The sequence below is a fragment of the Ovis aries genome, chromosome 5 (genome assembly GCF_016772045.2).
Source record: "Ovis aries strain OAR_USU_Benz2616 breed Rambouillet chromosome 5, ARS-UI_Ramb_v3.0, whole genome shotgun sequence".
NCBI lineage: Eukaryota > Metazoa > Chordata > Mammalia > Artiodactyla > Bovidae > Ovis > Ovis aries.
The window spans coordinates 9658826-9727695 of NC_056058.1; the positions used below are offsets into that span (position 1 = coordinate 9658826).

A 68870-nucleotide genomic window follows, 5' to 3' on the forward strand; every position below is an offset into this window, starting at 1 on the left:
ATCTGGGTCCAAATTCTGGCACCACTGCACAGGGACGGTGAGACCCTGGGCAAGTTTCTTTTTTTTTTTTATTATTATTATTTTTATTTATTGAATGAATTTATTTGGCTGTACCAGGTCTTAGTTGTGGCATATGGAACCTTAGTTCCCTGACCAGATCGAGCCCAAAAACTCTGCATTGGGAGCATGGAGTCCTAGCCACTCAGACACCAGGGAAGTCCGTGGGAAAGTTTCTTCACTGCTCTGAGCCTCAGTGTCTTCATCTGCAAAAAGGGATGACCATAGTGCCATCTCCTTCATAGGGTTGCTGGGAAGCTTAAATGAATTAATTCTCATAAAGCTTAGAATGCGTGAGCATGCTCAGCTGCTCAGTCGTGTCCAACTCTTGGCATCTTCCTGGGCTGTAGTCCACCAGGCTTCTCTGTTCATGCGGTTTTTCAGGCAAGAATACTGGAGTGGGTTGCCGTTTCCAACTCCAAAAGCAGGGAATAGGGCTGCAGTGATTGTTCAGTTATTTTTACTGAGGCTATTTCTGTAGTGGGGGAGGGGAATGGAGTCGGGGATGTGAATAGAAGTGACTTCCACTTTAACAATAATGTTATGTTTTTTACTTTAAATTATTGATTATTTTGATTGAGGTGCAACTTACATATGGTAAAATACACAGATCTTTTGGCATGCAGCAACATGAATTTATATATACGCACCTACTCCTGTGGCCTCCACTCCCCTGTTGCATAAATTTTACCTGTGCCCTTTCCCTGGCAAGCTCCTTGTGTAGATTGTATGTAAATTAACTTTACATAGAAGTTCTTGAGCTTCATACTTCATGGAATCATTTTATGATTTTTAAAAATGGCTGGACTCCTTTTCTCTCTCTCTTTTTGAATATGGACTAAAGTCTTTATTGAATTTGTTACAATATTATTTCTGTTTTATGTTTTGGCTTTTTGGCCATAGCATGTGGGATCTTAGCTCCCAAAGCAGAGGTTGAACCCACACTCCCTTCATTGGGAGGTGAAGTCTTAACCATTGGACCACCAGGGAAGTCCCCAAATGTCTGGATTCTTTCCCCTAATATTGATTTTGTTTTCTGTTAATGTAAAATTCACCCTTTTAAAGTGTACAATCCAACGTACACTGGATTATACAGTGTACCGTGTGTTTGTAAAGAACGTGATGTTTTTAATATTTATCCATCGTGTTGTGGATATCAATCATTCACTCCTTTTGATTTCTAGTGGTATTCCACGGTGTGAATGGACCACAGTTTCTTTCTTCATTCATTTGTTGATGGACATTTGGGTTGTTTCCAGTCTGGATCTGTTATGTATAAAGATAACTTTTTGACCACACCGTGCAGCGTGTGGGAACTTAGTTCCTGGACCAGGGATCAAGCCCACAACCCCTGCCTTGGAATCATGGAGTCTTACCCACTGAACCACTAGGGAAAGTGAAAAAGGAAAAGTGAAGTTGCTCAGTCATGTCTGACTCTTTGCAACCCCATGGACTGTAGCCTACCAGGCTCCTTGGTCCATGGGATTTTCCAGGCCAGAATATTGGAGTGGGTTGCCATTTCCTTCTCCAGGGGATCTTCCTGACTCAGGGATCAAACCCGGGTCTCTGGCATTGTAGGCAGACGCTTTACCATCTGAGCTACCGGGGATTGCGCTGAACCACCAGGGAAGTCCCGTTCATATCTTTTTGTGGACAAAAAAAAATGTTTCCCTGGATTTCTCTGGTGGTGCAATGGATAAGAATTCACTTGCCAATGCAGGGGACACGGGTTCAACCTCTGGTCTGGGAAGATTCCACATGCCAAGCAGCAACTGCGCCTGTGCGCCTTAACTACTGAGCCCATGCTCTAGAGCCTGTGAGCCACAGTTACCGAAACCTGCACGCTCTGAGACCCGCAAGACACAACTAATGATCTACTCATCAGTAGCTCCTGTCCTGCAGCTCCTGAAGCCTGAACACCTAGAGCCTGTGCTCAGAAGCAAGAGAAACCATCGCAACGAGAAGCCTGCACACAGCAACTAGAGAGTAGACCCCACTTTGCGCAACTAGAGAAAGTCTGCGTGCAGCAGTGAAGATCCAGTGCAGCCAAAAATTGAAAAAAATAATAACAGTGTGTATATGTAAAAAAAAATTTTTTTTTAATGTTTCATTGTTATGAGGACTGCTTAGTCATGACATAGGTGCCTGTTCAACGCAATGGGTCTGATTGGAGATTATTTTTTCTGTCTTCGGGGGGTGGGGGTGGACATTAGCAATGTCTGTAGGCATTTTTGGTTTGGCGACATTGAGGCACGGGTGTTACTGGCATCGAGAGGCCAAGAATGCTCCTAAACATCCTACAAGGCATGGATGGCTCCCACTGCAAAGAAGGATCCGGCTCAGATGTCAAGAGTGTTGGGCTCGAGGTTCCCTAGATAACCTTATTACAAACTGCCAAATCATTTTCTGAAGCGGTCCTCTCATTTCTGGTTCCTCCACAGTCTCTCCTCCAACCTCGGCACTGTAAGTCTTTTCCTTTCCTGAGTCTTTCCTTAGCCATATGGGTGGGTGTTTAAAAATCTTTCCTATCTTAAAATAATTCTGAAATGAATCAGGCCAATATGACAAACGTGAACATTTTTTCATCTTGGGTGGTGGATATACTTTAGCTGCCTCTAATCTTTTCTGGATTTAAAGTTTGTAGGATTTTTGTTTGTTTGTTTCTTGCGGCTTTCTTGTTGCTTGTTTTGAATAGTAGAAGCTCCCCCTGGCTGCATAGATGGTGAATGCCCTGTTTTTTCTTTTTTTCCCCCTTGTTTTCCAAGACTTCTTTACTGGACTCAACTGGCTCCAGTCTCCTCCTTCTCCGGCATCATCTCAGATAATCTAATTCCTCCAAGGTCACCTTTCACCTGCTTTCCTGGAGCTCCTCTTCTTTCCCCAGGAACTGGTTTTCTCCAGGTTTCCAACTTACCTGGCTTTGGCCTCTATCTCCACCTATAGGCATTCTGTTGTTCCATCGCTAAGTTGTGCCCAACTCTTTGTGAGATAGAGGTTTTGGCTAAGTCTAATAAAGAGAGCTGGCTTTGGCTTGAATTCCTGCCAGCAGTGTGACTTTGGGACCGAGACTAACTCTCTCTGGAGCTCAAGTCAACCACCTGACAATAGATACGAACAATGGATGTGCTAATACACACAGCTCATCTGTTCCAGGTGAGGGTTAATCTGTTAATATATTTAGATTTCTCAGAACAAGGCTGAGCACCAGGACAGACACTGGGCTGAAAAGTAGGGGAGTCACTTGCCTCCAACACAGCATTTAAGGGGGTGCCCCCAATTAAATATAATATGTGTTTTTTTAATGTGCAATTTAAAAAAAATCAAAAGTAATGGGGAAAAAATCCAAATAAAGACAGGATCAGGGCTTCCCTGCTGGCTCAGTGGTAAAGTATCCACCTTTCATTGCAGGAGACACAGGTTCAATCCCTAATCTGCGAAGATCCCACATACCTCAGAGCAACTAAGCCTGAGTGCCGTGACTACTGAGCCTGTGCTCTGGAGCCCCAGAGCCACAACTACTGAGCCCACATGCTGCAACTACTGAAGCCCGCAAGCCCTAGAGACTGTGCTCCGCAGCAAGAGGAGCCAATGAAACGAGAAGCCCTCTCATCGCTACCAGAGAGCAGTCCCTGCTTGCCACAACTACGTTGCCCAGACAGCAACGTAGACCCTGCACAGTCAATAATAAATAAATCAATAAAATTGTAATTATTATTATTTTTTAAAGACAGGATCAGTAGTTCTGAACGTTTCCTTTTGCCTCAGGTGCCAATATGGCTTGACGTAGCACTGTTACTGGCCCCGTCTTTACTTAAAATTTTGATATTTTGCTCATCAGATATTTTAGAGAGATTTTAAGCATTAATTTCAATTTTAAAATACTGCATTCAAATATTATTTATCTTGATGACTCAGTTTTTTAAGATTAAAAAAATTATTTTTTTATTTTTGGCTCTGCTGGGTCTTTGTTGCTATGAGTGGGCTCTCTCTAGTTGCGGAGAGCAGGGGCTACTCTCCGCTGTGCGTGTTTCTCGTTGCAGTGGCTTCTCTTGTTGTGGAGCACGGGCTCCAGGTGCACGGGGTTCAGTAGTTGCAGCACTCAGCCTCGGTAGTTGTGGCTCTCAGGCTTAGTTGCTGCACTGCATGTGGGATCTTCTCGGACCAGGGATGGAACCCACGTCCCCTACATTGCAAGGCAGATTCTTAACTACTGAACTACCAGAGAAGTCTCATGAGTTTTTTGCTTTGGTGTTTGGTACCCCCCTTTAGGTTTGCATGCCTCACCCTCATTCTGGCCCCACTTCCCCACTTCCGGATATAGAGGAAGTGCTCTATAAGTGTTCTGATGTAATTATTACATACAATATCTACCTTATGTCATGTAAAGCCTCCCTCTGGATTGACTGGTTTCTCTTCATTGGGCTTTTTGACTGAAGTTATACCTGTGATGACTTTAGCTCTGAATTTGTCTCAGACACGGACCCTGCGATAGCTTTATACTAAATGAAAACAGAAATGCCTGAACCTCTTTGGAAAACTGTGGACAAAGATTTAATTGTGTCAAGGGTTTAGGGAGACTGGAAAGCTGGAGCAGGCTTATGGAGTTTGCCCTACTTACTTTCCTTCCTCCTTCCCACCCCCCAAATCTCCTATAGCTGAGAAAAGACTGACACTACCAGGTATGGCAAGAATTAAGAATCACTGGAACTTTCACAGGGTGCTAGTGAGAATGTAAAGTGGAAAAACCACTTAGAAAACTGTCAGGATCTACTAAAGCTAAACACTCACATGACCTTCCACTCACCATTTCACTCCCAGCTATTTGCCCTAGAGAGGTAAATTCGTTTTCACAAAAATGTTTGTATATGATTTATTAGTAACGGCCAAACACTGGAGAAAAAATGTCTATAAGTGAATGGAGAAACTACATTGGCTATATTGTGGAATAGCCACACAGTGGAATACCGCTGGTGCTGCTAAGTCGCTTCAGTCCTGTCCTACTCTGTGCGACCCCATAGACGGCAGCCTACCAGGCTCCTCCGTCCATGGGATTTTCCAGGCAACAGTACTGGAGTGGGGTGGCATCGCCTTCTCCGAGTGGAATACTACTCAGGAGTAAAAAAGAAGGAATATTGCTATGTATAGCAATGTGGAAAATCTCCAAACATTTTGTTGAGCAGAAGCCAGACACAAAAGACAATCTTCTGCATGATTCTGTTTGTATGAAATTCAAGAACAGACAAGATTATAGTGATAGAAATAAACATAGTGGTTGCCTGGTTGGGGCAGGAGGGAGGAAAGGGGTGTGGCTGACTTGAGAGGAACACAACAGAACTTTCTGTGGTGACGGAAATGTTCTATAACTGCACTGGGCAATTGTCACTCGGGTATCAATCATCAGAACTCATGGGAACGCTCAACTCAGGGCAGGATAAAAAGGCTGGTATCATTCCAAGCTCCCTAGCCTTCTCAGAACCCTTTCAGAACCTCTACACTGCAGGACCACTTCAAAAATTTCTTTCCTCAGCGTAGAGACCATATTTCCTAAGGGCGAGACACTCACCCTGGGCTCACATCACGGCTTCGGTTGCCCGTACTAAATATGGTGGCACACGAGCCGGTTACAACCTCGACCACGTGACGGTACGCTCGCAGACGCCCGCTTCGGTCAGCCCACTCCGGCGCCTACTTTTTGATTGACCAATGAATCGGAGGTATGAGGCACGCCCTTTTCCCCCCTCGACCAATAGCCTCCAGACGCCTTCCGCAGAATCCAATCATCGCTTCCGCCTCTCTTGAATGAAAAGCGAGCGGTCCAGTGAGCTGAGCCGCAGTCGGACCCAGGAGGCAGGAAGCGCAACAGCGCGTGTCGGGGCGCGAGAACGGTAACCGGAGCCGGGTGCTCTCTTCGCAGCACGGGGAAGCGAACGAGGAATCAGGTGAGCGGCTGGCCCAGGCGCGGGGCCGCGGTGCGGAGACGTCGGATCGGCGGGCGAGCGGGAGATAGGAGACGCCAGGAGTTGAGGGAAGGAGACCGGGCGCGAGACAAGGGGAGGCGGGGCGGTTGGGGTGGCCGGAGCGCGCGTTGGCGGCCGTTGGGCGTTAGGGCGCATGCGCGAGGGGCAGACCGGCCGTTGGCGCGCGGGTACGGGTCCGCTTCCGGGAGGGGCTGTCATGGCCGCCTGCAGGCTAAACCCCACCTTGGGGCAGAGTCTGCCTGTTCTTGGAAGCCCGAGACGGTTTGGGGAGGGGTCAGGAGGCGACGCGGGGGTCTGGGGCCGCGGAGCGCGAAGCCGGAGCTGGTAGACGTGGCGATCTTCAAGATCGAAAGACTCTTCCTCCGTTCTTGCTTTGTGTTTCGGGGGAGTGGATTCGTGGTTCCAGAGATGTAGGGCAAAAAGTGATGTTCCAGTAAGGAACAAAGTCTTAAATGAAAATTCTCTTGGGGGGCACTTCAGGGTGACAAGGGTACGCGAAAGGCTCTGAGTTGTTACTTAGTCGTCTGTCAGCTTTCAAGTTGATCAGCTCTTGGGGCCTCTGCCACCTTTTCTGGGTGGAGCAAACAGCGCCAAATCCTGTCCTGATCTAATTTGTTTTGATTTTTAGGTTCTGTCTAGCCAGTCCCTAGAAATTTTTGTGTGTCAAGCTTAGTCTGTCATTAAATTTGTCTCCCCATTAAAACAAAAAGAGTTTCTTCGAACTCTTCTCTTATTTTTTGGAATGCTCATCTCTTTCCGGATTTTAAGCCCAGAGTAGACGACGCTGCGTCTTTAATGTCGAAGGCTCCCCCAGGGTTTGGTCTTTCCCTGTAGGGTGATCCAACCTCTTTTCCCTCTCTAACAATGCTCCCACCGTGGTTAACCCTCTTTGATTTGGTGTCTGGTTTTCCCTGCTGCTGGTCCCTTAACTTATTCCATCTTCTCTGGAGTAACTTGGTCTTGAGCAAATCCTGATTGAGTCACAACTGAAAACCTAATCAGCGATTTCTTATTGTTCAGCGAATTAAGTATGAATGCTCTGGGCCTAACCAGCTTGGTTTTCTGCCTCTTGCTTCAAGCAGCCAGTTCTTTCCAACCCCTGAAAGGGTTTAGACTAGTGGTTTCTGGACCGCCGTTTGCTGGTGCCTTTTCTTCTCTTTGATGCTTGAAGTGAGCGTTCCTGTTTTCACCAGTAGGAATCCTCAGTACTTGTATCGGATTGCCTCTTTCAAGAATCCCATAAGGATACTTGCTTAGCCCCTAAACTCTGCCTTGAGGCCCCGATTCTGATTCCATTCATTCAGCCATTTGCTCTTGAGTGCTTGCTTGTTATGTACTAGGTGCTGTTCTGGGTGCTGGGCTGGCGTGACTGGAGGGGGTGTTTTTTAAGTTGGACCCAACTTTGGAATATGCCATTTTGGAACAACAGAACAGCTTCCCTGATGTTCAGTGGGTAAAGAATCTGCCTGCATTGCAGGAGACATAGAGATGGGGGCTTGATCCATGGGTCAGGAACATCCCCTGGAGGAGAAAATGGCAACCCACTCCAGTATTTTTGCCTGAAAAATCCTAAGAACAGAGGAGCCTGGTGGGCCACAGTCCATGGTGTCAATAAGAGTTGGAGACGACAGAGTGACTAAACACAATGGAAAACGCCTTTTTGAAACAACAGAGGTCTGAAAAAAGTGGGAAAAGCAAGTTGAAAGGTGCTGAGGCATGTTTGAGGCTCAGAAGCAAGGCCTGTGTGTAAGGGTGACGGGGGTGACAAACTGAGTATAGAGGGGGTCAGGTTGTGCTGGGCTTGATAGGCTGTGGTGAAGACTCTGTTGTACTCTGAACACAGTGGGATCCTGTGGAGGGCGTTGAGCAGAGGAGCGGCTTTCTCTGACTTAGCTTTTTTAGGCTCCCTCCAGCAGCTGAGGGGCATTGAGGGGGGAGTGGGAGATGGAAAGCAAGGAGCCCAACAAGGTGGCTTTTGGCATAATCCAGGCAAGAGGTGACAGTGCCTAAGTGGCTATCAGCTGACAATGGCTAAAACGAACTGAAGTATTCCAGTAAAAAGGAATATTCATCAGCCACAAAAAGGAATGGTGTACTGATACATGGCCACACTGTAGAGGAACCTTGAAAAATTATGTGAGTAACAGAAGTCAGACTGTCACATGTTGTATGATTCCATTATATGAAATGTTCCAGGTAGGCAGATTCACAAAAAAGATTAGTGGTTGCCAAAGTAAGTTGGGGGGGCACAGGATGGTAGCCTAAGGATTCAGTCTTACTGACATGAGGAAATGTATGCTAAAGATGACTGTGCAGCAGTTGAAAGTATTTACGACTGCACAAGAAACCAATAAAATGTGCCTTTTCAACAGTGCCTTGTATGGCATGTGAATGTCTCCATAAAGCTGCTCTATAAAAAGAAAGGTGATGGTGGCCTGAGAGCCAGTGACGTAGCAGGGGTGAGAAGTGGCCTGATTGACCTGCTTGGCTTTATTGGCTGTGGGACAGGAAAAGAGAAAAGAGAACAGTTCAGAGAACGGAGTTGCCTTTTCTCAGATGCGGGTTGAGGGGAGAGGTTGTCCATAGAAAGGCCGCAAGGAGGTAGTTAAGGCCCTGGGGCTGCATACTCACAGAGGATGAGTGGCAAAAGGGCCACAAATTGGGCCTGGGACCATCAAGATCCATCTCAGGAAGAGGGACTCTTTTTAGCACTTCCACCCCTTCACTGGGCTTCCCTGAGGGCTGAATGGTAAAGAACCCACCTCCCAATGCGGGAGATGTGGGTTCAGTCCCCGGGTCGGGAAGATCCCCTGGAGGAGGGCATGGCAACCCACTCTAGTATTCTTGCCTGGAAAATCCCATGGACAGAGAAACCTGGCCAGCTAGAGTTCATGTGGTTACAAAGAGAAACGACTTAGCAACTAAATGACAGCAACAACCACCCCCTTGACTGGAGGCTGGGGTGCAACAGGGAGGACAAAAGTATCCTCATGTTTGGGACCCTTGTAGCCTGCACCCACTAGGTGCTCTGTGTGTCTGAATTAAATGAAGCCAGGAAGTGATCGCACTTTGTATTAATTCTTTTTACCATCTTGGCTGTATTCTTACTGGCTCCAGGCCCAATGGGAGGTCTTTTCATGAGAGCACTTAATTATTCCCTTGTGCAAACCACAAATAGCAGGAGCAGCTGGGGCTGGGTAGACACTGGCGAGCTCACAAGCTCCCATCTCTCCAGCATCCTGGCAGTTGCATCTCCAGGCTCAGGGTGGGGTCCTTGGGGAGTGAAGGGGGAGGGGAGTCCTTGAGACTAGGTGGTCTGAGGCTATTCAGTAGAGCTGAGACCTTGAAGCTGAGAAGGAGGCATTTATTTGTTCAGAGACCAGAAGTAATGCAGCAGAGTCATGCCTGTGGGGCTGGGTGACCTGAGTGGGGGTTAGAGGCTCAGTGAGTATCAGCAGCCAAATGAGGCTGGGGTGGCATGGAATGGGGTGGGCAGGGGCCAGTGAGGGAGGTTGCAAGTGGAAAGGAATTGGGGTTTCACTTGATACACCTGTGGTTGTGTCCTGAAGGGTCCCAGGGAGAGGTGAGGCAGCTCAGTGGAGGGTGGTGGAGAGGTGGGCACAACAGTTGGAAGCTGGGAAGTGCCACATAGCTGGAGTAGTGGGACCTGCTGTTGGAGTCAGTGGCGGAGGTGAGTTAGAGAGAGATGGGAGAATGAGGTCCAGTCTTGGCTTCAGTGGCCAGGCGGCCAGACCTGACCCCAGGACCTCACCCGCCTCAGACTTGTGTCAGCAGCTCGCAGCTTCTGTGCAGCCGGCTCCCTCTTCCCCCTCACTCTGGGAATTTTCCTGCCTGCGTCAGTCACCGTTGTTGCTTCTCTGAGCCCTGTTCCCCCTCTTCTGTTCTCAGTAGCATGGCGGAACAGGATGTGGAAAACGAGCTTCTGGATTATGAGGAAGATGAAGAGCCCCAGGCACCTCCAGAGAGCGCTCCACCTCCCCCCAAGAAAGACGTTAAGGGTTCCTATGTTTCCATCCACAGCTCTGGCTTCCGGGACTTTCTGTTGAAGCCAGAGCTCCTGAGGGCCATAGTGGACTGTGGCTTTGAGCATCCATCAGAGGGTACGCATCCCTGGGTCCTCCCTTCCTCGGCTCTCCTCTCACTACTTCGGCGTGGTCCCCTCAGGTGAGGGGCCTGCACGGAGGGAGTGTCCGTCTGGTTTCTGATAGCTCATGTGCTCTCTTCCCTCAGTCCAGCACGAGTGTATTCCGCAAGCCATCCTGGGCATGGACATCTTGTGCCAGGCCAAATCAGGGATGGGCAAGACAGCGGTTTTTGTGTTGGCCACTCTGCAGCAGATTGAGCCCGTCAACGGACAGGTGGGTGGACACCCTCCCTGCTAGGCCCCAGCTTCCTGATGCAGCAGGAATCATGGGTCCTCTTGTTAAAAATCCTTGTTCCTACCTCCTCTTTGTGGACTTTTAAAATTAAGTACGGTACTTAGTTCTACTGGAATAGGAGATGGCAACCCACTCTAGTATTCTTGCTTGGAAAATCTCATGAACAGAGGAACCTCATAGGCTACAGTCCATGGCGTCGCAAAGAGTCAGATGCAAGTGAGCAACTTAGCACACACACACTTAGTTGTTAACCAGTATCACCCCAAAAATGACAAGCCAAGAGGGAAAACTGAGACATGCCCGGTCTGACCACCCGGCAAGATGGCTGTTGCTTCCACATGCGCTTTTCTGGATCGTGCACATACAGGAAGGTGTTCTTACACTGAACACGGTTTTGTTACTGCTTTTATTGCCGACAGGACACAGTTGTCTTCTCATGCTTGAATGTTGTAGTTCACTATTTTGAGGGGGTAATTGAGGTGCGTGCAGGTGTTCTGTTCCTGACATGCTGGGGCACACCTCCCTGGGTGGTATGGGTGCCTGCACCCTTGTTACTGACCTTAGGGTAGGTGGTCTCGGAGGGCAGGGTTTCATGGGACGCTGTGGTGTGGTCTCAGTCCTTGGCAGTGTGGGCCAGGAAGGTGTGGTAGCCTCCCCCTGGTGGCCATAGGCCAGCCACAGGGCAGGCTCGGGAAGCTGTTAGCATGAGCTGTTAGCTAGGTGTCTCCCTGACCTAGGGGGACACATCTGAGTAGCTATAAGGAGATGTAGGGAGGGCTTTCCTGGTGGCTCCAGTGCAGGAGATGGAGGTTCAGTCCCTGGGTTAGGAAGATCCCTTAGAGGAGGAAATGGCAACCATGGACAGAGGAGCCTGATGGGCTACAGTCCATTGGGTCGAAGAGTCAGATGTGACTGAGGGAGTAAACAAAAACAACAAACAGTAAGTCTTATCACCTGCTAGGGAAAAAAATATGATACAGGGAGTGAGCAGCAGCTGATAGACTGGGAGAAGATGGGGCCATGTGGACTGGACCTTCCAGTGGCCCAAAGGGGTGGGGGCTGCCAGGGGACCAGCACCAGGGTGGGCTCTGGCCAGGGGAGGACTTCGGACATTGCCTTGAGGGTCTCTGCCCCACAGGTGACGGTCCTGGTGATGTGCCACACTCGAGAGCTGGCCTTCCAGATCAGCAAGGAGTATGAGCGCTTCTCCAAATACATGCCCAGCGTCAAGGTGAGTCCCCAGGCCGAGTGAGGCATCACGTGGCCCTCTGTAGCCTTGCTGGCCACGGTGCTGGCCCAGCCAGCATTAACCAGGCTTGGCTGCAGCGGCTGTCTTTGAGGTCTGTGGTGGTTTACGCTCCTTAAAAGCCTGATGAATTATGAATGGCCCCCAGAGGCCTGTGCCAGTCTCAGTCCTGGGGCTGCTTTTCAGTGGAGCTGGGGCCAGGCTCAGGCCTCTCCTGTACCCAGGCACCAGGTCTGGGGTGTCGGTGGGGGCTTCTCAGGGTTGTGAACTGAGTGGCCGCAGTCACAAGAGTTGGGTGTGAGCTTTCGGCCACTAGATGGTTGACAGCAGCTTTCCGCCCGCATAGGTGTCTGTGTTCTTTGGGGGCCTGTCCATCAAGAAGGATGAGGAGGTGTTGAAGAGGAACTGTCCCCACGTAGTGGTGGGGACGCCGGGCCGGATCCTGGCACTTGTGCGCAATAGGAGCCTCAACCTGAAGAATGTGAAGCACTTCGTGTTGGATGAGTGCGACAAGATGCTGGAGCAGCTGGGTGAGTGTCTGCGCTGGGGCTGCGGGCTGTGGAGGCCCCTTGCAGCATCCCCGACTTCAGAGCCAGGCCCTGAGAGGGCAGGCCAGAGGTTTCCCCAGAGTGGGGTCGTGTGGGTGGCCGGCAGTCAGGTCTCCTGGAAACAGATTTGCGGGCAAATCCTGGCATTTGGCAGAGTGAACTGCGGCTTCTGAGCTAGATCTTGGAGTGGGACCACATGGCTCAAGATAAGCCGTGTCTGGGCACATGTCCATGTTAGCCAAGGACCGTGGCCTTGCCGCCTGCACTCAGGGAGCCCTGACAGGGCTGGTGGGAACTGGGGCTTGTGCCTGGGAGGCGGCTGCAGCTCTCACTCCAGCGGCTGTCTCTGCCTCAGGCTCCCCACCCTGAAGCGTGGCTGGAGGCGCGCTGGCACGGCTGCTCCGCTCTGGCAGCGTGTAAGTGGATTGCCGCTCCTCCCGCGCCTGTGCTTATTACCCTAAGTCCAGACCCTCAGGCACCTGGGGTTCCCTCCTCCGGCCAGTCTGCGCTCACACCACCCTTGTCATGGGGCCAGCGGCTCCCTGGCACAGGTTGGGAGGGACTGGATCCGGTCTTGGGTGGGGGTCATGGTCTGGCAGGCGCTCACGCCCCATTTCTTGCCAGATATGCGGCGGGACGTGCAGGAAATCTTCCGCCTGACCCCCCACGAGAAGCAGTGCATGATGTTCAGCGCCACCTTGAGCAAGGAGATCCGACCTGTGTGCAGGAAGTTCATGCAAGATGTGAGTAATGGCGGAGAGCTCAGTGCGGTAGCTTCGGCCTCCGAGGGTGCAGGCTCTCGCCGCTCCCCAACATCCACGCTTCCCTCATGGCACAAGCATGCTGGAAGGCCGGCGGAGCCTCTTCCTCTCTTGTCAAACTGGGAGCTGAGAGCTTGGTCTACACCTGAACCAGGCCGAACCTTAGATCCAGCTATTGGGAGACAAGTATTGGGGGTACAGAGGCCTCTTGGAAGTATTGCAGCCACGGAGTCGCTTTTGGAAGGTTCTGGGCAGGCAGAAGGCCCAGAAGTAAGCCCCGCCTGGCTCTTCCTGCTCTCCTCCCTGCACAGCCCATGGAGGTGTTTGTGGACGACGAGACCAAGCTCACGCTGCACGGGCTACAGCAGTACTACGTGAAACTCAAGGACAGTGAGAAGAACCGCAAGCTCTTCGACCTCCTGGATGTGTTGGAGTTTAACCAGGTGATGCTTCTGCACGCCCGTGGCCTGTGCTGGGGTTCTCGGCCTGGGGGAGGGATTCTGGCCCTGACCCAGGTCTGCCCCTCCCTCCCTCGCAGGTTGTGATCTTTGTGAAGTCAGTGCAGCGCTGCATGGCCTTGGCCCAGCTCCTGGTGGAACAGAACTTCCCAGCTATTGCCATCCACAGGGGCATGGCTCAGGAGGAGCGGTGAGTGCGGGCCGCGCTCAGCCCCTGGCAGGCCCCGTGGAGGGGATGCTGCCCAGGGTCCCCGTATCTGATGGCCACCCCTTGTTCCTCTCGCACCTAGCCTGTCGCGCTATCAGCAGTTCAAGGACTTCCAGCGGCGGATCCTGGTGGCCACCAATCTGTTCGGCCGAGGGATGGACATTGAGCGCGTCAACATCGTCTTCAATTATGACATGCCTGAGGACTCAGACACCTACCTCCACCGTGTGAGTGGCCCCCGGGGTTGTCCCTTCCCTCCTGCCCCTTTCTCAGGGTTGGTGTTGGATGGGGACCTCTGTCTATTCTCAGCCTGACCCTTGCTCCTGTCTCCCTGCAGGTGGCCCGTGCGGGTCGCTTCGGTACCAAAGGCCTGGCCGTTACTTTCGTGTCTGACGAGAACGATGCCAAAATCCTCAATGATGTCCAGGACCGGTTTGAAGTGAACGTGGCAGAGCTTCCAGAAGAAATTGACATCTCCACATACAGTGAGTGGCTCAGACAGGGCTGGGGTGCCGGGGTGGGGGGACAGTGGTGGGGCCTGTCCTCACCACCCCCTCCTCACTGGCTTCCCCCGTCCCCCGTGTGTGTCTCACAGTTGAGCAGAGCCGGTAGCCACATGCCCTGACGACCAGAGCCACTCAACTTCCCACGTGCTGCTGCTTCAAGTGCTCTTTCTAGGCAACACTGGGCCTTTCATTTTACTGTTTAAAAGCTGTAGATTTGTGCAAAAATACATTTTTATTATGGAAGTCTGGCTCCCACAGTGTGTGTTTTTGTCAGCTCACTGCATTTCATGGACACCAGGGGCCCATGGCCTGGTCAGTGAGCCTCTGGCCAGCAAGACATGCCCCCTTCTGTGTCAACATGAGATTTAATTCTTGAAGTGTCAACACTGAACGGTTTATACAGATTAAAAAAAAAAAACAATGTCCACAGCCTTCACATCAGTTTGAACCCTCTGCCCTGGGGCAGATGGGCCTTAGTACCATGAGCCTTGTTCGGCAAGGGGCTGAGAAGGGCTCTGCCCCTCTCCCACCCAGCCTCAGTCTTAGCTTACCCTAGAAGCAAAGTCCCAGCACCTTGGCCTCTTCTTCTGTAGCAAAGACAGATGACAGGAAAGGGCCGGGCTGGGCACGAGTCCTCATTCTTTCCGGGCCTGGTGTACTTGAGGGGGCTGCCCCTACCCTGGGTGCTGACCGGGGCGGAGCTGAGAGGCAGCAGAAGTAGGTCCGACCCGCCACCCTTGCTGGGTGTTCAGGGGTTCGGTACCAGACGGTGGCTGTCACCCTCCTCTCCGTGGTGCGTGCGGGGCCCGAGGCAGGAGGGAGCAGAGCAGAGAGGGAGGAGAGGAGGTCATCTGTGTGTGCAAAAGCTGCTGAGGCCACAGGAGCTGCTGGTTTGGCCAGAACTGCGTCTTCACATGCCAGACTCTGAGGGCCTGAGGGCCTGGAGAGAAAGGAGCGCCCTGTCAGAACGGAGCCCAGAGACCCGGGGGCCTTCGGTCCTGCACCCCCTACCGCAGGCTCAGCCCTTACCTGAGTCTGATTGTGGCTAGAGCCAGACGCAGAGGTGGTTGTGGCGAACTCGGAGTACCTGTTCCCAGCAACCATGCAGGCCCACTTGCGGTACTCCTCTCTCACCTGTGGGGCACACGGGCCAGGTCAGGGGGGGGTGGGCCCCAGGACAGGAGGAGGGCCCGGCACCGCCCTCAGCCTGGCCTGCCCACCTTTTTGTTGAGGAGGCAGTACAGCACGAAGAGGAAGAAGCCCTGCAGGCAGTTGAGGATGCTGAAGATGTAGGACAGCACCCAGCTCTCTGGGTCGAAGAGGAGCAGGCCGAAGACCCAGGTGCAGCCCAACACGAAGAGCTGGGCGATGGCGGTGATGGTCAGCACCCTGCGGGGAGGCGGCCGGTTGCAGCTGGGGGCCCCTCCTCACACACCCACCTCTTCTGTCGGCCCCCCTCCCTGCCTGTCTTCTCACCTGACTTTCTTTAATTTCTTTATGTCAGGGTTGATTTCAGAAAACTTCTGAGTGAGTTTCCAGACAGTAATCACAAAGATGATAGCATTGCCCTGGGCAGGAAGCAAAGAATTCAGATTAGGGGGTATCTTTGGAACTCGCAGGGAGAAAGCTGGTAGAGGGGCTCAGTGTGGAGCTGAGTGCTTCAGATTTTCAGGGGTGTGGGATGGGGCGAGGTGAGACAGTTACCAAAACGATGAAGGTCACAGGTCCCACAAAGCTCCAGAGGAAGCCACCCTCGAAATTCAACCAGCAGCTGGGCAAGAAGGGAGGGTCTGGTCAGCACCCAGTAAGTCCAGAGGGGAGCAACGGCTCCGTGCAACCCCCAAGCCCTGGCCTTCCCACCACCTCCGCTCACAATTTCTCGCGGCCATAGCCCTTGCTGTAGGCGCCTGCCGAGATGCCCACGATGATCAAGGGCACGCCGTAACCGATCAGGCAGAGCCAGAGCTTTCTCAGGCCTTGGCCCTGGAACACGCGCACCACGAGGAAGTAGAGCTCCACGCCCTCGAGGCTCATCCAGCAGAAGGCGGCCAGGAAGCAGTAGTGCAGCAGCACGGCCACCAGGCGGCAGCGCGTCCCCACCTGCGGGGCGAGGGCGGAGGGGCGGGGCGGTGACGTCAGCGGTGGGCGGGTCCGGGACTGGACGCAGAAGCAGGGAATGCGCAGGACCATATGCTTCCGCTGAGGGGAGGCCGACCGCCCCACCCAGCTGGAGTAGGCGGAGCTATCCCACTCCCGGCCCTCGCAGGTCTAGCGCCCAGGTGCGAGTGGGGCGCTCCACGGGGCGGGGCCTCACCTCGCCGCCTTCGTTCTCGATGCCCGCCAGGAAGATGGCGGAGCCCACGAAGAGGCAGATGCAGAGGTGCAGGTGCACCGTGGTGCGCGAGCCCTGGATGGGCCGCACCAGCAGGAAGGTGAGGATGCACAGCAGCAGGCAGGCCAGCGACAGCGCCAGTCCCACCTTGGTGATCAAGGCCAGCTTCGGGTCCTAGATGCAGGACGGGCGGGCGGGACTCCATCAGCACCCTGAGGCCTTCCTGCCCTCCTTGTGGGCCTCACCACCCATCCACACCCACCTGGGACCTGGCCTGCAGGACTCTGATCAGGTGGCTCATCTCCCTCCACCTCCACTACCATCAACATCTGAATAAACCTACCATATCTCTCACCCTATATACCACCACCCCCGCACCCATGTGTGCAGCAGGCATCCCCAGTTCCTCTGGATGAGTGCCCCACTACACACCCAGACCTTAGACGATCCCCCGTGTATCCTCAATGGCTGCAACCTTCTTTCTCTACACTGATGAGCCCACCTCTCTGACCCTCATCTCCATCTCATCTCTTGCCCCTCCAACACCTCGCTGCAACTATGAGCTCATCAAAACCCACATTTGTGTCCTTCCTGGGCCTTGGGCCTGGACCACCAGCCTCCCCTACTCTGCCTGACCCATTCCAGGTATTCACATGGCCCAGTGTATCTATGGATCCCTCAGGAGCTTTTAGCAATATTTAACAACTTGATGGAGGTTCCCCAGTGGCTCAGTGGTAAAGAATCCACCTGCCAATCCACTAGGAGATGCTGATTTGATCTCTGGGTCAGGAACATCCCCCGGAAGAGGAAAAGGCAACCCACTCTAGTATTCTTGCCAGGAGAATCTCATGGAGAGAGGAGCCTGGCGGTCTACAGTCTGTGGGGTCATGAAAGAATTGGACACGACTTAATGACTAAACAACAACTTGCTGGGGGTGGGCCATCAGAGGGGCACTGGCTGAAGTAAGGCCCGTGGTGCCAGGCCACTCTCTCTAGTTGCTGAGTCATGTGGAGGTCTAGGGGTCCCAAGCAAGGGGCTGCATCTGGTCTGTGCAACCACGCGGAACCTTTTGGACCATTCCACTGAAACCAGCTGCCTGTCCCGCCTGAGCCAGCCGTGCCACAGTGGGTTTCTGAGGATGGCCCCGTCTGCTCACCTCCACGTCATAGTGGGCCATGAGGATGGCAAAGCTGCTTAGGTGGCTGCACTGGCAGGTGACGCTTCCGTTGCCGCTGCCCATCCTCCAGCAGCCCGAGGTGGCCCAGGACCCGTTCCCGTTGCCGTCATTCTTCCAGAAGGCACAGATCAGCTCCTGCCGTGGCTTGAGCTCAGGCTGTTCCTAGGGAGAGGTGGTCATAGAAGTTAGCCTGGAACCCTCTCGTGGGTACTGGGCTTGGGTGGACCCCAAAGAGGACTGTGTGTGCCAGGCCAGGGGACCTGGGAGTGAACTGGGGAGACAGAAATCCCTGTCCTTCTGGGCTGACATTCTAGTGGGGGAGACAGACAGAAAATAATACACCTAATAAATAAGTAAACTAGATAGTGTGTTAGCAGGTGCTGAATGCGAAAGAAAAGAGCAAAGGGGAAAGGTGGGGTGTGATTACAGATTGTAATTTAAACAAGCAGGTCCAGGAAGGCCTAGAAGAGTAGGGGACATGTGAACGAGTTGACAGGTTAAGGACTGAATCGTGGCGGAAAGGTGTCCCAGGCAGAGGGCACGTGTCAAGGCCCTGAGGCACGTGTAAGGAAGCAGCACAGTGCATGGGGGTGGGGGAACGGAAGCTGCTGAGAGACCACAGGGACCTTGGCTATGGGGTGAGCAGTGTGGCTGATTGCCCTCCCCACCCCAGGACTCACATGGAGGGTGAAGGCAAAGGAGACATTGGAGTCGAGTTTCTCAGTGTTGGGGTTGCTCAGAAAGACAGAGCTGACCGCTGAGAGAAGCGTGACCTTGGCACCTCGGACAGGACTCTCGTAGGTCTCTTTCAGCTTCTCCAAGTCCAGTTTCAAAGAGGCATTGGCCAGCAGTTTTTTCATGTTCAGACTGGAGAGGATGCCCACCACGGAGGGGCCTAGGGGACAGACATGCTGGCTCCCTTCTGCTCTGCTTGCTTCTGTGCCCCATCCTTCCTCTGAAGATGTCTAATTCAAGCTCGCCCGTCTGCCATGATGCCCAGAGTCCCGCCCCAAGGCTCAGCTTCCTGTGGCTGCATATTCTGAAGCTGTGTTGTTCAGTCCCTCAGGCATGTCCGACTCTTTGCGACCCCATGGACTGCAGCACGCCAGGCTTCCCCGTCCTTCACCATCTTCTGGAGCTTGCTCAAACTCACACCCATTGAGTCAGTGATGCCATCCAACCATCTCATCCTCTGTCGCCCCCTTTCCTCTTTCCCTCAATCTTTCCTGTATCCTAGCCATATCCTAGCTTCTCCCTCCCTTTCCCTGGAGTGCCCGCTCTGGGTGCCTGCCATTACCTGACTCCCCGGCTGCAGCTGCCACAGCCCAGTCCAGCAGTATCCGTGCATGGCTCTGGCCCACGGTGACGTTTCCTTTCCCCTGCTCCTGGACCACCAGGGACAGCTCTGAGAAGAGAGGGTACAGTGATCGGGGGCCCTGGGTGTGGGAGGGGGTCCTGGGGGGCTGGGGTGGAGCAGGACGTGGTCTCACCTGTGTCATCATCCGAACGGTAGGTGAAGGAGCCTTTAGGTATGGCTCTGGCCAGGGTCCTCAGGATCTCTTCGAGGCCTGAGAGCAGGTGAGTGGCTGTGACGTGCTTGGAAGACTGACCCAGTGACTCCAGGTCTCCTGAGTTTTTCAACAGGTCATCCACTGACCCGATGAGGTCCTGAGGGTGACGAGTGACAGCTCCTGGGTTACTGTACCACAAGGGCTGCCTGACGGACCCTGGTTTCTCGCCTCCCCTCACTCCACCCCCACAACTGGAGAGCCCCCTGGGTGGCTTGGGGGACAGAACCAGGGGAATCATCAAGACACAGCAGTGGCCAGAAGATGAGTAAGGGGATTGAGCATGTGCCTGTGTGCGCGCATTACAACAGCAACTGCGCTTAACAGTTATCACGCACTGGCTTTACGTCAGGCCCTGTTCTAAAGTCTGCGGCTTTTCTGGTGGCTCAGTGGTAAAGAACCCACGTGCCAATGCAGGAGACGCGGATTCAGTCCCTGGGTCAGGAAGATTCCCCCGAGAAGGCAATGGCTACCCGCTTCAGTATTCTTGCCTGGAGAATCCCACAGACAGAGGAGCCTGGCAGGCTACAGTCCATGGGGTCGCAAAGAGTTGGATATGACTACGCATGCAGGCAGGCACTTTCTAAGTCTGCAATGCCCGAAACAGTTGCCCTGAGCCCCAGATGTCACTTGAAATATGGCTCCACGTTGAAATGATAATAGTTTTAATCTATGGGGTTAAATGCAATTTTCACATTAATTTCACTTGTTTACTTCTTTTTTAAACAATTAGTTTTTTAGTTGAAGGATAATTGCTTTATAGAATTTTGTTGTTTTCTAGCAAACCTCAACATGAATCAGCCATAGGTATACATATATCCCCTCGCTTTTGAACCTCCCTATCTCCCTACACATCCCACCCCTCTAGGTTGATATAGAGCCCGTTTGAGTTTCTCTATGTCTGCTTCTCCATGGCTGCCCTACCGTTTTTCTAGATTCCGTATATGTTAATATACAATATGTATCTTTCTCTTTCTGACTTACTTTATTCTGTATAATAGGCTCTAGTTTCATCCACCTCATTAGAACTGACTCAAATGCGCTCCTTTTTATGCCTGAGTAATATTCCATTGTGCATATGTACCACAGCTTATCCATTCATCTGTCAATGGACATCTAGGTTGCTTCCGTGTTCTAGCTATTGTAAACAGTGCTGCAATGAGCAATGGGATACATGTGCCTTTTTCAGTTTTGGTTTCCTCAGGGTATATGCCTAGGGGTGGAATTGCTAGGTCATATGGTGGTTTTATTCCTAGTTTTTTAAGGAATCTCCATGCCATCTTCCATAGTGGCTGTATCAATTTACATTCCCACCAAAAGTGCAAGAGGGTTCCCTTTTCTCCACACTCTCTCCAGCATTTATACTTCTACTCTAAATTTATTATTTACCTTTATATTTTAAAAATGCAGCTACTGGAAAAATTCAAATGACATAAAGGGCTCACATATTTCTCTTTTAAAAAATTTATTATTATCATCTTTTTAGAGGCTCAATATTTCTACCAGGCCAAGCACATATGACATATAGTATTTATATTGTATGCCAGGCACTTTTCTTTGAGACTCACTCCTATTAGTTCATTTAAACCTTTTCCCCAACTGGATGAAGCAGGTACAATTTATGAAGTGAGGCAACTGAGGCTCAGAGAGGGGGAGTCACTTGCCTGAGGTCACAAAGCAAGAACTGGCAGTGGGTGGGATGAGGGGTATTTGAACTCTGTGGCCTTGCTCCAAAGGTGAATTCTCAACTGCTCCATTCCACTGACATTATATTCCTCTCAAACGTGTGTGTGTGTGTGTGTGTGTGTGTGTGTGTGTGTGTGTGTGTATGGGCTTCCCTGGTGGATCAGTGGTAAAGAATCCACCTACTAACGCAGAAGACACGGCTTGGGTCAGGAAGATCCCCTGGAGAAGGAAATGGCAACCTGTTCCAGTCTTCTTGCCTGGAGAAGTCCACGGACAGAGGAGCCTAGAGGGACTGAGCAACTAAATAACAGCAATCTGTGACTTTTGTATACAGATGTATCCATTTGACCAGAGGCCTCTGCTTGGGCATCTGCACTCACACTGAAACATCCTCCAGCCACCCCCCACTGTCCTGCCCTTACCTGCATGGATTTCTTGGCCGTGGCTGGTTTGAAGTCTCTGCTCATTTCCTGGACTCTTTCGAAGAAGGCAGAGAGTCTCTGGAGAGAGGGGAAAGGTGGGGAAGTCAGAGAGTTTCATCCTGGGTGGGGGAGCTTCGGGGAAAATGAGTGATCAGGGTGAGCTGGTTGGAGGGATTTTTTTGCTGCTGGTCCCCACTGGGTCCACTCACCTGGCTCTTGATTCCAGGGGGAGCCATCCAGGCAGGGAAGGAGATCTCTGCAGGGGACAGGACAGCAGTTCATTAGCTGTGGCAGTGTCTGTGTTTGCTATGGGCGGGGCCTGGGGTCAGGGCAGGACAGGTACCTTCGCAGATGGTGATCATTTGCTTATCCTGGAATCCAGGTTTAGGCACCCAGCCTTGGTGGCAGTGGCACGTGTATGAACCCACAGTGTTAACACAGATGGTGGAGTTGTGACACCGATGCTCCCCGGAGCTGCACTCGTCCTTATCTGGGGACAAGAAGGAGGAGCTCAGGCTCTGCCCCAGCCTTGTGAGGCCCCTGTCTTCCTTGTGCCCCTCTTTTTCCCATATTAGTCCCCCAGGAGGTGACACCACCCGGTGTCCACACATCCTCGAGTGGCGAACACTAAGCTTATTTATGGGAAGTGTGCAGAGTTCTGACACACAGCAGATGAGCCCCGCACAGATAGGCAAGCTGTGAAAATACTGAAGTATCTTTTCTAGCGATTAGAAAAGACCCTGATGCAGCAAGAGGAGAAGGGGACGACAGAGGATGACATCACCTACTCAATGGACATGAGTTTGAGCAAACTCTGGGTGACAGTGAAGGACAGCCTGGGATGCTGCAGTCCATGGGTTGGCCAAGAGTCCGACAGGACTTAGCAGCTGAACAACAGTTAGCTGCTGCCTAGAGTCCCTGGGAGCTTTCCCCTTTGTACCCCAGCTCCTTCTCCAGGACCCCCCAGATCTTACATTCAATTAACACATTAATCACATTTAATTAACAAGAATAAAAGCCTCGCATAGCAGGACACCTCCAGCATCCATTCTGTTTGGTTTGTGTGGGTGCCACTGAATATGTGATCAGATGTTTTGAGTGTAGGCTCCCAGGTAGCTCAGTGGTAAAGGCGCTGTCTGCCAGTGCAGGAGCCCCAGGAGATGTGGTTTAATCCCTGGGTCGGGAAGATCCCCTGGAAGAGCAAATGGTCGCTCACTACAGTATTCTTGCTGGGATAATGCCATGGACTATAGTCCATGGGGTCGCAGAGTCGGACAAGACGACTTGAGCATGCACGCACACTCCAAGAGTGTAGCATCTGAGCTCCAAACCTTCACAGACAGTGTTGTTTGGGCCGTTGGGGGATCCAGCAATAGGCTTCCAGCCGGGGCGGCAGCGGCACTCATAGCCGCCCACGGTGTTGAGGCAGTGGGTGGAGTTGTGGCATGGCTTTTTCCCCGAGGTGCATTCATTCACATCTGAGGACAAAGCCAGAGGGTCAGTGTCACCGCCACTTCCGCTTCTCACTGCCCAGTACCAAGGACCCCACTGTGACTGCACGTGCCAGCACCTGGTGACCTTCAACGGGACTCTTAAAACACCTGTAAGATGGGCGTGGTAGGGGCCATGGTCCTCAGTTTATAGGCAGAAAAACTAGGAGTGAAACTGAGCCACAGGGGCTGGACTTCCAGACCAAGGGTTCTTGCCTCCGGGGCCCTGGACCAAGGTTCCCCTTCTAGGAACCGGAAGTGAGAGCTTCCTCTGCTCGAATGTGACAGATGCGGAAGGGGTGAGGTCTGGGAGATGTTCACAGAGCCAAGTTTGAGGCCCGAAGTCTCTGCTGTCTCCCTGGTCCGTGGTGGGACCGTTCGGGGAGGCGATCCTCAGGCAGGGCCCTGGCAGACCCCTGTCGTCACAGGAACCTGAGTCTCTTCTCTCTGCTGCTCGGGCTCCAGGAACTGCCTCGGCTCCTTCCCTCGCTCCAGGCCCGCCTCACCCTTTCTTGCTGAGGTCTCTACCTGTGCAATGTCTCAGGTCATCTGGGTTGAACTCCAAGCCGGGTGGGCACTGGCAGGTGTAGTTGCCCTGGGTGTTGATGCAGATGCTGCGGCCTTTACAGACTCGGGGTCTGTGCTGACATTCGTCCACGTCTGCAAGGGGAAGGAGAGCGTGATGGATACCTGCTGCTGTGGACAGCCTTTGGGCCTGGAGTTTGGCCACGTTTTCTGGTATAGAAGGATCCAGAAGGGCCCACTCTCTCTTCCCTGGTGAGTGGGGGCCTTTCCTCATTCACATGGAGGCATCCTATGGTGAGCATGGTGGCCCAGACGTTCTGTTGTCCAGATGTGGCCAGAAGTGGCCCAGTCCTCCCCGTCTGCCAGCTCTGGCTCCCTCAGCCTCCCTGGGAAGCTCCCAGCTTGGACAGGAACATAACAGCTGCCTGTGTCCCAGTCTGAGGATTTGGACGAAGGACTGGGTGGGCCTTCCTGGGAGCTGAGCGCAGCTGCGTTCCCTCAGCAGGGCCCATCTTGGCTCCTAGTGATGGACTTTGTGCTGACTCCCCCAGGGCGAGTGCTGCCATGAGTTCTCCTTGGATCCTGCAGACTCCAGCAAGACAGCACTCTCCTGTCCTTGCTAACTCTGAGGCTCCAGCTCCATGAAGATGGACCAACATCCACCCCTGAGTCAGGCAGCTCAAGGACAATCTTTTGGGGCAGTGGCAGGGAAAATGAGAATAACAGAAAAAGGTCAGGGACACCCAGGCAGTGGGCACCAGGCTGTGCTCAACAGTGGGGCTGATGTCTGGCCAGGCAGCTTTGGGGCTATGAAGGTACCTTTTTCTGATTCCCATGAAGGCTTCCCACAGACTGACAGGAAGTGGTAAGAATCCATATCTGAGCAAAGTTCACAATGAGCAAAGGCTGGGTGGCTGAAGCAGGGAGCAGGTGCCCTTGGGTGAAGGGTTGCAGGTGTTTCTGCCCTCTTGGCACTTGGCCTCCCACTAGAGATGCAGGCCTGTGCATCCTGCTGGGTGGGGCTCAGCCTCCACCTTCTGTCCCCATGTTGTCTGGGTCACTGTGGGGCCCGGATTGGTCTCCTCAGCAAAGGGTCAGGCCAGGGGCAGTGGTCTTCAACGACGTCTCATCATCTGGTCCAGATGGAAGCCTCTTTGTTCAACTGGCTCTTGCAGCAGGTTGGGGGTTGATGCCACCCTGGGACACCCCTGACACAACATCCTCCCAGGCCTTGGTCATCAGAACTGCCTCAGGTCTGTGAACTGGAATTACTGGGGAGGGTCAGGGTGGAGCCTTGGCTGGGGTGGGGAAATAGATGGAGGCTGAGAAGCTGAGATGTGGGGTCAGGGTGACAGAAGGCGTCTTCTCCAGGCAGCTTGCTGGGCCAGGGGCATGGCCAGCCAGGGACACTGGGCTGTTCCTTGAATCTCCTCCTTCAGTATTTCTAGACAGGTCCCCAGAGTCCACCACAACCCAGGTGTCACAGAGGCCCCAGTGGGGGCAGGTCTCCTCCCAGCAGTCATTAACAATGGCAAGAGGACAGATAAGGCTCTGGGACACACGGTGCTGTGACCACACTGAGTACCTTGAATGTCACCCCTCCTTTGTTTTATGCAAATAAGATGCCACATGACAGTGGGGTGGATGTTCTGAACATTCAGAAGAGCCCCTCTGCAGAGGTTCTGAGCCTTGGGGTTCAGAGAGGGCTGGGAGACCAGGCAGATGCACAGGACGGCCCTCTGATGCCAGAGAAACTGGGATGAGGAAGCCAGGTCTGCCCATAGCAGACCCCATGGCCTGGACACGGATGGACACGTGCTCAGGTGCAGCAAAGGCTGCAATGCTGAAACGGGGGTGCACAGACAGTCCAGCTGAGCCCGCCAGAGAGCTAGGTCTTCAGGCGGCAGGCCTTAGTCCCAGTCAGTAGGCTGCTCTCCGCCTGGCACCCTCCTTGAGCCCCTTGGAGGTCCCTCTCCCAACTCACTCTTGTCATACGTCTCTAGAGGAACTCGCAACAGTGGGTGGGCGGCACACCAGTCCAGGCATACTGAGCGGGATCCATGACCACCATGTACTGTTGTGCAGGCTGATCACTGCACAAGGGTATCCAGCCAAGGAGGCAGGTGAAAACCAGCTCACACTCCATTCCCCAAACACACGGTTCAGTGAGACGACAGGGAACTTTTCCCTATTCACGTGAAGGCTCTGGCCAGGCCACATGTTTCAAGCACAACATCCACCCACAGAGGACCCTGTGAACCAGCAGAGACCCCACAGATGCAGGACCCCTCTTTCCTCCCACCAGGGAAGCTCTGCTGCCCTCTATCTGCAGGGCAGGAGGGAAGGGGCTGGGACCAAGATTGCAGGCTCTTTTCTGGGCAGCAGAGGGGGTCAAAGGACCCTCCTCAGAGTCCTCTGGATCCTGGGCTCAGCCCCCTTCTCACCTCCCACCTTCCCTCTCCTCCCCTCCCCATCCTCTGTATTCAGGTCTAACCATCTCCATGGAGCCCTCTCTGGAGTTCTGTCTGCCCACTGCTGGTCTCCTCTGCCCCTTCCCCTGCCTATCTTCTCCCACTGGAAAGGGGGCAAAGCCTAGTAATGTGTGGAGGCCAGGCTCATCCTGGGTCCCTGGTGAGGGAGTGGACAGGACAGCTGCTCCTGAGCACCCACCCTGGGGCACAGCCCCCAGGGATGCCCATCCTGGAGAGGGTGAGTTAGATCATGATGACCATAATTTAAAATGCCAACGGCCCTCACTGTTTTGTGCTTTGTTATCCTTCTTATTATTATTTATACGCCAACAACTCTATGAGGTAAGCACCATTGTCACCCCCTTTTTACAGATGGGTAAACTGAGGGACAGAGCACTGAAATAACTTGTCCAAGATCACACAGTTAGTAGTAAAAGGCAAAGCTACTTTTGTTGTTATCTGAAAAAGACACTCTTTTTGTTTGTTTGTTTAAAGCATAAACTCACAATTATATTTCTCACATGTTAATGACTTTTTGTTTTTGGCTGAGCTGTGCAGCATGTGGGATCTTAGTTCCCTGGCCAAGGATTGAACCCATGTCCCGTGTATTGCAAGGTGGATTCTTAACCACTGGACCACCAGGGAGGTCCCAAACAGTGATTTCTGAATCAGTATCCTGGTTAGTGTCACACAGAGAGAGATCAGGGGGCGAAGCCAGGACCTGGGTCCCTGCTTCATCATGCCACCCTGCCTCTCTGCAAGCGTCACAGGCATAGGTACACCTGTCCCAATGCAGACCTGGGTGCCACCCCTGAAACCAGGATGCTGCAGGAAGGGCTCAGCATCTGAGGCCCCAGACCTCAAGGACGAGAGGCGGGAAACGCAGCCTCATTCTTACCTCGACATGTGTTCTCACTCTCATTCTGGAAGACCGCTGGCCCAGAAACAGGCTCATAGCCTGGGCTGCACGTGCAGTAGTAGCCCCCTTCCGTGTTCTGGCAGTCTGCTGAGCTTCCGCAGTCCACCGGCGAGGGCGGGCCACACTCGTTGATGTCTAGAGCACAACAGGGCAAAGGGTCACCGCTCAGAGGCACGAGTTTGGTCAGTGCAGAGATCCCCAACCCCTACCTGACTCCCCAGCTTTGGGCCTGAAGTTTAATCACTATCTTTTTAGAAAGAATTAGACTCTCAGGCCATACTGCTGAGACTGGGCTGTGGCTGGAGCAAGCCATTCCTGAAGCTTGTGCAGTCAGCTCTGTTCTTCCTGGCCCTCTGGCTGTCATCCCGGATTTAGACACAGTGGCAAGTGCTGAACTGGGCTGTGGGTAGAAGCCCTGTGTCCCCCTCCTCAGTCCTGAAAGGACAAACTGAGGCACAGACTCCAGACTCCTGGAGACCCAGCTGCCCTCTCTCCAGGAAGCCATGCATATTCACGTCTCATCTCTCCATCTTCATCTTTTCCTTTCTCTTTTTTTCTGTCCTTGATGTTGGACCTGAGGACAAAGGCTGAGGCCCCCAACCAACACCCATGTCCCCCAGAAACACTGGACTGTACCCTACAATCTCTGCATGTCACGCCATCACCCCCAAGCCGCTGTACCGTCACAACTCTCCAAGGGGTTGGTGAAGATCTCCCCAGAAAAAGAAATGAATCCTGGAGCGCAGCGGCAGGCAGTGCCATTGACACATGAGGAGTTCGGAGGGCACCACAGAGCGCAGGCTGTGGGGATGGAGACCTTGGTCAGAAGGTGAGGGCTGAGCCAGGGGCTGGGGACAGGGACAGGATCAACTCCAGGAGACAGGGTGCTGGGGAGGCGTGACCCTGGCCTTCCCCCCTGTAACCGGTTTGTCTCCTGCTTGGGCTGAGGGGTGCGGGCGGAAGTCTAGGGCCTCTTCCCCAGGCTCCAGCTGTGGACCAAGTTGCTCCCAGCAGACTCACCCTTGCTGTTCTGGGATCCAACTTCCGACAGAGTCAGCAAGAAGCACAACACTGGAACAGAGAGGGCGGGGCGTCAGAGGGGCCACGGAGCAGGGAAGGGCAGATGCAGTCCCCAGAGTAATGCAAACGAGGAAGAGGGGGCTCTCGGCCCCTCCCAGGCTTGGGCTCTATCTCTGTCCGTTGCTCAAGGAGAAAGTGGGTATGTGGCATCTGCCTGCGAATGAACACCCACGGCCAGGGGATCTGCCACCTGTCACCTGGAGGTGGGTTTCAGAAACTGAGGGATGGCAAACTTCCCTGGTGGCTCATGATAAAGAATCCACCTGCCAGTTCCGGAGACATGGGTTCAATCCCTGGTCTGGGAAGAGCCCACGTGCCATCACTACGGAAGGCCGAGAACCCTCGAGCCTGTGCTCCACAGCAAGAGAAGCCGCCACAGTGAGAAGCCCAGAAACCACAGCCAGAGAGCAGTTCCCATGAGCCATCACTAGGGAAAGCCTGTACCCAGCAACAGGCTAAGCACAGCCAGAGAGAAAGAAAGAAACTGAGGGATGAGGAAGAGTCCCAGGCACGAGGGGTCCCAGCTCCCGGCGACCTGTGTGGGCAGCAGCTCAGTAATCAGACTGGAGCCAGGCGGCCCCAGGTCTCATCCTGGACTGTGGTCAGGCAACCTCATCTCTCAGAGCCTCAGCTTCCCCTTCTGCGGAGTGGGGGTGATGACAGGACCCATTTGCTAGAGTACTGTGAGAATTAAGCCTGCAGATATCGCCCGGTGCATCAGAGTGTACTGTCATCAACGTTTCTTTTCTTTAAGCTATATTGGAGCATAGTTGATTTATAGTGTTGGGTTAATTTCAGGTGAACAGCAAAGTGATTCGGTTACACGTGTACATATATTCATTCTTTTTTCAGATTCTTTTCCCATAGAGGTTATCACAGAATGTTGAGTACAGTTCCCTGGGTAATGTTTCTTTATATAAGGAGGGGGCTGGATCAGGCAGTTTTCTCAGATTCCACCCCCAACCCTGAATTAAGATCCTCCAGCTCCCATACCCTTCCTCAGGGACACAGGTCCACCCACCCCACACCCGTGTCGGTCAGTCCTGGCGGCTGTCTTGGGACCCAGTGGCGATATTTCACCTTGGGCTCCCCCTGCCCCGACCCCAGCGCACAGGAAGATGCTGTGGGTTCACACTGGGGATGTTGCTGGAAGGGGGTCCTCTCTGGCTGTACTTACCACCCAGGGGCACCCCACTCTCAGGGCCTCTTCAAGTCATCAGGGCCTTCAGAGATGGGGATCTCCTTACAATTCCCCAAAGAGAGAGAGACAAGAAGACATGGGGAGAAAATAGAGATGAGAGAGAGGGAGGAAGAGAGAGATGGAGACAGATGAGGAGAGACAGATGGAGAGAAAGACAAAGGCAGAAGTTCAGGCAGTGATAGGGAGAGATGGCCAGTCCTAAAGGAAGTCAACCTTGCATACTCGTTGGAAGGACTGAAGCTGAAGCTCCAGTAACTTTGGCCACTTGAGGGGAAGAGCCGACTCATCGGAAAAGACCCTGATGCTGGGAAAGACTGAGTGCAGGAGAAGGGGGTGACGGAGGATGAGATGGTTAGATAGCATCACCAACTCAATGAATATGGATTTGAGCAAACTCCGGGAGACTGTGGAGGACAGAGGAGCCTGGCATGCTACAGTCCATGGGGTCGCAAAGCGTGGGACACGACTTAGTGGCTGTGCCACGAGAGAGAGACAGGCAGAGAAATAGGGAACTCAGCAAGAGAGAAACAGATTGGACAAAGAAACACAGAGATGTGGAGATTGAGAGCGAGACAGGCAAACAATTAGGAGGCGGGGAATGGAAACAAAGGGGGAGGGAGGAGGAGGACAGTGCAGCCGCAGGGACAAGCACGGAGGGCCTGGGGGAGGCACCCAGTCCCTGCCCACCTGGGAATGCTATAGGAGGCAGCACAGACCCCAGCAATCCAGGGAGACCCAGAAGGGGGCAGTGGGCGGACGGATGGGGGCAGGAGGAAGGGCAGGAGTGAGTCACTTCCTGGGCCAAGGGAAAGCATGACTCACAGCTTGTCGCCCCTGGAGGGAGCTTCCAGGGGAATTCTGGGGTCTGTCATTGTGAGCACCGCTTGAAGGGCCGTGAGGGGTCAGCAGACCGGAGGGTCCCCTGGCCACTCAGTCCCTAAATCCAAACTTGATACCCTCAGGTTGGCGGTGGGCATAGAGTCCCTCCCAGAAGCCCTCTCAGCAAGGGTAAACCGAGGTTGGAATGCCCTTCCCCTTCCTTGTTTGAGGATTTCTCTCGTCCTCCTCTCTGGTCACAGGGCTTGGCTAGCTCCCCCCCTCAGCTGGGACTCAGTTCCTCTTTGCAGGACAGCCCCAAAATTACTGCCGCCCCCCCCTACCCCACCCCACCACCGCAGCGAGATGCAGCCTGGGCTGATTCGTCCCCATTTCCCAACTTCCTGCTCACAACTGCCTTGTTTGTGTCCATTCTGCAGATGGAATTGAGGCCTGGAGCCCAGAAAAGGCTCAGGAAGAATCTGGTGAACAGAGGAGCTTGGGAAAGTTGGAACTGGGGCTTCCCTGGTGGTTCAGTGATAAAGAATACACCCGCCAGTCCAGGAGACATGGTTTTGATCCCCGAACTGGGAAGATCCCACACGACGAGGAGCAACTAAGTGAGCCACAACGACTGAGCTTGTGCCCTGGAGCCCGGGAGGCACCATTACTGAGCCCGTGTGCCTCTAAGAGCGGCCACTGCAACGAGAAGCCCATGCACCGCGAAGAGACGGTAGCCTCGCTGACAGCGACTAGAGAAAAGTCCTCGAGGCAGTGAGGACCCAGCAGAGCCAAAAACAAATAAAAAACAAACAGTGACAACACTGAAAAAGGTGGAATGGGGTCCGGCTTCCCAGATCCCATTTCCCAGCGTGGGGGTGGGACAGCTCTTCTGAGCCCCGTGCCTTCCGCCAGGGCGGGGTTGGGCTCTGCTCCCCCACCACAGAGGCTCCCAGGCCATGATTTCTCCATCTGGGTCCTTGGAAGTCACCCAAACAGGAGCTGGGAGAGGAGCTGCTGGTCATCTGCGCCCAGTCCCATCTGGTTCGCATTCCCTCTGGCGAGCCCTGAGGGGTTAGATTCCTGGGGTGGGGGCAAGGCGGGCATCCTCTTTTTCTCCTCCTCCTCAGACCCTCCAGTCTCCCCCAAGACCCGCCAGTGAAATAATAGCGTGCGTATGCTCAGTTGCTTCAGCTGTGTCTGACTCTTTTCAACCCTTATGGACTGTAGCCCACCGGGCTCCTCTGTCCATGGGATTCTCCAGGCAAGAGTACTGGAGTAGGTTGCCATGCCCTTCTGCAGGGAATCTTCCTGACCCAGGGATCCAACCCATGTCTCCTGCATCGCAGGTGGATTCTTTACCGCTGAGCCAATAAAAATATTGTTTACTTAATTCTTCCTGTGAACCAGGAATAGTTTGCTTTGGAACTCACTTAACACAGCCCAATAAGGTGAAGATCGGTCTTACTCCATTTTACAGATGTGCAAAGTGAGGCTCAGAGGCAGTGAGATTCAGCTCCAGAGACACACCGCTCCCCCCCTCCATCAGGTGTGACCCACACAGACTCCTCTTTCTAGCTTCCCTGCCTGGGAGCCACTGAGCTTATGCCTGCCAACCTGGGCCAGCACAGGGAATCCCGTCCCAGGGCGACCTGGGAAGCCCTGGTTGGTACCCCAAGCGCCATTTCTTCATTCTCTTTGTTGTTTGGTTGCTTAGGCAACCAGCTGCCCAGATAACCGTTAGAGCCACCCTGGGTGGGGCGGGAAGGGAGGCCCTGGGGAAGTCACAGCAAAAGTTCAAACCTGCCACCAGCGCCGGTAAAATCTTTTCCACCCACCTGCAGCTGAATCCCAGCTGGATCCTGGGGAGCAAGAATGAGGGTCTCTGGGGCTGATTTTGCCACTGAGACAGTGTGGGACATGTTGGGGGTACCCTCACCTGGCAGTGAAGAGGTCCCGCCCCCCAGTCCTCTAGCCCCCCAGCATCTCCCTACAACCCGTGTTAAGAGCCGCCACCTGTGTGTGTGTGAGAGAGAGAGAGACAGAGAGGGTCTCAGCACTCCCTTTTTGCCCCTCCTCCTTTCCCAAACCTGTCTCCCACTTTGGGAGCAGTTCAGAGGGCTCAGGGATTTCTCTGGGAGACAGGGACAGGCTCTAGAAAATGCCGGAGGATCCTGCCACGGTGTGGGGGTGCCTGGCCCCTGGCCCCAGGCCCCCTCAGCACCCGCCCCCACGCCCCCTTCCAGGCTGGCCCCAGAACTGCCAGCTGCACCTCGCATTTCTCCAGGGAAAAGAGGGTGCGGGGGCTCCCTGGCCGCTTGCCCTCACCCCTCAGGGCCCCAGAGCGCTCACCGTGGAAGAGAAGAAAGGGGCCACCGTGGGGGCCTCCCATGGTCCGAGCTGCCGCAGGGGAAGCAGAAGATGGGGCAGGGCTGTTTCTGTCGCCGAGCTGGGCAGCTGTGCAAGCTTTCCCAAGGCCCGCCTGGCCTTTATAAAGGGGGGCGGGGGAGCCGCCGCGAGCCCAGGGCCCTCCCCGGAACTGGCGGGGCAGCTGGAAGCCAACAGGAAAGTGGAGCGAAAACACAGACCCAGGGGCGCCGCACGCGCGCGCACACACACATTAAGGTACAACCTGCCCTTTGGGTGTCTGCACTTTCTGGCCCCTGTGTAAAACGGCTGGCGGATCCCAGGGGCTAGAGGACGGGGAGGAGTCTTGCCAGGACCTGCTTGCCCTGTCTGGCCGCAGGCGTGTAGGCTGGGGAGGGGCCGCGCTCAGAAATGACTCGGGGCTCCCACGTAGCGGGGACCACCCTGTATTGGCTGCCTTGTCTTGCTGAATCTCCAGCGCCAGTTTCTGCGCTAACAGGAACTTCCTCCTTTGTTTTCCAGATGAGGAAACTGAGGCCCAGAGAGGCCAGAGTCCGCAAGAGAGCTGTGCGGGGGGTGGGGCATTTTAAAGGGGCCCTTCGTGGAAGCCAGGCTGGCTGGCGCCAAGAAAGCGGAACTGCGGGGCCCCAGGGCCTTGGAGGTCCGAGGTTCAGGAGCTGGCCTTTTCTGGGCCAGCGTTTCACCTGGTGGGAAACATTTCAGGGATTCATGGACACTGCGTTAATCAACAGAGAAATCACATCATAGGAGAGTTGTTTCCTTTTCTAATTAGTCATGTGACTGACTTGTCTCTGAAACAATCTCATCATTTAAAAGAAACAAAAAACCACACTATTATTTGTAAAGCACTTAATCTGAGCAAGGCCAGATTCACCTAGAGAAAGTGAAAGTGTAGTCGCTCAGTTGTGTAGCTACAGCCCGCCAGGCTCCTCTGTCCCTGGAATTCTCCAGGCAAGAATACTGGAGTGCCCATTCCCTTCTCCAGGGGATCTTCCTGACCCAGGGATTGAACCCAGGTCTCCTGCATTGCAGGAAGGTTCTTTACTATCTGAGCCATCATGGAAGCCCTTTAGTAGATTCAACTAGAGTTATCTATCTATTTTAATTCACTGACTCCTCAAAATACCTTTGAGGCAGATGTTGCTATGATTCCCATTTTGCAGAAGGGGAAAGTTGAGGCACAGTTCACAAGTAGCTAAAGGGAGATCCACAGGCAGGCAGCAGGGTCCCCAAGTGTCTGCAAGGAGCCCAAGCTCCAGCAGCAAGTCTCAGTTGGGTGCTAATGTGTCTTTAACACCCTGGTAGCCCTGAAGTTTTTCCAGCTAGAATCCATAGCTTTATGTTCCTTGTGTTATTATGTATTTGTTAAGCTTACAGACTATCTGAGGCAATGAGAAGGGTTTTTTAATTAGGACATCAAAATAAAGATTCTTTTAAAGGAATGGATTCAAGAATGTAATAGCATAGACAATTAAATAAAACATTAAGGGCATAATAGTCTAAAAAAGGGGAGGATTGTGGTCATGGAAAAAAAAGGTCACCCTCGGCCAAAGACAGACGCACATTATCCCAGGGGTGGTGGAGCACCCCCAGTTGTAAAATTAACCCATTCCTGCCCTTGCTGTCCTTTTGATCTGTACAGGGCATGGGAAGGGGGCCCCATCAGGGAAACTGGGGCCTCTCTGGGCCTCAGTTTCCTCAGGGGGAGGGGAGTGGATATGGGAGGAGACTGGGAAGGGAGGGAGCCAGACCAGGCCCAAAGTGGATTTTTGGCTTTTTTCCCTTAAAACTGGAAACGCCAGGGCTGGACATCCTCCCCTCCCCCACAGGTCTGACAGCTGGTGCTTACAAAAGCTGGGGGTGGGTGGGGGTGAGGTTTCCAGCCTAGGGAGCCACTGCCCCCGCCCCCACCCAAGGATGTGTCTTGGGCCCTTGGAGCAGATGTAACCAGCTTGGGACTTAATTTTCCTTTCTGGAGAATGGGACTATAATGCCTGTCTACTGGCTTCACAGAGCAGGCTGAGGAAGGAACCAGTGATATGAGAGAGAAGGCTTGGGGAAGGTACGAAGGGGGACATTACACTCCCCCACCCCCACCCTGGCTCCTCCCCCTCCACCCCCTCCATAATCTGGCATAATCAGCAAGTCCTACAGCTCTGCCTTGAGATGGACCCAGAATCTCTCTACTTCTCCTTCTTATTGGACCCCACCCTGGCCCAGCCATGTTATCTCCTGGGTCTACATTCCAGCTTCTGCAATGCCCCCCACCCCCACCAACCCACACTCCTTTCCCCTCTAAGAGGCCCAAGGGTGCCTGAGTCAGGTCTCATCTCTCCTCTGCTCAAGAGCACTCCATGGCTCCCTCTTCCCTCGGAGTAAAACCACGTGTCCTCTTCCAGCCCATAGGATCCTGCCTGCTCTGCTGGGCCACCTCCCTACGCTCACCTCCTCCCACTTTCCCACTCTCACTTGGCTACAGTTTTCTTTTGGAACACACTGGGTGTGGTGTGACCGCAGGGCCTTTACACAGGCAGTTGTCTCTGCCTGGAGCACTCTTACCCAGAGAACCAGATAACCTCTGTCTCCTCCTCTCCTTGCCCAATCGTTCCCTGACCTAACCTCCACCCAGGCCTTCATGTCATAAATCTAATTCTCTGGATACTCCCTGCTTTCTGAGTCTGTCACTGTTCACCATCCCCCCATCATGAAATCTACCTACTTAATTTGTCTACTGTCAGACCCCCACCCCCACCCCCCACTAGACTGTCTGCCTGGAGGGCAGAGCTTTGGTTCATTTGCCTTTCTGCAGAAGCAGAGCTTCCCTAGTGGCTCAGGGGTAAAGAATCCACCTGCCATGCAGGTTTGATCCCTGGGTGGGGAAGATCCCCTCGAGAAAGAAATGGCAGCCCACTCCAATATTCTTGCCTGGGAAATCCTATGGATAGAGGAGCCTGGTGGGTTACAGTCCATGGGGTCGACTTAGCAACTAAACAAGATACAGAGCAGAGCCTGCACCCAGTAGGGCCCCACTGAAGGAAGTCCCCTGCAGTCTTCCTGATCTGGCCCCTGTTGAGGCATCACGGTGTTTGTTCCCCACCCTCTGCCCTGAAGTCCCAGCCCCAGTGCCCCTGGACAATCTCATGACCTCTGGTCCACAACTGTGTGGGGCAAGGAGGGAACATGGGTCCCTATTGATCAGCTGGAAAACCAGCATGTGGGTGAAGTGGAGTGGGGTGTGATCGGGCCGCTGGCCTGAGATTCCTCAGCTCGGAAGTAACTGATCCAGGACTAGTCAACCAATCAGAATGATAGCTGTATATATTATATTTTTAGTATTGTAGCTGCCATGTAACATGTCACTGGGCTTTCCAGGTGGGGCTCAGTGGTAAAGAACCTGCCTGCCTAGGCAGGAGATGCTGGTTCTATCCCTGGGTCAGGAAGATCCCCTGGAGTTGGAAATGATAACCTACTCTAGTATTCTTGCCTGGGAAATCCCACAGACAGAGGAGGAAAATGATGGGCACGGCCACAGGGCACCCCAATCTTCTATCGGAGGTCCAGGGCAAACCCAGTCTCTTCTGCTTTTTGACTGTGTGGTCTCGGGTGGGTGATGTGGTCATTCTGGGCCTCAGTTTCCCCATCTATGAAATGGTCGGAATCTCGCAGCAAGGATGATGGGAATCATAACAGAGTGAGTGAATTGTAGGGATGTAGCTGACAGTAGGGGCTTCCCAGGTGGCTCAGTGGTAAAGAACCTGTCTATCAATGCAGGAGATAAGGGTTCCATTCCTGGGTTGGGAAAAATCCCCTGGGGGAGGGTATGGAAACCCACTTCAGTATTCTTGCCCTGAGAATCACAGGGACAAAGGAGCCTGGCCAGCTACAGTCCATGGGGTTGCAAAGAGTCAGACACGACTTAGTGGCTAGACAGCGGCAGCAGCAGCAGCCGAGGTTATACAGTTAGTGAGTACATCAGGATCTGTTAGGATGAGTCCCTTCTCTTTGGTACTGTCTGGGGTGGGGAGGGAGGGGGGACCCCAATATCCTGCCCCCTGGCTTCTGGCGTCACCAGCCCATGCCCAGCCACACTTGCAAGCCTGGGCTGAGGCAGGGGGTCAGATGGGGTCTTTGGGCGGAGAGGGGCATAACAGGAAGCCCCCTGTTAGGGAGACAATGGCAGAGGAAGGGGCGGGCCAGCCCCCACACAGATGAGCCCAGCTGCTGGCTCCAGGAGGGCGGCACAGCTATTGTGAGGCTAGACAGCTGTCCCTGAGCCAGGAAACCCCAGGGAGCAAGGGAAGGGGGTGGGAGGCCAAGGCTGAGGGCCAGCCCTGACCCTCAACCCGAGGGGAAAGAAAAGCCCAACGATGGGTCCATTGTCTCCTCCTGCAGGCTGGACACCTGGGTTCCCTTGAGGCTAGCCCTCTAGAATCCACCTGGCCAGGGAGTCCTGGCACAGACCCTAGCCAGCCCCAGCTGGCATCCTCCTAACCCCTGTCCCCCACCCGGCCTAGCCCGTGGTGTTGGGAGCTAGCAGCTGAGCTGGGCTATGTTTATAGTTCCCTGGGACTGCTGAGCAAACCCCTAAATATAGAAGCTGAGCTATTTGGGGCCACGGCCCTGGGGCAGAGTTGGGCGGGGGGGGGCCACGGCACGTGTGCCTTTTTAGCCTGGAGCCCCAGGACTGCCCAGGCCTCTCAGTCTCCTGGGACTGGGGTATGGGGGAGGGGTCTCAGGGGCACTCTGTTGTATCCCATTTGAGTGGGGGACAGATGTGGTGGAGGAGCTCCAAGCCAAAGAGGGGTGAAGCGAGAGGCTGTGACGCCTCAGAGAGGCGCGTCAGGGGCTCAGGAGCGGGCATGGGGTTCCCAGCGCCCTGTTCCACCTCCTCTCTCACCCCAACCAAAAAGTGGTTGAGCTGTTGCTTCAGTGTTCTCAGCTTCTAGGAAATGAAGGCCTACAGGAAACTGCAGGGGCACATTCAAACCCCAGACAAACCCCAGAGCTTAGCAACCTCTTCCCCTTCCCCATCAGCCCTGAGCTCACTGGTGGCCCCAGCAAGGCAGGGGCTGGTGACGTGGGCTGGGGGAGGTGGGGCTATAAATAGCTGATTTATAAGCAGCTGTGCAGGCACAACAGGGCAGGGGTTGGCCATGGATCCAGGAGCGCTCTTCAGGGTAGCTAGACCCCAAAGTGTCTCCAATGTCACCCCCTACCCCCGGCAGTCAGCAACCCCTAAGATTTGGGGAAGAAGGGGGAACAGAGGGGTGAGTTGCTTAAAAGGAACAACGCCAGTGGTTCATTAAAGGCAGCCCATTATCACAATGGCTTTTAAGAGATTCCACAGCAGGAGGCACCGTTTCGATCCCCAATCAGGGAACTAAAATCCCATATGCCTCGTGGAGTGACCAAAAATAAATAAAAGAAAAGACTGTAATGGAACATTAATGCTTACTCAGCAGGAACCAGAGAAACAGTGGAATATTAGACAGCTGTGACAAAGAACCCCAGAGGGTTTGCTGCCAGGTGGCTGGGCCCTGGCAACACATTCTTTCCTCTTTAAAAATTGAGTGCAGTGTGCCAGGCTGTGTGTGCTGTGCTTAGTTGCTCAGTCGTGTCTGAGTCTTTGCTATCCCATGGACTGTAGCCCGCCACACTCCTCTGTCCATGGGGATTCTCCAGGCAAAAATACTGGAGTGGGTTGCCATGCCCTCCTCCAGGGCTCCGAGTGCAATGTAGATCTTAACTTGCAGCTGGACAGATTTCATAGTAGAATCTTTAAGCCCTGCCCACCCCGCCCCCCCAGCTTTATTGAGGTATGACTGACAAAACTGTAATATATTTAAAGCCTATGACTGGATGATTTGATCCTAGTCGGATCTTCAGCTTGGAAGAAAAGCTGTCACCAATGTAGAAAAAATATTAAAAAGCAGAGACATTGCTTTGCCAACAAAGGTCCATCTAGTTAGGGCTATGGTTTTTCCAGTGGTCATGTATGGATGTGAGAGTTGGACTATAAAGAAAGCTGAGCACCAAAGAATTGATGCTTTTGAACTGTGGTGTTGGAGAAGACTCTTGAGAGTCCCTTGGACTGAAAGGAGATCTAACCAGTCAATCCTAAAGGGAACCAGTCCTGAATATTTATTGGAAGAACTGATGTTGAAGCTGAAACTCCAATACTTTGGCCATCTGATGTGAAGAGCTGACTCATTTGAAAAGACCCTGATGCTGGGAAAGATTGAGGGCAGGAGGAGAAGGGGATGACAGAGGATGAGATGGTTGGATGGCATCACAGACTCGATGGACATGGGTTTGGGTGAAGTCCGGGAGTCGGTGATGGACAGGGAGGCCTGGTGTGCTGCAGTCCATGGGGTCACAAAGAGTTGGACACGACTGAGCAACTGAACTGAGGTGAACTGAATCTTGAGCAAAATAGAAGTCCCCAAAGCCTATACAGAAACCACTCGCGTCATAAAGCTCAGACAGAAAATGAAACAAGTTTTCAGACGTGTAGGAAAACAAAAATAATAAAGGAGGAGTGAGAGAATAAGAAACAGAATTCAGAATGGGGGAGCAGGGCCATCTCCTACTTATTTTGGGGGGTTTGTGGGTATACCTTGCAAAAAAATTTTTTTAAATTAATGAATAAAGTAAAGCCGGTCACGGATAGACCTGTGATCACGAGAATGACATTTCATCACTTCTGTGAACTAGGCCCCATCAACAGTTTTATGAAATTGAAAAATATTTAAAGGATTTCACGAGAAGCAGTTAGAGGAAGCAAACAAAAGAGAGACGGCCAGAGGTGGCCAGAGGTGGCCAGAGGTGGGGAAACCCAACTGGGAAAGGGGCGCAGCTGGTGGGGGGGGGCAGTGGTCGGGGAAGGGGAACTGGCAGCTGCCAAGCGGAAGCTCTGCGGTCCAGAGCTGGGAACACCGCTCAGCTCCTGCTGGTGTTTCTGCCTCTTGCTCTCGGCCCTCAGCTTCTTCCCCATTCTGCGAGGACTCTGGGAGCCCCAAGCTGGGGGCTGACAATGCCCAGTGAGGGTGGACACCAGCCTTCCAGAGGCTCTGCAAGGGGGTCCCAGAGTGTGGGGCGGGGGAGGGGAAGGAAAGGGGTTTACGCTGAGGGCCCTCGTCCACCTCTCCCCCAGCCTCAGTTTCCCTATGTGGGCGCCCACATCACAGGTTTCCAGGGTCCTGGGTAGTCAGGCCATGGATGCTGCTGATGATCATGACCAATGCTAGAAAGGAAGTGCTGTATTCTGGGCCAGGGGCTTTGGGAGAAACAAACCCATCTCCAGGACTCTATCAGACTGTTGTTTAGCTGCTAAGTCATCACTGACTCTTTGGGACCCCATGGACTGTAGCCCGCCAGGCTCCTCTGTCCATGGGATTTCCCAGGCAAGAGTACTGGAGTGGGTTGCCGTTCCCTTCTCCAGGGGATCTTCCAACCCAGGGGTCGAGCCCACGTTTCCAGGATTGGCAGAGTTCTTTACCACTGAACCACCAGGGAAGCCCACTCTATCAGCCATGGCTCTGCTTTCAACAGCTGTGGAAAATAGTCTGGCAGTTCCTCAAAAAGTTAAATATAGAGTTGTGTTATGAACAAACAATTCTTCATTTAGGTCAATACACAAAAACAATTGAAAGCAGAAACTCCAGCACACACTTGGGCACCCACATTCATAACAGTGTGATTAGAAGCTGCCAAGAGGTGGAAACCACCCACGTGTCCATGGACAGATAAATGGATAAACAAAATGTCCATCAGCGTGCTGGAATATTATTCAGCCATAAAGAAGAATGTATTTCTGAGATGTCGACAGCATGACTGGAGGTGGTGATCGAACAACATTGTTGAATGTACTAAGTGACACTGGGTTATTCATTTGCAAATTGTTGTTGATGTTCAGTCTCTAAGTCATGTCAGACTCTGCGACCCCATGGACTGCAGCACACCAGGCTTCCCTGTCCTTCACTGTCTTCACTGTCTTCACTTGCTCAAACTCATGTCCACTGAATCTGTGATGCCATCCAACCATCTCATCCTCTCTTGCCCCCTTCTTCTCCTGTCCTCAATTTTCCCCAGCATCAGGGTCTCTTCCACTGAGCCGGCTCTTCGCATCATGCGGCCAAAGTGTTGGAGCTTCAGCTTCAGCATCATTTGCAAATAATGAACTTTATATCATGTGAATCTCACTCCAATTTTTAAAAATTCTGAGTGGGTCACAGCAGTGTCCCCCAACCCAACTATGGGCATCTCTCCTTTCACTCTCCTTTGGGGCTCATAGGTCTCCCGTCATTTCATCTTTCCACTGCCCTGAGATGAGTTAGGCATTGTTTTCTTCCTTTTATGGATTTGACAGTCATACATTCACTCAACAAACATAGCATGCCAGGAATTCCCCAGTGGTCCAGTGTTAAGACTCCATGCTTTCAGTGCTGAGGGCCTGGGTTCAATCCCTGGTCAGGGAACTAAGATCCCATAAGCCGAGTGGTGGGACATGATTAATTAATTAATTAAAAAGAAAACACAGCATGCCAGTCACTGTTCTAACACTGGGGAGACAGGTGGTGGTGGTGTGGAGATATGAACAAGCCGGACTGTCTGTCTCATGAGGCTGATATTTCATGGCAGGTGAAGCCTGTGAATATGATAAATAAGAACATTGCAGAGAATGTTAAGAATGGGAATATTAAGCAAGTTAATGAAAGAGGTCCCATCGCTTCATGGCAAATAGATGTGGGCAGGGGGAATGGAAACAGCGACAGATTTTATTTTCTTGAGCTCCAAAATCACTGTGGACAGTGACCGCAGCCATGAAATTAAAAGATGCTTGCTCCTTGGAAGAAAGGCTATGACCAACCTAGACAGCATATTAAAAAGCAGAGACATTACTTTCCTGACAAAGGTCCATATAGTCAAAGCTACAGTTTTTCCAATAGTCACGTACGGATGTGAGAGTTGGACCATAAGGAAGGCTGAGCACCAAAGAGTTGATGCTTTCGAACTGTGGGTACTGGAGAAGACTCTTAAGAATCCCTTGGACTGCAAGGAGATCAAACCAGTCAATCCTAAAGGAAATCAACCCTGAATATTCACTGGAAGGACTGATGCTGAAGCTGAAACTCCAATACTTTGGCCAACTGATGTGAAGAGCCGACTCTTTGGAAAAGACCCTGATGCTGGGAAAGACTGAAGGCGGGAGGAGAAGAGGGTGACAGAGGATGAGATGGTTGGATGGCATCACTGACTCAGTGAGTATGAGTTTGAGCAACTTGGGGAGATGGTGAAGGACAGGGAAGCCTGGTGTGCTGCAGTCCATGGGGTCACAAAGAGTCTGACATGACTTAGTGAGTGAACAACAACAATGAAAGAGAGGGAGTTGGGTGGTGGGGAGGTTGCTGAACTGAACAGGGCAGTCAGGGAAGGCCCTTCAGAGAAGTTATTTGAGAAAAGACTTGAAGGCGGTGAGGAGGGCGGAACTACGGGGAGATCTAGGGAAGAACCTTTCAGGCAGAGGGAAGAGCCTGTGCAAAGGCCCTGAGGCTGGTGTGGAAGAGCAAGGAGGCCTGTGTGGCTGAAGCCGAGTGAACAGCAGGGAGAGAAGCAGGAGAGAGGGCCAGAGAGAAAGCGTGGGGCGAGATTGTGTGCAGCCGCTAGGAAGTCAGAGGTGACATTTGAAATATGTTTTAACACCTAGCAAGATGTGGAGGAGGCCAGCCAGGGAGAACAGAGTTAGCCCCGTGTGGGTGCTCTCCTGTTTCCTGTGTCTCTGAGGGCCTGGGGGCACCGGGATCCTCCGTGGGTTGTATCCGTTACGCACTGTCCGCGTCCCTCCAGCACGCAGTCCCTGTATCTCACGGAGCGCATGCGCCATGGCTGTGCTCAGTAATGGTTGCCAGGACGAAGGTGCATGTCTGAATTGACTGTGGTTGAATCTTGACACTTTTCCCCCTTTCTTTCTTAAAAAATTGAAGCGTGTTTGATTGACAATGTTGTGTTAGTTTCGGGTATACAGCAAAGTGAGTCAGTTATACATACATACTTATGCATGTATTCTTTTTCAGATTTTTTCCCATTGTAGGGTCTTATAAAATGGTGAGTATAGTTCTCTGCGCTATACAGTCGGCGCTTGCTGTTTACCACTTTTAGATACAGTAGTGTGTCTATGTTAATCCCAAACTCCTAACTTATCCCTCTGCCTCCCCCTTGCTCCTCAGGTAACCGTAATTTTGTTTTCCTATGTCTGTGGGTCTGTTTTTTGTTTTGTAAAAAAGCTCATTTGTATACTTTTTTATTAAGGGATATCATGTGATATTTGTTTTCCTCTGTCTGGCTTATTTCTCTTACTGTGATCATCTCTAGGTCCATCCACGTTGCTGCAAATGCCACTCTTTCTTTTTTATGGCCAAGTAATAGTCCACTGTCTATATTTAAACACCACGTCTTCTGTACTCATTCAGCTGTCAATGGATATTTGAGTTGTTCCCTGTCTTGGCTATTGTAGATAATGCTGCAATAAACACTGGGGTACATGTTTCCTTTTGAACTATGGTTTTCTCCAGGTATATGCCCAGGAATGGGATTTGGTAACTCTGTTGTTAGCTTTGCGAGGAACCTCCGTTCTATTCTCTATAGTGATTGCGCCACTCAACATTCCCACCAACAGTGTAGGAAGGCTGCATGTCCTCCACCCCCTCTCCAGAATTTATTGTTTGTATGCTTTGGATGACGATGACCATTCGACTGTTATGAGGTGGTACCTCACTGCTATCTTGATTTGCATTTCTCTAATAATTAGTGATGCTGAGCATCTTTTCATGCCTGTGGGCCGTCTGTATGTCTTCTTTGGAGAAATGTCTATTTAGATTTTCTACCCATTTTTTGATTGAATTGTTTGGTTCTTTGATTTTGAGATGCATGAGCTGTTTTTGACATCTTTCAACACTTCAGTAATCTCTTTCCATTTTCCTTTATTGTCTTTTTTTTTTTTTTTAAAGAAGGGAAATAGTCTTTGATTCATGGCTGGACTGTAGGATGAGGTCAAGGCTCTCAGGCCCCTGAGAGTGAGGCCGAGCCCTGAGAGCCAGTGACCTTTTAAATTTTGCTCCTGGGTGCCTCACTCTCCTCATCCTATTCCCAGCTCTGAGTCTTAAGAAGGCAGTGGCATTAGCTGATTTAATGTGGCCTCTCCAGTGTCCCTGCCATTGTTGTTCTTTTCTCTGCTGTCCTCCACTATGAAAATGGCCTTATTTTCCTCTAGTGGAAGTGGCATAAAGGTTCTTTTTCTTTAAAATTATTTTTTATTGGAGCATAGTTGACTTACAATGTTGTGTTAGTTTCTGCTATACAGCAAAAGTTTCCTTTCAAGATAAATTCATTCAAGAATTTTAAAAAGGTGGTGGTCCAATGGCTAAGACTCTGAGCTCCCAATGCAGGGGGCCTGGGTTCGATCCCTGTTCAGGAAACTAGCTCCCACATGCCACAACTAAGACCCAATGCTGCCAAATAAACAAACAAACAAAAAAATTAATTTGAAAAATATCTTTTAAAAAGGATTTTAAAAAAGGAAAAGTTGCTTGAAGGAAGAATCTGTGGGCAATGGAGAGAGGAATAAATGGTGTTTGGGAGCTGGCAAACAGACGGGGAAGCAGTGGAAACAGTGTCAGACTTTATTTTGGGGGGCTCCAAAATCACTGCAGATGGTGACTGCAGCCATGAAATTAAAAGACGCTTCCTTGGAAGAAAAGTTATGATCAACCTAGATAGCATATTCAAAAGCAGAGACATTACTTTGCCAACTAAGGTCCGTCTAGTCAAGGCTATGATTTTTCTAGTGGTCATGTATGGATGTGAGAGTTGGTCTGTGAAGAAAGCTGAGCACCGAAGAATTGGTGCTTTTGAACTGTGGTGTTGGAGAAGACTCTTGAGAGTCCCTTGGACTGTAAGGAGATCCAGCCGGTCCATTCTGAAGGAGATCAGCCCTGGGATTTCTTTGGAAGGAATGATGCGAAAGCTGAAACTCTGGTACTTTGGCCACCTCATGCGAAGAGTTGACTCATTGGAAAAGACTCTGATGCTGGGAGGGATTGGGGTCAGGAGGAGAGGGGGACGACAGAGGATGAGATGGCTGGATGGCATCACTGACTCGATGGACGCGAGTCTGAGTGACCTCTGGGAGTTGGTGTGCTGCGATTCATGGGGTCGCAAAGAGTCGGACACGACTGAGCGACTGAACTGAACTGAACTGAATCAACTCCATGCTGCAGGAGGCGAGGGTGGGGCAGCAGACCTGGATCCCGTGCGCAGGAGTGACGTTGCCTCGGCCAAAAGTGTCTTGTAGGTGATGCTACTCTGAGACAGGGTGAGAGAGGGGCAGAGGGCCCCCTCTAGGCAGACAGCGTACTTTTCTGAGTGGTCAGAGAAATGACTTTTCTGAGATAATTTCCTGTTGGCATCCCCGTGTCTGGGGCCAAGGGTGTCCCTGGGATTTCCAGGGTGTCAAGTGACAAAGTTCAGCAGGACTTGCCTTGTGGATATGCCACTGCAATGTCTGCCTCTTGCCCCTAATTTCTGTCTGGCTCAAGGAGCCAGTCCTGGGCACCCCACAGGCTGCCTGATGCCCATGAGACCGGGAAGCTCTGGCATTGACAAGGAGACTGGCACCCATGCCCTGAGCTTTCTTTGAAACTGACTCGTTAAAATCCCTGGTGGGAGACTTCTCTGGTGGCATAGTGGATAAGAATCCTCCTGCCAGTGCACACCGGTTCCGTCCCTGGTCCAGGAGGATCACGCCTCAGAGCAATTAAGTCCGTATGCTACAACTCCTGAGCCCACGTGCTGCAGCTGCGTAAGCCTCCGCGCCTAGAGCCTGTGCTTCAAAACAAGAGATGCCACCACCATGAGAAACCGGCGCACTGAAGTTAAGAGAGCAGCCTCCGCTCTCCACTAGAGAAAGCCCAAGTGCAGCAATGAAGACCCAGTGCAATCAAAAAAAAAAAAGAAAAGCTCTGGTGGGGTAAATGGCCATTAAAAGATGCTCAGGATCACTAATCATCAAGGAAATGTGAATCAAAACCACAGTGAGATACCACTTCCCACCCATTAGGATGACTACTATCAAAACAGAAAATAACAAGTGTTGGCAAGGATGTGGGGAAATTAGAACCCTCATGTACTATTAGTGGGAACGTAAAATAGCGCAGATGCTGTGGAAAATAGTATGGCAGTTCCTTAAAAAATTAAACAGAATTAGCATACCGCTTCTGGGTGTATAACTTCCCCAAACTGAAAGCAAGGTCTCAAAAAGATAACTGTACATCCATTTTCATAACAGCATTATTCATAATAGTCCCAAAGTGGAAGCAACCCAGTTTCTATAAGTGGACGAATGAAGAAACAAAACACGCTACATCCACGCAATGGAATAATATCCAGCTCTTGAGAGGAAGGAAATTATAGCTCATGGGTGAAGACATAACACTAAGTGAAATAAGCTGGTCACAAAAGGACAAAAATCCCGTGATTCTACTCACATAAAGTGGTCAGATTTGTAGAATGTCACTGCTTGCTAAGGGCTGAGGGGAGGAGGAGGGGAGTTGTTTAGTGGGTACAGAGTGTCACTTTTGCAAGATGTAAAAGTTCTAGTGGCTGTTACTTAACATTCACTGAATGATACTTAACACTGCTGAACTGTACACAAAATGGTTATGATGGTAAATTTGATGTGTTTTTAACACTTAAAAATGTTTTAAAAAGGAAAGATATTTAAACACATAGTACAATTTGGATAAAACTTGAGGACATTATGCTGAGTGAAATAAGCCTAGCACAAAAAGACAAATACTATACGATTCCATGGGTTCGCTCCCTGGTCCGAGAGGATTCCACACTCCCTGAAGCGACTAGAAGCACATAGCAACGTAGAAGAGTCAAAATCTTGCAGAAAGAAGAAAGGTGGATGCGAGGGGCTCCGGGAGTGAAGAATAGGGAGTTATTAATGGGGACCAAATCAGTTTGGGATGATGCAAAGGTTTCTGGAGATGGATAGTGAGGATGGTTGTACAACACTGTGAGTGTACGCAATGCCACTGAACTGGTCACGGAAGATGGTTAAAATGGTGAATATCGTTATGTGTATTTTATCACATTAATTAAAATCTCAGGGTGGGAGGTTAAGATGGGACTGAGGCTGGACCCGCCAGCCCATGAAGCTGTTGGACAGATGATGGACCCCCTATGGAGTCAATACCAATTATATCCTGAAGCCTCATGTGTTTCTGTTCCCATGTGGACCTTCCAACCTAGATTCAAACACCCAGCTCCTCCTCAGTCTCGCCTGGGGGCTGCTGCACTGGGGTCTCTCACTACCATTCCAGCTTCTCTACTTCCAGGCGGAAGGGAAGAAGGAGCAGCCCCGCCCACTTATGTGGCCATATGACTTGCTTTGCCCAATGACCAGTGAGCAGTTATGACACGTGTCATTTCATGGTGGAAGCTTTAAGAGCTGGGGCTGGCCCTGCTGTGTTTCCTTTTCCTTCGGCAACGGGCAGCCTGCAATGTGCCAGATGGTGGCCAAGTGCGAAGTAAGATCTGTGATGTCTTAAATCCCTGAGATGTGAGGCTCACGTGTTACTGCAGCAGAACTGAGGCTGCCCTGACTCTGATACAGCGACTAGCATTTGAGTCATCTCCTCTGTGTGCTGATGGCCTTGGACCATGAACCCCAGGGCTGGCACTAGGGTGAGAAGTGAGGCTTTCACCACAGATAGCAAAATGTAAGGGGATGACAAAGAACTCTATTGTCAAAATGAATATTTTTTATAACTTTATTTTTATTATTATCATTTTTTCTTTTGGCTGCACCATGCAGCATGCATTAACCAGGGATCAAACCCAGGCCCTCTCCATGGAGTCTTAACCACTGGACCACCAGGGAAGTCCCACAGTGAATATTACTTCAATGCAATGTTCTGAATAATTGAAATGAATACAAAACATTTATGATGAATAAAAAGGTAAAATTTTAAATGAAGATGGGATCTGTCCAAGTGACGTGCCGAGACATATTGAAGCTTGTTTTTGGTTAGTTGTTAAGTCATGTCTAAATCTTTTGCAACCCCATGGACTGTAGCGCACCAGGCTCCTCTGTCCGTGGGATTTCCCAGGCAAGAATACTGGAGTGGGTTGCCATTTCCTTCTCCAGGGGATCTTTCCAACCCAAGGATCAAACCAGAGTCCCCTGCATTGGCAGGCGGATTCTTTATCACTGAGCCACCAGGAAGCCACCAGAGGAGAGGAAGAGGTAAAAATCAACCCGTGCACCTCACTCACCTTACTCTAGTCCCAGCCCTGAGAAACACCCAGGATGCTCTGCCTGGGAGCTTTCTCCACGGGTTTCTCTATGGACCACAGGTCTGGACTGATAGGACGTCAATGGGCCTGGGAATAACCCTCCATCACTGTGGGTGGATCGGTGTGCCAGCCCCCTCACCCCTCATTTGGGATAACTAAGGCGTGTGTTCCACATACTCTGTCAGAGGTGCCCCACAGGGACTGAGTCCCAGGTGTTCACAGCAAAAATGTGCTCATTCAGACTTTCAGCATTTCCTGTCCGCCCCTCCCTATCTCACTTCCCTTTTTCTCCACTCATGCTGTCCAGGATCCCCTTCTAATGAAGCACCTGCACTCAAATCCTTTCTCAGGCTCTGCAACTGGGAGAGGCCAGTGATGATTTTTTTCAACATGGCAAGCACTACAATTCCTGGTTCCCCTCCTAACTGCTGGCCAAACCTGCTGCTTGTTTTTCAGTTGCTCAGTTGTGTCCAACTCTTTGCGAACCCATGGACCGCAGCGTGCCAGGCTTCCCTGTTCATCACCAACTCGCGGAGCTTGCTCAAACTCATGTCCATGGAGTCAGTGATGCCATCCAACCATCTCATCCTCTGTCACCCTCTTCTCCTCCTGCCCTCAATCTTTCCCAGCACCAGGGTCTTTTCCAATGAATCGGACACCGAGGCGGGGGTGAGTTTCCCTGGTTGGCAGTAATCCATGCACGTTGTCACACACCCTTACTGGCAGCACTGAGAGCTGTCAGCATGACCCAGAGGGGACAACTGGAAACTTGCGTCTAGTCTCTCGAGACACTGACCCATGCACCGCTGTTTCTTGCTGATGTTAATCTCGATCTTTCTTTTCCTGCGATAAGCTGCAACTGCGAGTGTAACAACTTTTCTGAGCTCTGTGAGTCCTCCTGAATCACTTACTCCAAGAGAGGTCTGTTTTTTGGTTTTGTTTAATATTTATTTATTTATCCGGCTGCATTGGGTTTTCGTTGCCGCACACAGTATCTGCGCTGCGTCACGTGGGATCTTTTGTTGAAGCGTGTGAATTCTCGAGTCAAGGCCCAGGGGCTTAGTTGCTCCATGACATGTGGGATCTTAGTTCCCTGAGCAGGGATCAAACTCACATCCCAAGCATTGCAAGGCGGGTTCTTTTTGAAAAGAAACTTATTTATTTTTTGGCTGCGCTAGGCCTTCATTGCTGCCCAGGCTTTCTCTAGTTGTGGCAAATCGGGGCCGCTCTCTAGTTCTGCACACAGGCTTCTCACTACAGTGGCTTCTTTCGCTGCGGAACAGGGGCTCTAAGACGCTTGGGCTCAGTAGTTGAGGCTCCTGGGCTCTGGAGCGTCAGCTCCATCGTGGTGGCACACGGGCTTGGTTGTTTAGCAGCATATGAGATCCTCCTGGATCAGGAATCAATTAACAGTGTCTCCTGAACTGGCAGGCAGATTCTTTACCACTGAGCCACCAGGCAAGCCGGAAAGGTGGATTCTTAACCACTTGACCACCAGGGAAGTTCCCCCAAGGGTGGTCTTGGGGGAATCTCCAACCCAAGCTTCCATTCCCCAACCAGCTGTCCTCTCTGAGATCTTCATGACCTTGTCACTGAAGCATATTCTCGTTCAGTTGCTATTTCTTGTCTCTCTTGCCTGGATTGAGAGCTCCTGGAAGGTCGAGACCTCATCTGTGGTCAAGAGATTGTCCCAGCTCCGCTGCTTTCTGGCACTGTGACCCTGGGCAACCAACATCTCCTCCCTGTGTGTAAACGGGAACAGGAACCCATCTTGCTCTTTCTTAAAGTTGTTTGGGGATGGATGGGCTGATCTGATAATGGCCAGAAAGGCCTCTTTACAAGTATTAGCTTCTAAGCGTCGGCCAGTCTGTCTCCCCCATTATAAGAGCTCAGTTTGGCGGGTTAGTGGTCAGCAAAGGGGCAATGAATTAAAGCAGCCTCTCCAAAGCCTTTGACACGGAGAGGGAGGAGGGGACCAGAGATCCCCAAGTGGTGGGGAGGAGGAGGGAACACAGAGGTCAGAAGATGGGGGAGGGTGTGACCCCTGCCTTGTGGCTCTGGCCACATAATGGCCCTGCCACAGCTATTTGGGGCGGGCTGGGGAGCCAGGCCCACTGCGGCCACCAGGGAGGTGGCCTAGGGAAGTGGCAGAGCTGCAGAGAGACGGAGAGGTTGGGGGAACCAAATCCCATAGTCATGGCTCTTAGGAGGAAATACGTGGGAGGCCTGGGGGGAAGATCTGAGCAGTTGGAGCTGGGGCTGTGGGCCAGTCCCCAAAGAAAGCATGTGCCGGGCGGCAGTCGGTCTGGCCAGCCTGGGAAGATGCCTCCTTTACTTCTGGACGCCCGGGAGATGCCTCTGGGCTTCTGGACACAGCCCTGACCATCCCCCACTCCCCGGCAGGAATGTGCCCCCTCCCCCGCCACTGCCTCTACACTCTTCCACATAAGGCTTTTGGGGGGCGGCAGGCGGTGGGGGGTGGTGCTCACACCATATGAGTTCAGGACAAAGGAATCAGAAGTACACGGGCTGGATTCCCCAGGGAGGAGAAATTCTGGAAAGAAGACTGAAATGAAGAGAGCAGAGCCCAAAGGGGTGCTAGGATGGGGACATGAGAGGAAGCAGGGGGCAGGTGCCTGGTTCTGCTGGTGATATTCACACCCCCAGGGCTCTCAAATCAGCCTCACCTGGGGATGAGGTCCTCCCTGGACCCTTGGGCAACCTGCCCCATCCCATACCTCTCTGAGCCCCAGTTATCCTCTTAGTGGCCCAGAGGCTCAGGTCAAAATTTTGGAAGTCATCTATATCTCTCTGGGCTATTTTCATCTTCTTCTTCTTGCTCCACACCCCCCTTCTTCCTCCTTCCCTCATCTCCCCCTTCTCTCTCTCTCTCCTGCATCAGCAAACCCAGTGGTCCAGGGGTTGCTGACCACCAACTCCCAATTATGCATAATTCAACCACCTTTCACCTCCTTCCCAACCTCAGTCGTCTCCCACTTGGACCAGTGCAATCACCTCTGCCCAGATCTTCCAACTCAAACTCTCACCTCTCTCTAGGCTGCTCCCCCGACAGTGCCCAGAGGACACCCTCCCCTGCTCAAGAACCCTCCTTGGCTCCCACTTCACTCAGAGCAAAAGCCAAAGTCTTCCCCAGGACCTCCAGTCTCTGCACACTCTGCCCCGTCCCCTCCCTGCCCTCACCTCCTCCACTCTCCCCCTGGTTATTCCTTCTGCCCCTCACTGGTTTCTTCACTGATCCTGGCATGCTCCCACCACAGGGCCTTTGCACCTGCCATTCCCACTGCCTAGTACCTTTCTACCCTAGATTTCTGCATGACTTTCTCTTCACCTCCTTCAGGTCTTGCCTCAAACATCACCTCCTCAGAGAGCCTTCCTGACCCCCGACTTAAAATTGCATAATTTTTCATAACACATCAGCATCTGACAACTCTGTAGATTTTTGTTTCTGATCTTGCTTCCTGTCTCCTTGTGAGAACATCAGTTTCACACAGGCAGGGTTTTTTTTTTTTTTTTTTTCGGTTTGTTTTCTTCCCCACTGTGCTCCCAGTGTGAAGAGTAGCTACTTGTTGATCTAACTGACTGAATAATGACAATCCCATCTGAAGATGGTTGGGGCAAGTTTTTTCTAGCTTTCTTGCAGTGTAATGTATGTTTTGTTTAATTCACCTGGTATCTGCAGTCAGGTGATTTTTAGTAAATTCAGGGTGTTGTGCAACCACCACCACAATCGGGTGTTTGGGAACACTTTCGACAGCTCAAACATTCTCTCCTTCCCTTTTGGGTTTGTTTTGTTTTCTTAAATTTTATCTATTTGGCCACACACCTGGTCTTACTTGCAACACGTGAAATCTTAGTTCCCAGACCAGGGATTGGACCTGGGCCCTGTGCACTGGGAGAGCAAAGTCTTAGCCACTGGACCACCAGGAAAGGCCCCTCTCTCATTCCCCTTCATAATCTGTCTCCACCACCCCCTGGTTTAGGCAACCACTGGTCTGTGTTCAGTCTTTCTAGCTTTGCCTCTTCCAGAAATTTCTCAAAAATGACATCATACAAAATGTAGTATTTTGTATCTGGCTTCTTTCACTTGGGGTAATATTGTTGGGGATCCATCCATGTTGGTGTGTTTATCAATTCTTTGTTCTTTTTGATCACTGAGTAGTATTCCACTGTATGGATCGACCACATTCTTTTTATTCATTATCAGACTGTATATCTGATAAAAGTTGTATATCCAGAATATATAAAAAGCTCTCAAAACTCAGTGATGTCTCAATATCCACCCATATTTAAAACTCTAAGCAAGGTGAAAAATAGACAGAAACTTCTAAACTCAGATATAAGGTGCCTACCAAAGCTCATAGACATTTCAGTCATTGCCACCTTTGGGCTACTACAGATAAGGCTGCTCTGGAGACTCGTATGCAAGTTTTGTGCAGAGTTTGCTTTTCATTTCTGGATCATATGGGACACAAATGTTTAACTTTTTAAGACACTGCCAGATGGTTTTCCAAAGCGCTGGTACTATCTTACTTCAACACCAGAAGCAATTGAGGGTTCCAGTACCTCCATATCCTAATACTAGGCATTATCAGTCTTTTTTATTTTACCTCTTCCAAATGGTGCGTGTGGTGGTATCTCATGGTGGTTTTAACTTGCATTTCTCTAACCACTAATGATCTTGAGTATCTTCTCCTATTTTTATTTGCCATCCAAATATCCTCTTTGCTGAATTATCTGTTTAAAACCGTTGAAAATTGTTTTTAGAGACATTTATTTATTTGGCTGTACTAGGTCTTAGTCGTGGCATGCAGGATCTTCTACCTTTCTTATGGCATGTAACATTTTAGTGGCAGCACTCGAGATCTTTAGCTGTAGCACGTGAACTCTTAGCTGCAGGATGTGGGGTCTAGTTCCTGACCAGGGATCGAACCTGGGCTCTCTGCATTGGGAGCATGGCGTCTTAGCCATTGGACCACCTGTTGTTGTTCAGTTGCCCAGTCGTGTCTGACTCTTTGCAAGCCCATGATTGCAGCGTGCCAGGCTTCCCTGTCCCTCACCATCTCCTGGAGTTTGCCCAAGCTCATGTTCATTGCATCAGTGATGTCACCCAGCCGTCTTATCTGCTGTCGCCCTCTTCTCCTTTTTACTCTTAGTCACTTTATCCAGTAGTTTCCCAGAACTGCAACTTTTTTTTTTTTTCTGACTGTGCTGCAGGGCATGTAGGATCCCAGTTCCCTGACCAGGAATTGAACCCACATCTTCTGCATTGGAAGCTTGGAGTCCCAACCACTGAACCACCAGAGAAGTCCCTTAATTGAGTTTTTAATTCTTTTATTGAGCTGTTTTTTTTTGTGGAGGGGGCTTTGTTGTGGTATTGGGTTTTGGCCATGCTCCACAGTTTGTGGAATCTTAGTTCCCCAACCAGGGATTGAACCCAAGCTGCAGCTGTGAAAGTGCTGAGTTCTAATCACTGGATCACCAGGAAGTTCCCTGTGTTTTTTTTTTATTGAAGTATAGTTTCTGTACAATATTATTTGTTAGAGGTATACTATGTAGTGATTTATAATTTTAAGGTTATTATTTCTAGTTATTATAAAATCTTGTCTCTATTCCCCATGTTGTACAGGATCTTATTATTTAGTTTTTTAAAATGTTATTTTTCAATACCTTGTGGCTGATATATAGAAATAGAATTTAAAGTATTGACCTTCACTCCAATAAAAATTAGTTATTAAAAAAAATTGACCTTGTATCCAGGGATTTTGTTAAAGTCGCTCAGTTCTATTAGTTTAGCAGTAGATTTTTTTTTTTTTTAAGCATTTTTATTTTACTTTTTTTGGGCTGTGCTGGGTCTTTGTTGGAGCACGCAGGCTTCTCTAGTCACGGTGCCAGGGTGACATGTGGGATCTAGTTCCCTGACCCGGGAGTGAACCTGGACCCTGCACTGGGCGTGCAGAGTCTTGGCAGCGGGACCACCAGGGAAGCCCCTAGCAGTGGATTTTATTATATATGCAATGTACATAATAGTGTCATTCACTAACAGTGAAGGTTTTAGTTACTGCATTTCCGTCTTAATGGACTTCCTGGTGGCTCAGATGATAAAGAATCTGCCTGCTAATGCAGGAGACCCAAGTTCGATCCTTGGGTCAAGAAGATCCCCTGGAGAACAGAATGGCTACCCACTCTGGTATTCTTATCTGGAGAATCCCATGGACAGAGGAGCCTGGCAGGCTACAGTCCCTGGGTTTGCAAAGACTCACACACAACTAACACTTTCACTTTTCAACCTTTAAATCTTCTACAGTCTTTCTTTATTACCTTGGCTAGGTCCCCTATTGCCATGTTGAAGGCAAGTGGTGATAGTGGCCATTTTTCCTTGTTCTAATCTCAGAAGGAAATCTTTCACTATTTCACAATTAAGTTTGATATTTGCTGTGAGGTTTCGGTAGGTACCTTATATCAGAGTTTAGATAATCTTGTCTATTTTTACCTTGTTTAGAGTCTTAAACGGGAGTGGCCGTTGAGACTTATTATTGAGTTTTGAGAGCTTTTTACATATTATGGATACAAGTCCTGTATCACATATATGATTTGCACATACTTCCTCCTGGCCTGTGACTTGTCTTTCATTTTCCAAACATTTCACTTAAATGAAGTCCAAGTTATTCATATTTTCTTTCACAAAACATGCTTTTGGAGACACAGTGCTAAAATGTTTTTTGCCTAAGCCAAGGTCACAAAGATTGCCCTGTTTATTTTCTCCCAGAGCTTTTATGGTTTAAGGGAATTTTTGTTTTTGTTTTCTTTTGGATTTTTTTAAATTTTTGTTTGTTTGTTCGGGTTGCACTGTGCAGCTTGTGGGATCTTAGGTCCCCAGTCAGGCCCAACAGTGAAAGCACCGAACGTCCTAGCCTACTAGATCTCCAAGGAATTCCCTATAGTTTTAGGTTTTATGTTTAGGTCTGTGGTTTATTTCCCAGGTGGCTCAGTGGTAAAGAACCTGCCTGCCAATGCAGGAGACGCAGGAGACTTGGGTTTGATCCCTGGGTGGGAAGACGCCCTAGAGAGGAAGTGGCAACCCACTCCAGTATTCTTGCCTGAAAAACCCCCTGCATGGAGGAGCCTGGCGGGCTACAGTCCATGGGGTCGCTAAGAGTTGGGCAAGATGGAGCGCACGTGCATGCTCCGGTCCATTTAGAATGACTTTTTGTGTAGAACAGGAAATAGAGTATAAAAGCGTCCCCTCATCCACTCTTCTCCTCCTTCCTCTTCCTTTTGCATGTGTATATCCTATTCTTTGGAAAATTCAAACAGGGGTTATTTTGGTTTCTGGTTGAGTGGGTACTTGGCTCCTGCTTGCCAGTCTGAAATTCTCCCACCAGGGTCAGGGCAGGACTGCAGAAGAGAAAACCATAGACAGGATGCCCAAACAGGATGTTGCCCAACCTCTCAGGGCTGAAATCCAGCTCAAGGGTCCTTATCGGCCCTTCCATCAACAGCTCTACTTGAGCCAGACCACAGAGCTTGCCACCTTCCTACAGCCCCTGGCTTGAGATCCAAATAGAGCCTGGTGCCAGCAAAGCCTGAAATAACCTCCAGACCCCTGTGCCTTCTCCGAGGGGGCAGACCCTGTGTCCGTAGGACTTCCTGGGTTCTGTTGGCTTCTCAGTGATCAGCTTCCTTCCTTCTTGCCCTGCTCCAGTCAGGCTAGGTCATGTGTCTTTGTTCCCCGAGCCACTCCTGTTCCCACCAACCTGCAGAAGGCAGAAAGCAAACACTTTCCCAGAAGTCTTGCCCAAGTGCCCTGGATCAGGGTGGTGCTGGGGGCTTCCGGGAATGAGAAGCCCGAGTTATTATACTGTCCTCCCAGCCTTTCACCCCACCCGTGCCTCTTCCTGTGGGTCATGGGAGAAGGTCACAAACCCCACTGAAAGCATTCACCTCAGATTGGGACCTGAACCCACATGGCCGGGGCTCAAACCTGGCCAAAATGCACAGTCTTCCAATTGAGATCACACAGCTGGTTTGGGGACCTAATGGAACTCAGGTTCTTGATGTCTCATTGTGGAAAGAATTCAGTGAGAGACAAAGTGATAGGTAAAAAGTTGATTTATTTAGAATGAAACACACTCCACAGAGAAAATGTGGAATGTCACAGAGGGCAAGTGCAGCCTCGAAATGTGGTGTGGTTAGCTTTCAGGGGCTGGGTACTTTCACAGGCTAATGAGTGGGAAGACCGTGTGCTCAGCTGCTCAGTCGTGTCTGACTCTTTGCGACCCCATGAACTGTAGCCCGCCAGGCTCCTCTGTCCATGAGATTTCCCAGGCAAGAATACTGGAGTGGGTTGCCATTTCCTCCTCCAGGGGGTCTTCCTGACCCAGGGATTGAACCCGAGTCTCTTGGCAGGCAGATTCTTTACCATTGGCACCTGGTGGGAGGATTATTCATCTATTTTGAGAAAGGGGTGGCGACTTCCACGAAGTGGGCCACCTCCCAGTTTGGGGTCTTTGAAGATCAGCCTTGGAAGTGTCGCGGCACCCTTGGGTGCGTCACTTAGCTCGCTGTTACAGTGATCATACACTGAAGTTTAAGGTCTAGTGGAAGTCCACTTGTCTGCCATCTTGGACCCACTGGGTTCCAATCAGTTTATGTTGAGGTCTTGGGCTACGTCATTCTTTGCAACGTTCTGCCCTGCCTTCTTCCCTCCTGTTTCAGAACCTCAGGGAAACACAGGAAGAGGCTGGTAGCGGGCAGATCAGCGGGATCATGGTGGGTAAAGACCCAGCCTCTGTGTGTGTATGTCTATGACAGCTGCTTTGTGAGTCTGACCGTCTATTCTTTCCGTGAATTCCCGAGTCTGGTCAGGTCCCGGCTCTCCTCTGCTCAGAACCCTCTGTGGACCCCATCTCACTCAGGCCAAAATCCAAAGTCCTCGTGGCCCTCAAGGCCCTGAACAATTGGCCCCATTGCCTCCCACCCTCCTCCTCACGCATTTCCTCCAGCCACACAGGCCTCCTCACCGTTCCTCAAACACGCCCAACACAGCCCAGCCTCGGGGCCTTTGCACGGCCCTTCCCTCTGCCTTTCCCAAATATTTTTACTCCTTTTGCTTCAAGTCTTTGTTCACATACCACCTCCTGTTTAAAAAGATCTCAGCTCCTTGGGACTTCTCTGGTTGTCCAGTGGCTAAGACTCCTCGTTCCCAATGCGAGGGGCTGGGGTTTGATCCCTGGTCAGGGAACTAGGTCCCAAGTGCCCCAACTAAGGATTCATATGCCTCAACTAAAACCTGATGCAGGCAAATGAACAGATAAATATTAAAAAATAAAAAACAACTCAGTTCCCTTTCCTCAAATGTCTCTATCCTTTCCCCCTGCTTTAATTTTCTCTCTACCACACCTTATTTTTCTTTATTAAACTGTACACTTTATTATTCATATTATTATTATTTTGGCTGTGTTGGGTCTTTGTTGTGATGCACGGGCTCTCTAGTGGCATGTGGGATTTTAGTTGCCCGATCAGAGATCAAACCCACGTCCTCTGCACTGGAAGTGGATTCTTGACCACCGGACCACCAGGGAAGTCCCTCTATACCACACCTTCTGCTATCATTATAATTCACGTATTTACCTGGAGTATCAACTCCATGAGTGCAAGGGGTGTTTCTGGTATATTTCCAGCACCTAAAGCAGAACCAGGCATGCAGTAGGTGCTCAATAAATTCGTTGAGTGAGTTGTCTCTTTCTCATTCACCCTTTGTCCACTCAGGCCTGGTGGGACCAGGCCCACCGCCATCACCAGGAGCGATCACAAGATCAGACCTGGTCAGTGGACACACTCCAATTTTTCTGACTACCGTGACTGATTCCTAAATGACACGGATCCCAGTCTGTCCAAGGACAGGCAGCCCCAGGACTTTTGCCAGAGCTATTGTCAAAGTAGCTGTCTTCCCTAGAGTTCCAGGGCCGATAAGATATAAACCAGGGATTGTGAGGCCATTTAAACCCCATGGAAAATGGCTGTCTGAGTGTGAAGCTCACTAGAGGACAGCTCATTTGAGAGAGGGGCTTCCCTGGTGGCTCAGACAGTTAAGAATCTGCCTGCAATGTGGGAGACCGGTGTTCAATGCCTGGTTTGGGAAGATCCTCTGGAGACGGCAACGGCAACCCACTCCAGCATTCTTGCCTGGAGAATTCCATGGACAGGATCTATGGGGTCACAAAGAGTTGGACGTGACTGAGCAACTAATACACACGCACGCATTTGAGAGGGGAACATCATTTTGTTTAAGCCCCCGGATCCAGCTGTGCCTGAAGCCAACACACCTTAGACTTTTCAGCTGTATGAACCATTAAATTATTAATATTTTTTGTCCTTAAGTCAATTTGGGTTTGAATGTTTACTTGTCACTGAAATAGTTCTGACCAGCTCCTTCTCCCCGCTCCCTCTTTCCATTCCTTTCCTCTCCACTTCTTTTTTCCTCTTTTTTCCTTCCTTCCCTTCTTCATCTTTCTCTCCCTCCCTCCATCTCTTTCTGTCTTTCTCCCTCCCCTTTTTCGCTCCTATCCCTAATTTAATCCTTACCCCATCCTGGTCTAAACCATCATTCTTGCCACCCCTCCCACAACACAGCCAACACAACCGAGTCAAACTGCGCTTTTTACCTTCCCTCCTAACAACCCTCCTCCCATCACTGCCTCCTCAGCCTCACCCCTCCCTAATTCGGGGCCTGTATGTTAGTTGCTCAGCCATGTCCAGTTCTCTGCAACCCCATGGACTGTCTGTACTCCACCAGGCTCCTCGGTTCATGGAATTCTCCAGGCAAGAATACTGGAGTGGGTAGCCATTCCCTTCTCCAGAGGATCTTCCTGATCCAGGGATTGAACCTGGGTCTCTCTCATTACAGGCAGATTCTTTACCATCTGAACCACCAGGGAAGCCCCTATGGGACTCTGCCAAATGTGGGTCTGAAATCCAGCTCTCCCACTCGCGGGCTTTGTGCCCTGGGTAACTTCACCTCCTTAAGCCCCAGTTTCCCCACCTGTAAAACAGGTGCAAAACAGCCTGATCATTGTCCTCAGGTCTGCCTCCTTTCTAACTTCTAACTGTTCACCCGAACTTCACTTCGCTTGCCCTCAACTCACTACCCTTGAGCATTGCTCAGAATCTTCATCTCCTGGGACCCTGCAGAAGGATGTCCCAAATCACCCTGAGCCCTGGGGGTCACCACAGTCATGCCCCAAGACTCTGATGGGACTGCTGACATCACCCCTACTTTACAGATGAGGAAACGGAGCCCCGGGTCACCCAGCCTCTGTATAAACAAGGCAGTTTCTCAGAGGAGTAAAGCATGCTAGCCTGGAGCACTCCGGGGAAAGGAGTGGTGCCTGGGGAGACAGTGGTCAGGGAGGGTTTCCTGGAAGAGATGACATTTTGGGGTCAGAACTTCCCAGACACAGCATCATGGTTGGGGCGATGGGGGGAAAGGAAGCCAGGTAGAGGGACCTGCCAGGGCCTGAAGTGGGCAGCAGTGGGTGTGTCTAGGGCCCTGGGAGGGCATCAGGAGAAAAGCAGGGAGGTGGGCAGTTCTTGATCTCCTGAGCCCAGCAGAGGGCTCTGGAAGGAACAGAGAGGCCCCAGGTGCTGAGTGAGCCCTCACTGATGGAGCCCCCTCTGGGCCCTCTGGGTCCCTTTTTTGCCCAGAAAGTGGATTCTCTGCCAGCAGACTGGTGGCTTCAGACCCTCCCTGTCCCACCACTCCGATCCACCCAGCCCGCCCCACACCTCCATGCAAGGAAATTGAGAAGATTCAAAGTAGAGGGGGGCTTCTGGGAGGGGAAATATTTGGATTCTCCGAAGGCATGAGAATTGCCTGATTCCCAACCGATTAGGGGTAATTAACCCTTCGCAAGGCAGTAATTAAGTCTGTGCCTCTGAAACCGTAATTAGGAGCTCCAAGAGGCTCCGCCCCCCTCCCCAAGAGGCAGACAGTCCCCAACGCTGAAGCCAGCTGGGACTGGGGGCAGGGTTCTCTTTCCCTGGCAGTGTTGAGGGGTACTCACAGCCTTCCAGCCTCCTCAGCACCAACCCATCCCATCCCATCCCAAAGCAGGGATGCAGGGACCAGTGCCCATGGAACCCAGGCATTTTCCTTTTGGGGTTGTCAGGCTACACAAGGAGATTTTGCTTTTGTGGGAGATGGGGCTGGGCAAGGGGCCTGGGGTGTGGGGCTGGCAACAACCCTTAAGGGTTTTTCTCTCTGGCCAAGGGGAGCGAAGCAGAGATCCCAACCTCAAAAGGGGTGAGGACCCCAGGGACATGGACTGGCCACAGGGAGGATGGGGGCAGTCTTAGGGGTCTCAGTGAGGACAGGAGATGCCCGCTCACCACGGCCAAGAGGCATTGGCCCCAGGAGTGAGGCGGGTTGTGTGCTCTCCGGGTCTCCCAGGGAGGTGACAGGAGAAGAGGAGCAGAGATGATCCCATGCCTCAGTGTGGAGTGCCTGGTGTGGGGTAACTGGTGCACAATGGTCCCTGGGACACACAGGTCCACAGAGACCCCCTGCTTTGCCCCTGGCCCATCTATCTAGCCTCCAACATCCCCCAATGAGACTTCTTTTTAAAAATAATTATGAATTTAAGCTGTCCTGGGTCTTAGCTGTGGCACGCAGGAAATTTGATCTTCATTGCAGCTTGCGGGATCTTGGTTCCCTGACCAGGGATTGAACCCAGGCCCCCTGCTTTGGAAGCGCGGAGTCTTAGCCACTTGACCACCAGGGAAGTCCCTCTCAGAAAGCTTTAGAGGTCAACTCTAGGTCCCCACGTAGAGTCCCATTCCTCTCCACTACACATGCCCTTTGGTGGTATAACTGGAGTCAATATCCTCAGAGGCAAACGCCTGGGAGAGGAAGGCAGGTCACATGGTCTGGGGTTTTTTTCTCTGGTGTGTGCAGGGGGGTGGGGGGGACACTTGCCCGCAGGTGTTCATGGTGGGTTGGAAGGATGGTATCTATGTGGAGCTGAGTGGTGATAGAGGGCTTTCGGTTCAGTCTGAGGTTGATTCTTTTCCTCTCCAGCTCTTAGGAGATGACACCTCAAGGAGGGGCATGGAAGCAGGGAGACCTGTCGGATGGGGAGTGTAGGGTCGGATTTGTATCCAAAAGAGTATCTGACCTCTCCCTCCACAGCTCAACTCTGGCCACCCTGATCCTTTCTTGTCCAACACCCCAAGCTCCTTTCTGTCTGCCCCAGGACCTTTGCACTGGCTATGTCCTCCACGGGATGCCTTGCCCCGGTCTTGGGGTGGCTGGGGCTTTATCCCTCTCAGTGCGTGCTTAATTGCTTTGGTCGTGTCTGACTCTTTGCGACCTTATGAGCTGTAGCCTGCCAGGCTCCTCTGTCCATGAGAATACTCAACTGGGTTGTCATGCCCTCCTCCAGGGGGATCTTCCCGACCCAGGGATTGAACCCAGGTCTCTTATGTCTCCCGCGTTGGCAGGCGGGTTCTTTACCACTAACGCCAGCCCCCTGAGAAGCCCATATCCCTCTCAGGCCTCAGTGCAAACGTTGCCGCCTGGAGAGCCCCGGCTCCTGCGCTTATTCACAGCAAGCTTCCTGTCCTCTTATATCCTCTGTTCACTTTCACCTTCAGAACACTCATCTCAACCAGGAATGGGCTCCTGGGTGGCTCTTCCCTTCCTCGTCTCCCCAGACTGAATGTTTCAGAATAGCAGGGAGTTTTACCTATTATGTTCCTTCTGCGTCCTCTGAACCCAGAACAGAGTCCGGTACAGGTAAGTGCTGATAACTGTTGGTAATGGGAAGTAAATGGGCGACAAGATTACAATGTGGAAACAGCGGCTGGGAAAAGCGGAACGTGGAGGAGAATTTGTAGACGGACGGCAGGGGCTGCATCCAAAACTGTTGAGTGGCCTCCCACCCCACAAGTCCTGGGTGGGGAGAGATGGGAGGGGCGACCCACTTTCCGGGTAGTCGCACGCACCTCCCTCCGGCGGCCCACAGGTGGCGCTCGCTCCGCGCACTTTTAGCGGCGGGAAGCACAGGTGGGAAAACCTGAGCTTTTGGTGGTTGAAGAGGCACCTGCTGATTTAATCCCCGCCCCTATCTTCCTGGGGTCAGCCCCTGGCCGCAGTTTGGACGCCACCAGGGGTCTCAACTTCTGGGGGTGTCGGAGGCACGGGGAAGGTGGGGCTGAGAGGAGCTGAGGGCTCCGCCCCTCTTTTGCTGTTGCTCACGCATAACTAGTTAAACAGCCTCATGCCTGAAGAAGGGTACCTTGAGGGTAGGGGAAGTGCTTGCTCTGCGCTTGTCCTGTCTTAACCCTTTATAAACTGGATCTGGGTTCCGTGCTTGGCCTTGGTGGGCCCTCAGAGCCTACCTGTGGAATACTGAATGGAGGAATCCCCATTTTACAGAAGGGAAAACTGAGGCTCCAGGAAGCCCAGGTTCACAGAGTCGGAAAATGGTGAGGCTGGGGTTAGAGCCCTAGGTGTGTCCAAACTCCAGCATCAGACGGTAAAAATAAAGAAAGAAAGAATGGATTTGTTAGTTACCCACAGGGATACAGGAATCTGTTTAGAAAGTCGAAATCTTCCCTGAATCTCATCTCAGGCCCCAGATGGTGATGGGGAAGTTTCCCTTGCACCTTGCTTTCTGTCTTCACAGGTGCCTACACGTACCAGGGGGGGCCCCTAGATTTCTAGCTGGGACCCCGGGCACAAACTCCTCTCTCAGGGCCTCAGTTTCCTCACCTGTAAAATGGGCTTAATTGTCAGGGATTTTTTTGTCGGAGGGTTGTTTTACTTTTTTTTTTTTTTTTTTGCTGAGCTGTGTCTTCATTGCAGTGCATCAGCTTGGTTGCCCCATGGTATGTGAGACCTTAGTTCCCTGACCAGGGACTGAACCTGAGTCCCCCGCACTGGAAGATGGATTCTTAAATACTGAACATCAGGGAAGTCGGCTGTGAATGTCCAGTGGATTATTCCCATGAAAAGCTCTCAGAGCAGTGCTTGGCATGTGGGCTGCGTCCAGACTGTGCACGTCCCCTTTGGTGAGGCACAGGGGACCTGTGCATCCTGTTGGTTAACACACCATTCTTGAACGTTCCTGCTATTTGCCTGCTATGAGGGCCTGGTGCCTAGTCCATCTCTGGTCTGAGGCTGCCTGCAAACCCCGTGCTGTCTGCCCTGGATATGTGTGCATTCAGCTGTTTCTACATGGAGGTCAGTTCTACGTGGATGCCAAGGTATGCGAGGCAGTTGGGTTCCCATGGACTAGAATTTCTCAATCTCAGCACTCTTGACACAGGCGGCTGGATCCTGCTTTGCTGTGGGGGAGGGGCTGTCCCGTGCACTGTAGGGTGTTAAGCAGCTTCATTTGCCTTGACCCACTAGATGCCAGTAGCACCTCCTCAGTTGCGACAACCGAAGATGTCTGCAGACTCCGCTGAACATCCCCTGAGGGGCACAACCACCCCCACTGAGACCTACAGCTGTATGCCCTTCTGGTAGGCACCCACCCAGTCAGTGTACAGATGTACATTTCTGCTTCTCTGTGAGTGCCTTGGGCTGGCTTCCCTCAGAAGCAGACTGTGACACAAGGGGGGAAGGCACAGGGCTTGTCTGGGAGATAAAATGGACGCTTGTATTTCTGCCAAATTTCTATGTTGAAATCCTAATACTCAATGTGATGGTATTAGGAGGTGTGGCCTTTGGGAGGGATTAAGTCATGAGGGTGGAGCCATCATATAAAAGGGACTCAGAATGGACATGAGCACACTGCTGTATTTAAAATGGATAACCAACAAGGACCTCCCGTAGAGCCCAGGGAACTCTGCTCAGTGTTACGTGGCATCCTGGATGGGTGGGGAGTTCGGGGGAGAATGGAGACATGTATGGCTGAGTCCTTTTGCTGTTCACCTGGAACTATCACAACATTGTTAATCAGCTATGCTGCTGCTAAGTCGCTTCAGTCGTGTCCGACTCTGTGTGACCCCACAGACAGCAGCCCACCAGCCTCCTCCGTCCCTGGGATTCTCCAGGCAAGAATACCAGAGTGGGCTGCCATTTCCTTCTCCAGTGCATGAAAGTGAAAAGTCAAAGTGAAGTCGCTCAGTCGTGTCCGACTCTTAGCGACCCCATGGACTGCAGCCCACCAGGCTCCTCTGTCCATGGGATTTTCCAGGCAAGAGTACTGGAGTGGGGTTAATCAGCTATAACCCAATACAAAATATTTTTGGTGTTAAAAAAATAAATAAAATGGATAACCAACAAAGGCCTGTCATATAGCACATGGGTCTCTGCTCAGTGTTATGGGGCAGCCTGGGTGGGAGGGGAGTTTGGGGCAGAATGGAGACATGTACATGCATGGCTGAGTCCCTTTGCTGTCCACCTGAATCTATCAAAATGTTGTTCATCGGCTAGACACCAATACAAAATAAAAAGTTTTTAAAAAGGCACCCAGAGAGGTCCCTCTTCCTTCTTCTGCCACCTGAGGACAGAGCATGAAGTTGGCCTTGTATGAACCTCCAAGGGAGCTCTCACCAGAACTCCACCATAATCTCGGTCATCCAGTTTCCAAAACTGTGAGAAGGAAATTTCTGCTGTTACAAGCCACCCAGTCTAGGTATTTTTGTTAGAGCAGCCAGAACAGATGAAGACAGGAGATGAGGGGGGAAACTTGAGGGGGTGGATAGAGCGGGGAGGGGTGGAGAGACAGGGCTTGCAGATGCTCCAGGGGCGCCGGGAGGCCCATGGACCAGGCAGCTGCGAGGAGAGGGAGCAGAGGTATTTATCCGCCAAGCCCCTTCCCGCCTGGACCAAGGCCTGGTTGCTGGGGGCGTGCATCGGCGCACATCTGGCTCCTGGCCACAAGCACTGCACTGGTCAGGGGCCTGGAAGTGGTCCAGGCTTGGCAGCATCTGTGTGGGGGTGGGGTGGGGTTTCTTTACCTTCCCATGTGGCCGTTCCTGGAGGAGGGTGTGGGCTGTGGGATGAGTGGAGCCAGGCTGTGCCAGCCCACCCCGAGTTCGGCAGCCGGCTGTGTGTATATTTGGTGTGCCAGTGTGTGTTTATCTGCCGTGCATGTGTTTGCGTCTGTATTTATCTGGCGGCGAGTGTGCGACGTCTTTGTTTTCCCTTCTGCTCCGTCTCCACGAACGTGGGGGAGACTTCTGTTTTTAATCAGGGGCCAGGGAACCGTCTCGTTGCCACGTTTGTGATGGCGATATTAATTTAAGGCCGATCCGAAGCGATCTTTCTGAGTCTTCGGTGAAGTGGGGCCCTACCCTGGGAGCCTTCTAAAGGGAGGGGCAGCAGAGGGGAATCTTCCCTGCTCTTTGTGTGCATAAGAGGGGAAACTGAGGCACGTGGCTGCAGAAATCCTCTCCCTAGGCAGCCAAGGAAAGGAAGTTTGTAAGCAAACCATTTTACAGGCATAAAATCTTTTATAAAGTTTTTTTTTTTTTTGGCTGCGTTGAGTCTTCCTCGCTGTGGCACAGGCTTTCTCTGGTTGCAGCAGGTGGAGGCTACTCTTCCTTGCCCTTGGTTAGCTTCTCATTACTGTGGCTTCTTTTAATCTAAAGCACAGGCTCTAGGCGGTTGAGCTTCAGTAGTTGGGGCTCGCAGGAGCTTCGTTGCTCCGGAGCATGTGGAATACTCCTGGACTAGGGGTCCAACCTGTGTCCCTCTGCATTGGCAGGAAGGTTCTCATTCACTGCACCACCAGGGAAGTCCAACATGGATACACTCTTGATGATTCTCCTTGCATGTAGAAGAAAAAAGGACTATTGGCCCCATTTACAGATGAGAGATGGAGAAGGAAATGGCAACCCACTCCAGTGTTCTTGCTGGGAGAATCCCACGGACAGAGAAGCCTGGTGGGCTATAGTCCATGGGGTCACAAACAATCAGACATGATTGAAGTGACTTAGCACGCACGTACAGATGAGAAAACTGAAGCTCAAGGGATGGGACCCAGAGCTCACGTGAAGCCAGAGGCTCCTGGCCTCTTGCCAAGGCTGGTCATGTTCTTTCAAATGAAGGGACTTCCCCGGTGATCCAAGGGTTAAGACTCTGCCTTCCAGTGCAGGGGTGTGCGGGTTTGATTCCTGGTGGGGGAACTAAGATCCTACGTACCATGGGGTGCAGACAAAGAGTAAAAGAGAAAACAAAGCAAATGGCAAACCCCTTCTGCAGCTGCCCAGGGCTGCTTGCTCTTCACCTGGCCTCTGTCTCCCTGCGGGCCACCATGAACCCTTCCCTGCCTGCCAGCCCTCGGCAGTCTGAAAATCCCCATTGCTTGAAAAGGTGCCAGCTTTCTCATACTTCTCTTCCTTGGATGCTCCAGGCCCAGGGGCCTGGCTGGCTCTGTGAACACAGATATTAGTTAGCATTAATTAATTACCCCTTGTGGGGTGAGGGTGGTGCCTGTGGATTCCCAAGCTCTGAGACACCTAGAGGTTGACTTGGGTTCCTGGCATGGGTGTTCTCAGCCTGACTTGGGAAAGGGCTACCCGTCCCAAGATGCTCCAAGTTGTTGTTGAGCCGCTAAATCATGTTTGACTCTTTTGCGACCCCATGGACTGTAGCCCACCAGGCTCCTCTGTCGATGGGGATTTTTCCAGGGAAGACTTCTGGAGTGGGTTGTCATTTCCTCCTCCAAGGAATCTTCCCGACCCAAGGATTCAACCTGCATCTCCTGCATTGGCAGGCGGATTCTCTACCACTGTGCCACCTGGGAAGCCCACACCAAAAACTAAACTAAATTAAAACCGCCTAGTGATGCCACATCCTTGTGGCAACAGAGCTTCTGTGTTAGGGAGAGCTGCCGAAGCTTTCTTCACCCATCCCCTGGGTGCTGAGGACTGAAGTGATTCTCTCCGGGATCTGGTTTCCCTGGATCCTAAGGAGGTTGGGAGATCCAGGTTGTCGTTGATCTGGAAGGTGACCCCAGGAAGCAAGGTTAGGGGAGAGGCCGAATAAGGGAGGGAAGGCATTGAATGAAAGTGTCTTCATGACCAAATCTCCGCTGCGGGCAACTTCGGCTCAGTCCTGCCAGGGAAATGCTGAGACACCAGGGAGAACATACCTGAGTTTCCCCAAGGGGGCCGTGGGAGCTGGGGTATTTGCCCCCCACTCTTCCCCCGTCACTGGGCAAGGACTGGCCCAGCAGTGCATTTGCTCTCCATCACCTTCTGCCCAGCCTGGCAATAGTGCAGCAGCTAGGGGTGGGTTGTCGGAAGCTGTGGGGTCAGTGTGCCCAGAAGGGGAGTCCGTTGGGGATACAAGTGGGCGCTGACGTTCCAAGGGAGCAGAGACAGACAATAAACAGAACAAGTAAACGACAGGGCATGTTTGGAGGGGTATGAGTTGGAGAGAAGAAGGGCAATGAGGACCTCCCTGATGGTCCAGTGGTTAAGAACTCGCCTGCCAATGCAGGGGACACAGGTTTGATCACTGGTCCGGGAAGATTCCACATGCCACGGGGCAACCAAGCCCATGAGCCGCAACTACCGAGCCTGCGCCCCAGGGCCCGTGCTCTGCAACCAGACAAGCCACTGCGATGAGAAGCCTGCACTGCAAGTAGAGAGGAGCCCTCACCCAACACAGCCGGAGAAAGCCCGGGCGCAGCAGTGAAGACCCAGCACAGCCACAGATAAATGAATAAAATGTGAAAGCGGGGAGGGTGCAGTGGGGTAGAGCAAAGCTAAGTCGAGGATGCTGGGGGTGTAAGTTACTGACTCCGAGCTCGGCCTCCCATCAGTTCGGTGCAGTCGCTCAGTCGTGTCTGACTCTTGCGACCCCACGGACTGCAGCATGTCAGGCTTCCTTGTCCATCAACCAACTCCCGGCATCCCATAGGCGACTAATAAATGTTCTGTGATTCTGTCTAGTCCATGGAGATGGAGAGAGAGGGGAAAGGGTGAGGGAGAGAAGCCGGTGTGGAATAGGCACCTGGGCAGGGTGGGGAGGGAGGGAGGGAGAGGCTGGTAATGATGTGAAAAGTAATCGGCCCTTCTCTCTGGGAGGCGGTGAAACTCTAATTAGAATGAAAATGTGGTTTAATGAGGATGAAAACGGTAATTGTGCTGGGCAGCACTGTAGTCCCCACGGTGCCACCTTCCCAGGGGGCCCTTTCTGGGCCTCTGAAGACGGAGATGTGGATGAGGGGGACTCAGGGCTGTGGAGGGGTGTAGTTGGGACCCCATCCCCACTCCCAGAAGGTCCTCCCAGGTGACACCATGTAAAGACACCAAGCAGAGCCCTACCTGCCCCGGGGCTGGTTCCAGGTGCCCTGGGGCCCTGCTTTTCCATCAAGCCCCTTATCCTCAGTGATGGGCTTCCCTGGTGGCTAGACAGTATAGAATCTCCCTGCAGTGCCAGAGACTGGGGTTTGATCCCTGGGTCCGGAATATCCCCTGGAGAAGGAAATGGCAACGCACTCCAGTATCCTTGCCTGGAAAATTCCATGGACAGAGGACTCTGGAGGGCTCCAGTCCATGGAGTCACAAAGAGTCAGACACGACTGAGCGACTAACACTTTAACACTATCCTCAGTGGTAACACAGTGGAACTGAGAAACAGTGATGTTGTTTATTGAAGACCTACTACATGCCAGGCACCATTCCAATCCCTTTACAGATGCCAACTCATAGCATCCTTAAAATTCTCTCCATTTTACAGATGGCAATACTGAGGCACAGAAAGGGACTTCCCCAGTGGTCCAGTGTTTAAGAACATGTCTTGCAAGGAAGGGGAGGTGGGTTCGATCCCCGTCAGGTAACTAGGATCCCACATGCCGCAGGGTATGCCACAGTGACAGACCCGCATGATGCAGCTAAGACCTGGCGCAGCCAAATAAATATTAAAAAAACAAAACAAAAGAGGCACCGAGAAACAATAGGCCCTGATAAGACTATACTGAAGAGTGGTCAGTTCAAGCAGCCAAGGCCATTCTTTCTTCCTTAACCAGATGTTTGCTGGGGGCACCAAGGGATTGACTGCCATCAAGGTCAAGGGACCCTTCCTGCCTGCCTCCCTCCCTGTACAGTTTTCCCGTAACTATGTTTGAGGGACAGCCATTTCTATTTTGGGGCTTCCCAGGTGGTGCTAGTGGTAAAGAACCTGACTCCCAATACAGGAGACTTAAGAGACGTGGGTTCGATCCCCGGGTGGGGAAAATCCTCTGGAGGAGGGCATGTTAACCCACTCCAGTATTCTTGCCTGGAGAATC

General features: G+C 51.7%; 2 protein-coding genes and 2 long non-coding RNA genes across 15 annotated transcripts; 3 read left to right on the forward strand and 1 right to left on the reverse strand.

The window, feature by feature from the left end:
* The first annotated feature begins 5887 nt into the window (after positions 1–5887).
* Positions 5888–14621, forward strand: DDX39A (DExD-box helicase 39A). Of its 5 annotated transcripts, none has more exons than XM_027969496.3 (11): positions 5888–5996; positions 9945–10156; positions 10287–10414; positions 11574–11666; positions 12028–12211; positions 12854–12972; positions 13302–13433; positions 13529–13638; positions 13739–13883; positions 13994–14141; positions 14252–14621. In XM_027969496.3, the coding sequence occupies exons 2-11, from the start codon at positions 9949–9951 to the stop codon at positions 14266–14268; spliced, it is 1284 nt and encodes a 427-aa protein (XP_027825297.1). In that variant the 5' UTR covers positions 5888–5996; positions 9945–9948; the 3' UTR covers positions 14269–14621. The 5 variants fall into 5 exon arrangements, with proteins under 5 accessions (XP_027825297.1, XP_027825298.1, XP_042105742.1 ...); XM_027969497.3 differs by having other exon boundaries at positions 9948–10156; XM_027969498.3 differs by having other exon boundaries at positions 5926–8171.
* ADGRE5 (adhesion G protein-coupled receptor E5) lies at positions 14376–32313 on the reverse strand. 8 transcript variants are annotated; one of them, XM_042249803.1, is made up of 21 exons: positions 32203–32313; positions 31689–31712; positions 27774–27824; positions 27435–27554; positions 26733–26888; positions 23367–23498; positions 22680–22826; positions 21692–21838; positions 21558–21604; positions 21349–21426; positions 19163–19340; positions 18970–19077; positions 18353–18567; positions 17652–17834; positions 16477–16668; positions 16036–16262; positions 15867–15933; positions 15639–15730; positions 15383–15551; positions 15192–15296; positions 14376–15102 (listed from the first exon to the last, which is right to left on the reverse strand). In XM_042249803.1, exons 1-21 carry the CDS (start codon positions 32240–32242, stop codon positions 15073–15075), a joined length of 2508 nt encoding a protein of 835 aa, XP_042105737.1. In that variant the 5' UTR covers positions 32243–32313; the 3' UTR covers positions 14376–15072. The 8 variants fall into 8 exon arrangements, with proteins under 8 accessions (XP_042105737.1, XP_027825293.2, XP_042105739.1 ...); XM_027969492.2 differs by lacking the exon at positions 31689–31712; XM_042249805.1 differs by lacking the exon at positions 23367–23498.
* Positions 32314–32399: 86 nt separating this feature from the next.
* On the forward strand, positions 32400–37507 carry LOC132659867 (uncharacterized). Its single transcript, XR_009600810.1, has 2 exons — positions 32400–32475; positions 32740–37507. It is a non-coding gene; the product is annotated as an uncharacterized LOC132659867 (long non-coding RNA).
* Positions 37508–59948: 22441 nt separating this feature from the next.
* LOC121819734 (uncharacterized) lies at positions 59949–64278 on the forward strand. The gene is made up of 3 exons (XR_006060077.2): positions 59949–61411; positions 62483–62883; positions 63032–64278. It is a non-coding gene; the product is annotated as an uncharacterized LOC121819734 (long non-coding RNA).
* The last annotated feature ends 4592 nt before the right edge of the window (positions 64279–68870 follow it).

Excerpts from the sequence above, each read along its gene's own strand:
- DDX39A (XM_042249808.2), top strand. The coding sequence starts at position 9,949 with ATGGCGGAACAGGATGTGGAAAACGAGCTTCTGGATTATGAGGAAGAT. Across the intron at positions 10,415-11,573 it reads TTGAGCCCGTCAACGGACAG|GTGACGGTCCTGGTGATGTG; the intron begins GTGGGTGGACAC and ends TCTGCCCCACAG. Across the intron at positions 12,973-13,301 it reads GCAGGAAGTTCATGCAAGAT|CCCATGGAGGTGTTTGTGGA; the intron begins GTGAGTAATGGC and ends CTCCCTGCACAG.
- ADGRE5 (XM_042249803.1), bottom strand. The coding sequence starts at position 32,242 with ATGGGAGGCCCCCACGGTGGCCCCTTTCTTCTCTTCCACG. Across the intron at positions 21,605-21,691 it reads AATGATCACCATCTGCGAAG|AGATCTCCTTCCCTGCCTGG; the intron begins GTACCTGTCCTG and ends TGTCCCCTGCAG. Across the intron at positions 18,568-18,969 it reads AGCTGCAGCCGGGGAGTCAG|GCCCCTCCGTGGTGGGCATC; the intron begins GTAATGGCAGGC and ends TCTGTCCCCTAG.